The sequence below is a fragment of the Pinus tabuliformis genome, chromosome 2_2, assembly GCF_031772625.1.
Source record: "Pinus tabuliformis cultivar Carrire ecotype Pingquan chromosome 2_2, CPIR1, whole genome shotgun sequence".
Taxonomy (NCBI): domain Eukaryota; kingdom Viridiplantae; phylum Streptophyta; class Pinopsida; order Pinales; family Pinaceae; genus Pinus; species Pinus tabuliformis.
Window position 1 is genome coordinate 1,288,714,587 of NC_142300.1, and position 72,089 is coordinate 1,288,786,675.

The 72,089-nt window shown below is 36.9% G+C and overlaps 2 pseudogenes; both read left to right on the forward strand.

Annotated features, from left to right (window-relative positions):
* The first annotated feature begins 37,511 nt into the window (after positions 1-37,511).
* Positions 37,512-38,781, forward strand: LOC149198182 (uncharacterized protein At2g39910 pseudogene; annotated as a pseudogene).
* A 32,427-nt stretch (positions 38,782-71,208) lies between these two features.
* LOC149198183 (pentatricopeptide repeat-containing protein At3g24000, mitochondrial pseudogene) overlaps positions 71,209-72,089 on the forward strand; it is a 1,458-nt pseudogene continuing 577 nt past the window's right edge.

Here is a 72,089-nt window from a genome sequence, read left to right on the forward strand (position 1 = left end):
TTTGACACTAAATGGAAATACTAAATGCATCAAGAGTAACATTTATTTGATTTATGCATTAAAGATAAACGATTGATTTTGAACATTCAATTGTACAAAGGATAAAGTTTTAAAACTCTTTCAAAATCAATTGTGAAAATTGTTAAAAAAAATTGACCTACCTGAAATGTGAATAAGGAGGTTAAATGAGTCAAGTCATTGTCATCACAACTTGGAGTGCTTTCTTAGTAGTACCCGTCGCCCTATTGAGACATAAAATTAGGAAAACATGATATAAAATAAACAAGTATAAGTAAGTGTGACAAGTGAAAAATAAAAAATGGGTAAACCAAGGTAGCATTTATAACATATCTCATAGGAAATCAAGGAATTTCAAGAATACAACCATGAAGTGTGTGGTCAAACTATTATGGAAGATAAATTGATGGATGAACTGGAGTGGATATATATATATATATATAGAGAGAGAGAGAGAGAGAGAGAGAGAGAGAGAGAGAGAGAGAGAGAGATGATAGCATGGTTGATGCAAGACATTCAAAAAATGATCTAATCCAAACAGTTGATGGAAGTTGTGAGACAAAAGGTCTAATGAAAAACATTGATGCAATATGTAATACAAATGAGCTCATACAAATGGTTGATGTGACTTGTGATGAAAATGAGATCTTGGGGTAAGCCAAAATCCCTTTTCATGTGTAAATCTCGATCCTGGGACTATGGGTTATGGGCCCACTAAGCCTAATCAGAAGCGTTTTTAGGCATGAAGCCTTTAAATCGGGGCTTACACAAGCATTGGAGCCACATCATACCTGCGGTGTTACCATGCCGCGACAATACTTTGATGCCGATAAACCCTTTAATTTATAACCGTGGATATTTATTACAATCGGGCATCCCTTTATCGAAGTCTAAATCACTAACCAAGCATGCAATATAAGCATCAAACCCTGCTGCCACAAGTAATGCATTTACGCGGAAAACATATGAATTCTGCTCCAGCTCCACGTATATGGACTTCAAAACATATATACCCGCTTCTATAGACATCACCATCCAACGCCGACGCAATGGAAGTCTCTGCTGCTCCGATCCAATATAATCGGCAATCACACATCGCGATGAATTGAATGCCAAACTGTCAACTGCTCCACAGCGCCGATCCAATTAGTCAAAATCGGAAATCCTTCGATCTGTTCTAGTTGCGACACCACTTGTCATTTCAAGCTGATTCACCATCAAACAAGTTTCGAATCACTTCGCATCCGGTCCCTTTTTCCGTGTAGAGCGTTGTGTGAACACTTCTCCAGTTGCGACACATTTGTCAATGGCCATTCAGTAACGAATTTGCCATCGATCATTTCTTTACTTCACAGTATGCAGATTTAATTTAACTCTGTGCTTTTGAAACCAGTTGACATCGAATTATGCAATTCAATATCCATTTCACACATGATTTCACAATCATACGATACTCATATTCCACCATTTGTCATTCGATGCGCACAAACCATAATTGCATTCAAAGAACAATAACAGTTAAACAATGCACAGATCGCCAACGATCCTGAAGTGATCGATGTCGATTGAAAAATTCATGACACAAAACTAAATCAATTATAAAACACACATAAACATATGCACTAAACCCAGATTTCATATATTACACAAAACAGTTACATACTAAGGCGTTTTAGCCTTAGAAACAAGCTCAAATTCGATTACATCTTGCTCTATCACTCTGGCTCCCTCTTCTTGAACACGCAGGTTCGTTTTATAAAAGAAACCTATATGGATGATTGGATCGGATCACAAAAAGTATCCGATCATATCCTCTAACAAAAGCCCCCCATAATGCATGCATAGCAGATAACAATAGTAAGTCTTCCCGAGGTATATCCGCGTTAAAGCCACTTTAAATTTGTTTTAAAACAGATTTCCCTTATTTTTTCCTTCGACTCAGCTTTGCTGTCCACATCCTCCTCGCTCCGCTTCGGATTCCTCTTTGATTAAGGAGGGGGTTAGATGCTTCTGCATCAGACTCCCGAGGCACAAAAATTTATGACCTCCTAGTCATATGCTTCCGCTTGTCGTTAGCAATTTTACCCACTGCATATCTTCAGTGGAACTGCTTTTATGATCTTTTTGAGCTGCAACCAACCTCTGCAGTAACAGTCTCCTTCTGTTACACGATACCTCACCAAGCCCTCCGCACTCGGTCTTTTGGAATCCTTCTGGTTCTCTTCTCTGGAACCAATTGAGCACACCTTACTCTAGGTTGCTACAAATCTTCTCACCTTCCACTGCCGCCATCTGCACGACGGTAAGATCATAAACGCTCCAGCTTTAGCACAATTGTACCTCTTTCCCCTTCTGCTTGCATTCTTCTTCCTTCTCTCTGGAATCCTTCTCCTCGCAGGAAACTTTCCCTGCTCTGATACCACTTGATGAAAATGAGATCTTGGGGTAAGCCAAAATCCCTTTTCATATGTAAATCTCGATCCTGGGCCTGTGGGTTATGAGCCCACTAAGCCTAATCGGAAGCGTTTTTAGGCATGAAGCCTTTAAATCGGGGCTTACACAAGCATTGGAGCCACATCATACCTGCGGTGTTACCACGTCGCGGCAATACTTTGATGCCGATAAACCCTTTAATTTATAACCGTGGATCTTCATTACAATCGAGCATCCCTTTATCGAAGTCTAAATTACTAACCAAGCATGCAATATAAGCATCAAACCCCGCTGCCACAAGTAATGCATTTACACGGAAAACATATGAATTCTGCTCCAATCCACGTATATGGACTTCAAAACATATATACCCGCTTTTGTAGACATCACCATCCAACTTCGACGCAATGGAAGTCTCTGCTGCTCCGATCCAATACAATCGGCAATCACACATCGCGATGAATTGAATGCCAAACTGTCAACTGCTCCATAGCTCCGATCCAATTAGTCAGAATCGGAAATCCTCCGATCTATTCCAGTTGTGGCACCACTTGTCAATTCAAGCCGATTCACCATCAAACAAGTTTCGAATCACTTCGCATCCGGTTCCTTTTTCCGTGTACAGCATTGTGTGAACGCTTCTCCAGTTGCGACACATTTGTCAATGGCCATTCAACAACGAATTTGCCATCGATCATTTCTTTACTTCGCAGTATGCAGATTTAATTTATCTCTGCGCTTTTGACACCAGTTGACGTCGAATTATGCAATTCAATATCCATTTCACACATGATTTCACAATCATATGATACCCATACTCCACCATTTGCCATTCGATGCACACAAACCATAATTGCATTCGAAGAACAATAACAGTTAAACAATACACAGATCGCCATCGATCTTGAAGTGATCGATGTTGATTGACAAATTCACGACATGAAACTAAATCAATTATAAAACACACATAAACGTATGCACTAAACCCAGGTTTCATATATTACACAAAACAGTTACATACTAAGGTGTTTCAGCCTTAGAAACAAGCTCAAATTCGATTACATCTTGCTCTATCACTCTGGCTCCCTCTTCTTGAACGCGCAGGTTCGTTTTATAAAAGAAACCTATATGGATGATTGGATCGGATCACAAAAGGTATCTGATCATATCCTCTAACAAAAGCCCCCCATAATGCATGCGTAGCAGATAACAATAGTAAGTCTTCCCGAGGTATATCCACTTTAAAGCCACTTTAAATTTGTTTTAAAATAGATTTCCCTTATTTTCTCCTTCGACTCAGCTTTGTTGTCCACATCCTCCTCGCTCCGCTTCGGATTCCTCTTTGATTAAGGAGAGGGTTAGATGCTCCTGCATCAACTTGTGACACACAAGATATAATTAAGATGGTTGATGTTAATAACTACAAAATTACCTTTACAAGATGATTGCCACACCTTAGGAAGAATTATCATTCAAGAAATAATGATATGGATTCAGATATGGAAAATGCAATAGCTTTCATATCCCTAATACTCCATTCTATTTCAATTTGTGAGGGTAGGATTTCTTGAAAAAGTTAATAATCTTGGTTCTAAGTGCCAACATTGTCAAAAAATTGGACATATGAAGACATAATGTTTTGATCTCCATCCTTGTCTTCATAGTGGGAAGACAAATCACCTCTTTGAAAGGTTTTGAAAGAAGAAGAAAAATAAGTTTAAAAAAATCATTTAGATGGACCAATTCTTAGAGATGGAATCAACATGAAAAGAAGTTTCATAATTCTTACATTCTAGTCAAAATAAAGGTAAAGACACAAAGAAAGGGAGAAATGACCAAAGTAATGAGCTTTCAAAGAATTATTCTACATGATTTTGGGCATGAATTGGATCCAATTTTATATGCTCTATGAAATTAAAACATGATTAAAACAAAATACTTTTCACACTCCAAGGTGGGGAGAAAATTGATGAAAACATTCTATCTTATACCTTCAAGGAGGGGAGTACAATGAAAAAACTCTCACACAACTTAAGAGAAGGAGAGGAGGTAATTATTGGCAAACCAAAATCACCACATTGTTCAAGTGAAAATGGTTAGTGGTAAACCAAAAACGACCAATATCAATGGAAGATAGTTAGTTTTCAACCAACAACCACCAAATCAAGTGAAGATCATTAGTGGTCAACCAAAAAAACCACCACTTAAAGAATCCAAAGCTTAAGCTTGGATCCCTTCAACTATGAACTATTGAATAACAGAAAAATTCAAAGCTCAAGTTTGGATCCATTCAACAAACTTCTCACCTTGCACTTGATAGGGGAAAATATTGGATATCAATTATGATAGTTAAGATTTAAGATTCAAAGTATTATTAGTTAGAAAAATCAATTATATTTTAGGAACTCGAACATAACAAATGGTCTCCTCAAATCAATCAAATCAATTATTAGGATGCTAATTAGAAGAATAGGAGTGTTCAAACATGGAAACTATTCACTTCCAAATGAATTATTCAACTTCTAAATATTGGCAGTTTTTCAAACGTATCTTCGTTGAAATTCAACTCAAAAGTTTCAGATTGAAGATGATACCAATTCATGTTGTCTTAGTAGTATAATTATTTAGACTTGTGATTGAAGGGAGTGAATTGTAGAATGTGAGTCCCTAGGCAATCACAAAGTTTGATACCATCTACTTATGAGTTTTTATCCTTATCTATTAATGAGATGTTGTCATGATCCACCAATTACTTGTCAATGAGAAGTAGAAATTTATAAGTGGTCAAGTTCAGGTATTATAAATTCATATCAAAAGATCAATACAATATATTAAATATGGCTTAAATCATTTTCAACCAAAGTATTTTATTGTTTTTTTCTTATGCTGTAATTATTAACATATAACTCATTGATGGTCATAATTATGCATTCATTGATGTGATTAGGATGTTGTGCAAGATCTCATACACTTCATTTTCATTAAGCAAAGTGTATACTCAATTTTTTAGTGCCGAATGATGATAAGGTCCACTTTGACCTACTAGTCATTTAGTTTAGAGCATAAAATATTAACATTAACTATGGGAAGGATGATAAAGTTGATTTTAATCAGACTTCTCTTGTGTTGGGTTGTGTTATATTCTTTCCACGACTAGCCCACATAGTTAACCGGAGGGTTAGAGGGGGCGCGGATCCCCCCTTCGTTGCGCCGATTGTGTAGCGGGGGGGTCACAGGGGGTTTGAGGTGTACCCGTAACCCCACTTTATGGGGTCCGGGGCAGCACCCCAGAAAATTTTGGTTTTGGACCCTATGTTAGGTTGGGCAGACCCATCTATGGTTTTGTGCATGATTTTCACACATGTTTTTTGGACACGATGGTTTTCGGTCCATGGTATTGGACACAATGGTTTTTCGGTCCATAGTATTGGATGTTTCAACATGTATAGACATGTACTATAACATTGAAGAAACATGATGAAAAATCAAGCTGGTAGTCCCGGTTTTGGGATCTAGGGGAAAATCTCTCAGTATATGTGTTTTATGTATTATGCTATCACATTGTTTATTTTCTGTGTTTTAGAATTCATATGCAGGTAATTTCTATACAGGGTTAAAACCTACATTTGGTATCAGAGCTATTTCGGCTTCAAGGGGACGCCTTTATTGCTGAGGGGTTTCGCTCGGGCCTATGGTAGACCCTGTTCAGTGGGAGATCTGCGAGATCAATTCCGGTGGTGAAAGAAGATGGCGAGCAGTGGAAAGATAGAGATCGAGAAATTTAATGGTCAAAGTCTTGAGTTGTGGAAACTCAAGATGGAGGATCTGTTGGTGGATAAATATCAGTGGATCGCGGTAGATCCGGGTACTAAACCAACGGAGTATCCGATGAAGAATGGAAGAAGTTGGATCAGAAGGCAAAGACCATGATATGATTCTGTGTCTCAAATTCAATATTTCTAAATGTATCAGGGGAAGCTACGACGAAGGCTTTGTGGGACAAGTTAGGGACTTTGTACCAATCTAAGTCTCTGGTGAATAAACTGTTCCTGCAGAAAAATTTGTATAACCTGAGGATGGAAGATGGAGACTTGATGACAAAGCATCTGAATGGATTTAATACTATGGTAAGTCAGTTAGCATTTGTTGATATTAAAATTTTAGATGAAGATAAGTGCATCAGTTTGTTGTGTTCTCTACCAGATTCATGGGATAGTCTAGTTATTGCAATAGGTAGCAATGCAACTACCTTGTAGTTTGATGAAATAGTGTTAGCCTTGTTGACGAAGGAGATGAAACGGAAAAATATGGAGATCCATAATGGTGATGCCTTGTTTGTACAAGGAAGGTCCCAAAACAGAAACAAAAATAAGTCATCGAGTGGGAGATCTAAATCTAGAGGGAGATCTAAACCTCTAGGAAAACCTGTAAAGGTGGTGTGCTGGAAATGTGGAAAGGAAGGCCACTTCAAAAGGGACTGTAAATCTAAAGCTCCTGACAAAGGGAAGGGATCTGATGATGCTCCTTCTGCAGAGGTGAAGACAACCTCAGATGAAGGTGGGGATGTGTACTTGGCTTCTTCAAGTACACATGTAGATCATGAGGCATGGTTGATTGACTTAGGTGCATCCTTTCACTTCACTCCCCATAGAGAGTGGTTCATCATGTATGAGAAATATGATGGTGGTGATGTCTTCTTAGGGGATGATAGGAAGGCTAGAATCATTGATCGCCAAAAAGTAAAGTTGAAGTTGCAAGGTGGAAGGGTTAGAACACTTCTGGGTGTTCTACATATTCCTGCATTAGCCAGAAATCTGATTTCTGTAAGCAAGATGGATGATGCAGGTGTAAAAACAGTGTTCAAGAAGGATACGTACAAAATTTTTTCGGGGAGCACTGGTATTGATGTGGGAAGTTCGGATTGGAACTCTGTACAAGCTGCAAGGTAGCACTGTTATTGATGGGTGCAATAGTTATGTGGTTCCTGAAAGTGGAGCAGAAAATCTAGTGGTTTCTGGGAGAATACCATGTTGTGGCATCAAAGGCATGGACATACTGGAGAGAAGGGCCTTCGAATACTTCATGGTAAAGGTATGATAGAAGGTATGAGTAATAGCTCTCTGGATTTTTATTTCTATGAAAATTGTCTATATGGGAAGCAGAATCGGGTGAGTTTCCCCTCTGGTGGTAAGAAGGCAAAACAAATATTAGAGCTTGTGCGTAATGATGTGTTTGGACCTGTGAAGGTTCCATCACTGGGTAAGTCTTTGTACTATGTATCCTTTATAGATGACTTCTCAAGGAATACACGGATATATTTCCTTAAGAAGAAACCTGAAGTCTTTGAAAAGTTTAAAGAATTTAAGGTTCTCATGTAAAATCAAACAAAGAAGAAGATAAAGATGCTGAGAAAAGATAATGGTGGAGAGTTTTGCAGCAAGGAATTTGAAGAATTCTGCAAGAAGTGTGGTATAGCACAACAGAAGACTACTCCATATACACCTCAACAAAATGGAGTTACAGAAAGAATGAACAAGACGTTGATGGAAAGGGCAAGAAGCATGCTCAGTGGTGCCATGTTAGGACAGGAATTCTGGGCAAAGGCGGTGGATACTGCATGTTACCTGGTCAACAGATCACCTTCATTAGCGTTGGAGGATAAGACTCCACAAGAGGTATGGACTGTAAGAAAACCTCTCTTTCACATCTAAGGTTATTTGGATGTGATGCATATGTACATGTTCCAAAGGAGAAAATAACCAAGTTGAAAAGTAAATCTGAAAAGTGCATCTTTATTGGGCATAAGGATGGTTTAAAGGGTTATAAGCTTTGGAACCCAATAAAAGGAAGGTTGTGTATAGCTGAGATGTGGTGTTCAGAGAGGTGAAAGATGTTATTAAACATGAAGTCCAACCAAAAGAACCTGAGAAGATAGAGTTTGAGCTAAAGGAGGAAGAATCAGAATCTACAACAGAGGAGGAATCAGAAGATGAAGAGCCACAAACTCCGGCTGTGAGAAGATCAGTTCAAGAAATAAGGCAGCCTGAAAGGTATAGTCCATCTGCTTTCTGTTCAAATTTTGTTTTGTCTGTTATTGATGATGATCCCAGAACTATGAAGGAAGCAGTGGATTCAGAGGATGGAAAACTCTGGAAAGAGGCCATGGTTGATGAAATGCCATCTTTGCACAAAAATGAGGCTTGGGATCTGGTGGAGTTGCCGGCTGGAAGGAAACCCATTGGCAGCAGATGGGTGTTCAAAAAGAAAACAAATGTAGAAGGAAAAGTGGAGAAATACAAAGCTTGGTTGGTAGCAAAAGGTTATTCCCAGGTGTCGGGAATTAATTTTGGCGATATTTTTTCTACTATTGCCAAGGTAACTTCTATTTGATTACTTTTATCTGTTGCTACTTCTTTTGATTTTGAGGTAGAACAGATGGATGTGAAGACAACATTTCTTCATGGGGATCTAGAAGAGGAAATATACATGAAGCAACCTGAAGGCTTTGCAGTGAAGGGTAAGAAAGAACCGGTATGCAAGTTAAAGAAGTCTCTGTATGGGTTAAAACAGTCACCAAGGATGTGGTATCAGAAATTTGATACATTTATAAATGGACTTGGCTTCACCAGAAGCAAAGCATATCACTGTGTGTATTTTAAATTAATTGGTGATCGTGTTATTTATCTGGTCTTGTATGTGGATGATATGTTGCTAGTTGGAAATGACAAAGAAATTATACAGGATTTGAAGACCCAATTGTCCTCCAAATTCGACATGAAAGATCTTGGTGCTACAAACTATATTTTTGGCATGGAAATTAAAAGATATTAGGCAAAAAGGAAGCTCTGGTTAAACCAGAGGAAGTATGACGAGACAATACTACAGAGGTTTAATATGCAGGATAGTAAACCGGTGAAGGTTCCTATTCCTGTAGGTGTGAGGTTATCTGCTGAACAATGTCCCAAGACACAAGAAGAGGAAGAGGACATGTCCCATGTTCCATATGCAAGTGCAGTCAGTAACCTGATGTATGCAATGGTCTGTACTAGACTAGACATTGCACATGCAGTGGGAATATTGAGCAGATTTATGTCAAAACCAGGGAAGGAGCACTTGACAGCAGTGAAGTGGGTTTTCAAGTATTTGCGTGGCACTAGTGATTATGGTTTGTGCTACCAAGGAAGATCAAGATTGGACAAAGTGTTGGATATTCATGGCTTTGTTGATGCATACTAGGCTGGAGATCTGGATTAGAAAAGATCTACAAGTGGGTATGTGTTTAACCTATTTGAAGGTGCAGTCAGTTGGATGAGTAAGAAACAATCTATAGTAGCACTATCAACTACAGAGGTAGAGTACATGCAGCCACTCATGCAAACAAGGAAGCAATTTGGTTGCAGAGATTGTGTTCAAGTATGGGGTTAGTACAGGGAGCTATAAGGATAGACTGTGACAACCAAAGTGCAATTTTCTTGGCAAAGAACCCTGCATATCATTCAAAGACAAAGCACATTGATGTTCAGTATCATTTTCTGAGGGATATGATAGAAGACAAAAAGCTCTTGCTGGTAAAGGTGGACACTTTGAAGAATACTACAGATGCATTGACAAAATTTGTGAGCTCCAAGAAGTTATCTTGCTATAGAGAGAAAATGGGCATTTTAGGGCTAGAAAAATGACTAAGCTCTCTTGTGGCCCCCTGTGGAAAGAAAAAAACAAGTGGAAGAATGTTGGGTTGTGTTATATTCTTTCCACGACTAGCCCACGTAGTTAACCGGGGGGTTAGAGGTGGCGCAGATCCCCCCTTCGTTTCGCTGATTGTGCATTAGGGGGGGTCACAGGGGGTTTGAGGTGTACCTGTAACCCCACTTTATGGGTCTGGAGCAGCGTCCCGGAAAATTTTGGTTTTGGACCCTATGTTAGGTTGGGCGGACCCACCTATGGTTTTGTGCATGATTTTCACACATGTTTTTTGGACGCGATGGTTTTCGGTCCATGGTATTGGATGCGATGGTTTTTCGGTCCATGGTATTGGACGCGATGGTTTTTCGGTCCATGGTATTGGATGCTTCGACATGTATAAATATGTATTATAACATTGAAGGAACATAATGAAAAATCAAGCTGGTAGTCCCGGTTTTGGGATCCAAGGGAAAATATTTGTGTATATGTGTTTTATGTGTTATGCTCTCACATTGTTTATTTTCTGTGTTTTAGAATTTGTATGCAGGTAATTTTTGTACAAGGTTAAAACCTACATCTTGTTGCAATAAACATTTAGCACAAAAGAAGTTTTTACCAAAAATATATTGAGTGTGTCTTGTTAAATATATATCAAACACTTCTTGATGTTGATCCACATAAAAACGTTGCTATTAGTTTAATGTGTTATGGTACCAGCTCACAAAAAGATAGAAAAGATAGATCAACGCCTTAGAATGCAGTCTCTTCGAGGGGGAAACCTCCTTTACATTACACAAATGAACAAATATTGGATGATACAAATGACAAGACCTCCTTTCTATATATAGGAGTCTAAGGGGTCATAATATAATCAGAGCTGGCTTAACAATAATAATGTAAGGGCACAATAATAACAATAGTGGGCTTCTATGGGGCACAATAATAACAATATGGGGACTACATGGGCACAAAAATATAATAAGGGGGTTGTACTAATAACAATAAGGGGTTACACTAGTCGTATAGGGACCTAACATGCCCCTCTCCTTCAAAAAGTGTTGTCCTCAACGCTTGAGTAGTTTTTCATGCTTCTGTATAAAATTCTTTTCCTCCCATGTGGAATCTTTAGCAGGTAAGTTCTTCCACTTTATGAGATACTCTGAAATTGATCGATTTCGTAGCTGTCAGGTTCTTGTTTTTGTGAAGGATCCAGGTTCCAATATGATTTTTTCCTTCCTCATCAAGTTCTGGCAATATTGTTTGAACACAAATGTTCTGCAACTTTTGAATGAATGGCCACACTTCTTCGTCCGTCTTCCATTCATCCCTTACTTCGTTTATCTAACTTGGTTGGATAATAGAAAAAGCACAAAACAATGCTTCCACATCCTCATCCCTTCTTGAGAGTGCATCTGCAACAACATTTTGCTTCCTTTTTTTGTAGCTAATTTCAAATTCATAACCAAACATCTTTGTGACCCATTTTTTCTGTTCTTCTAAAGATAATCTTTGTTCTAAAAAGTATTTAAGACTATCATGATCCATTTTTACCTCGAAGTGTCTTCCCATTAGGTAAGGTCACCATTTCTTAAGTGCATGTAGTATTGCCAACATTTCCTTCTCATAAATAGTTTTCTTGAGATGTAGCCGTAAAAATACCCAAAACTTCTTTCACTGCGATGTTGATCGTTGTTTCGTTCGATTCTGCACCAAAGTGGCGTTATCCTTTAAAAGTTGGAGAACTTGTTCTTGATAATCGATGTGATATTTCAGTGCTTGAATCTTTTTCTTCTTGATATGTCATTCTATCTTGAGAGTTTGAGGAGTGGTAATGTCTTCCAATGCATTACAAGATATGGTCGGATTCATTTCTTGATGCTCGATGTGATCTTTTACTTCTTGAACATTTTTATTCTTGATATATCCTTCTATCTTGATAGTTTGAGGAGTGGTAATTCTGGCCAATGCATTACAAGATATGGTTAGATTCATTTCTTCTTTCTCGATGTGATCTTTCACTTCTTAAACCTTTTTCTTCTTGATATGTCCTTCTATCTTGAGAGTTTGAGGAGTGGTAATTCTTACCAATTCTTTACAAGATATGGTCGGATTCATTTCTTCTTTCTCTGGGGTTGGTTCCTGGTGTATATCCTCTTCTTTTGATGTTTCTTGATCGTTTCTTCCTCCTTTTCATAATCTATGTAAAATAATTTCTTCTCAGCACACTTATGACTTTTAGTACATTTGTTATCACAATTGTAACAAAGCCCTTTTTCTCTTTTTTCTTCCAATTGTTGTGGTGTAAACCTTGTTGGTTGTGGAAGGCTAGGAGAAATTTTTTTTCCATAATTATAGTCATGAGTGGTGGGATTCCTTGTTTCCATAAATTCGCTTTCAATTTTTCTTGCCCACCTAAATGCCTTCTGCAATGATCAGGTTCCCAAAGACAAACCTCATGTTGAATGTTATCCTTTAAAGTACCTATGAAGACATCAATCCTTTGCTTCTCTAGAATATCATTAACCCTTATATTCAATTTTTGAAAGTCCTCAATGTGCTCTTCCATTGAACACTTTTGTTTGATATTTATCAATTGGCGAAAGAAGGTGTCTCTCTTTGTATCCTCATAATGTGCTATCATTTCCTCCGTGAAAATTGACTATGTAACAAGTGGTTTACGAGAACAAAGCCCTTTATACCATAAAAATTGATCCAGTTCTAAATATGAAGATGCAATACGTACCTTTTGTAATAGTGGTACACCATGTAGATCAAAATATTTCTCCATCTGTAGTATCCAATTTACCGGATCCTTGCCATCAAACTTCCTCATCTCGCTTTTTCTTGATTTTAAGAGCTCGATCTTGAAACAACTATATCTCTGTAATTTTGGATCTTTAAGTTCTGAAATTTCAGCCTGTAATAGCCCTCTAAGTCCTCTTTCTAACTTTGCAATTCTAATCACAGTTGGATTCCCGAAGTAAGATTTATTCCCAATCTCCCACGATGACGTAATTATAGACTAGTTCAGTAGAGTGAAATTCTACGACATGCCACGTGTCACTGTTTCAACCATAGGTTCTAAAACTTATACCCAAACAGAATATAGCCTGTCTTATTTCTGTAACTTCTTACGAAATTTCAATCTAATGCTCAAAGAGAAATTTATGACGACTTTCCCAAGGTCACCTGTTTAGGATGTAATTTGGGAGTCTACACAAACCCTAACTTCCTCAGATCACACGTCAAAAAATATAGCGATCCAAGATCTGAAATTCGGACCCAAGGTTCAGAGCAATTTGTTCTCAAATGGGTTTTTTTTTTAGATTCTGAAACTTCGTAGAGAAAACTTTATAGGGAAACTTTCGCGATGACCTATTTTAGATGAAATTCTGGACCTTGCAAAAACCCTAACTACCTCGGATCATAGCTCCGAAATATAGCGATACAAGCTCTGAAATTACGAACTGAGGTTTAGCGCGATTTCTTCTCAAATGGGTTTTGTTTTTAGCTTCAAAAACTTTCGTAGTGAAAAAGTTTTAGTGAAAATTCCATGATGACCTGTTTTAGATGAAATTCTGAAGCTTGCAAAAACCATAACTTTTGTAGATCATATATCCAAAAATATAGTGAGACCAAATCTGAAATTTGGATACAAGATTCAGTTCAATTTCTTCTCAAATGGGTTTTTTTTGTAGATATTGAAACATCACAAAAAAGAAGTTATAGCGAAAATTCCACGATGTCCTATTTTGGAGCAGCAAAACCCTAGAATCCAAAGCTCTGATACCAAATGTTATGGTCCCAACTCACAAAAAGATAGAAAAGATAGATCAATGCCTTATAATTCAGCCTCTTCGAGGGGGAAAACTTCTTTACATTACACAAATGAACAATTATTGGATGATACAAATGAAAAGACCTACTTTCTATATATAGGAGTCTAAGGGGTCATAATATAATCAAAGCCGACCTAACAATAATAATGTAAGGGCACAATAATAACAATAATAGGCTTTTGTGGGGCACAATAATAACAATATGGGGACTACATGGGCACAACAATATAATAAGGGGTTACACTAGTAGTATAAGAACCTAACATAATGTATGACAATAAAGATATATCAAAAACACCTATATGTAATACCCTAAGGGAACAAAACACAAATCTTGCAATAAAAATGAAATGATAATTCCTTAAAAACCTTGAAGCTTCAAAACAATATTTTCAACATGATGGTTGTTAGCTTTTCATATCCAACATCATAAAATAAAGAGAAAAGAAAAAAATATAATTGGCTAGTCATAGATAACCATAATAAAATCACAAAAATGTGTACCAATCAATATATAGAAGCTTGAAAAGCTAAGAAGGAACTCTAAGTGAGAGGGTCAAGGTCAAACTTTAAGTTGATAAAAATGGACCATTGTATCTCTTAGATCATGGTGTTCACAACTATGTGGAAAATTGTATAATATGCACACATTTTTTGTTACACTGGAACACAACAAATTATGTGGCCCATTGAATGTCATGGTCAAACATGGATCATATGAGTCTACTTTCTTCACCCAATGGAGAGTGCATAACCATCCATGGCCAAAATGCAAAGTCATAAGCTAAGATTTGACATAGAGCTTCATTTCTCTCTATTTCCTCCTTTAGAAAACTATATAAACTAGATCTTCCATGATTTTTCAAAAAACAATTTATGCAATGTTATATCATTAGTTGTTACGAAGTTTTAAAATCCACTTCATGCAAGCTTATCCCAAATTTCCTCTCTATGTTGTTAGATAAAAAGTAATATTACTTAAGCCATTCTAAGTTTAAGAGAGTTTCAAAGAGAATATCATGATCCCAGAGAGCTTTGGAAAGCCATATCTATTACTATATCAATATAGTATCCCCATTTCTATTATTATTCTAAGTTTAAGAGAGTTTCGAAAAAGATATCATGATCCCAAAAAGAGCTTTGGAAGGCCATCTCTATTACTATGTCAATATGGTATCCCCATTTCTATGATTGTTCTTGAATTAATATAAAGAACATATTTTCTTTCCCTATCCAACTTGTGCTATTAACACATGTTTTTATAGATTTATTATAACTTTTTTATTAATAATTTTATTAAAAATAATAATAAAATTGCATCGTTTGAGATCCGTTTCTTTCTCATAACAGTAGGACAATCTTGTAAGGGATAATCTTAACAAAAAATAATAAAATTATATTGTTGAACCTCCATTTCTTTCTCCAATACAATAACAATCATGCAAAGGGTTCTTTCGAATCTAATTTTTTCATTAGTCTTCATCGTTTTGTACATCTCCATGCTTGAGTTAAATTAGACTCTATTAGCTCATTTACAAGTTTGTCATTAACTCTTTAAGTGTATTTAATCACTTCATATATCATATTACACGTAATAAAATTTTCGTTTATTTCTATAATTAAAATAAAATCAATTTCAATTTAAATATTATAAATTTAAATTGTTCGTAGAAAAATGGTTTGTGGAAATGACGTCACAAAAAGGAAGAACGGGCACCATCCGATAATTGGGAAAATGATGTGACGTGGAAGAGGAGGTGGCACTATCCCATATGTGGGAAGATCTTTGGTAGGAAATGATGTAACCAAGAGGACGCGTTGACAATATCCAAAATGTGTGGGAAGGGGAAGCAGCGGTGGCGCCTCCACACCATGAAGAAGATTCTAGAGTCCCTGTCATCTCGTGATCGGGAATCATTTTCAAGGTTAACGGGTTACAAGGCGAGTTCATGGGGCGGGGGTGCAATTTTATAAATGACGTAGTCGGATCCAGCTAATACACGCAATTGCTGGATCAGTCTTTGTTGGAAAAATGTATTTGAGAATTTTTTTTTTAAGATATATTTCTTTTAATATTATTTTAAATCGATTAAAGCATTATTTTTTTTTAATTAGTTAAAGTATTATTTTTTTCCAAGGTGGAAAACTTATCATAATTTAGTTGTGAAACCACTAGTGAGGATAGCCATCTTTAGCTGTTATCAGCCAATGCAAGTTGACTCATCACCTTTATTCAAGGAAAATCACGCCACCTAGAATAACAGTTGGTGGTTTGTATGGGGTAGGTTTTCACCCCTTCCAGATGCCTTTGGGTCTTGGGCGGTTACCATGTTTCCTTACCTTAAGTACCTGGTGGTGGTCTGTATGGGGTAGGGTTTCACTTGTGCCAGATGCCTTTGGGTAAGGGGCAAGTTTTCACTCGTGCCAGATGCCTCTGGATATGGGGCAGGTGTTCACTCATGCCAGATGCTTCTGGGTCTTGGGCTGTTAGCCTATTTCCTTACCTTAAGTCCGAGAAAAGCAAGCTCTTAGCCAAATAAAAACAGTCTTAGAGCATACTCCAAGCTCAATCTATTAAAATATTATTGCAAAACATAATTTTAATTTTTGTTTTTTTCTTTAATATATTTTTTAATATATTATTTAAAAACAAATGGATTAAAAATATGGAAAATTTTAAAAATTAGTTTAAAAATATAAGAATGATAACTTTCCCTATTAAATTTATATAAGTGAAATGTTATTGGATTTGTTTTTAATTCATTGATATATTTAAAAAAGTTAAAAGAAAAAAATATTAAAAAAATATTATTAAATTTTAACTAGAAAAAACAAAAACATACCACCATTATATTTAGCCTAAAGTAATAACCCAAAATCAACAAAGTTGATTTGCCACCATCTTTCTCCGTAATAATGGTTCCCCTAAATATTTCACAATAATTCAGCGTTCTCTACAAAGCATATTTTCAGGGTTCTCTATACAGCTCGGGCATGATCCCAATCTGTTGATTTACATTAGTAAATGATTGATGGACATAACTATTGATAAGGCTGTAGGTTGAGAAATAATTGTGTTTTGTTAAAATGATGTACCAAATTTTTTAAATGGCCGATTTTTGTATTGTCTATCCATTAGTTTGAAATACTTTCACAATTTGGATGATCATTGTACATGGGAACCTTTATGGTTATAGTTTATATTTATTTAAACTTTTATTAATATGATGTAAACAATTTTTTATTCAATAGAAAATGTGTTTGTTTTTTTTCCTGAAAAGGGAAAAAATAAATCAAAATAAACAACATTAATAGTTAATGTTATTTATATTATCTTTTTGAAAAAAAAATAGCAACATGTATTTTTTCATAAACTTCTTTGTATACATTTTGCAAATTAAATATTAAAACTCCAAAAATACAACCTTAAAATATGGTACATATGCTTTTTGATGTTAAAATTTTAAATATGGTTCTTCATCTTTAAACTTCCTAGAACCAATTCTTTATTGTTGCTTAGATACCTTTCAAAATAAGGTTCATCTATTATCCATTTTTTCTGAATATAAATTCTCTCAAAAAGTGAAGGTTTCTCTCTTATCCATTTTGTAGCAATGTTAAATCTTAAAATTATTTTGTCTTAATTTAGAAATTTAAGTTTTTTTTTTTTTTTGTTGTAAATATGTTTGAACATTTTTATTGATATCTGAAAGTACTACATAAGATAATACAGTGGAGGTTTTTCAAAACTTCAACAAACTTGAAATGAAGTGATTTCTTCACACTAAGTCCATAGCATAGAAAGTAGTGGACAATTTTTAACCAAAAAGACCAAAAATGACTCAACCATGTCAGTTGCTTGAGATATGACACTTGACTAACTTATACAAAATTGACCATGAAGCTAGCACATGGAAAATACTACTTTTATAGAGGGAACAACTATAAACTGAACGTACTCGAGTATGAAACGAAATTGTGAACATGTAGAAGACTATATAATATAGTAAACGAAGTAAAAGTTGAAGCATGTAGTTGCCTTCCTCCTTAAGGACTGAGATGGATTTCTAAAGAGAACTAGTCAATGATAACGACTGGCGAGCACGGCGAATCATTTGCTTGTGAATTGTTTAAAGGCATAGCAGGATTTGGATTAATAGTGTTAATAGCCATTGCATTGATGATTTTTGCTTCTTCTCGATTATCATCTGAATCAAACACTATGGAACATTCCACCAAACTCAACCTCACCACCATATCATCAATATTATATCTAATATCCCATAGTATGTGTTTTATCTCCTCTTTTCCAACAAAGAGTTTGTATTTTTTGACTTGCTTATCATGAATAACCATGTTAAGCTATGTCTCCATTTGGCGATGGTGAGTCATGGAGTGAAGAAAATGGATTCTTTTTTTTTCAAAACTTGCTTGGATGTGGTACCCATTTAACATTGCTTCCACTTATCTCTGGATCGGAGAAATATTTACGATCTCCAAATTCCTTAGCTTCCAGTGTTAGGATTTCCTTTATGACCTCCAAAGAAGTAGCGTCAAAGAAATTCACAACTAACTCCCACTCAAAGAGACACATGTGCCTTGAGGAAGACGCTCCCAAAGCACCACCTCGTCGTATAGGTAATCATTGGCGAGGAGCCATGTAATGCTTGCAAACAAAACACTTTCCTACGAGCACCAAAAGACAACCAACAACACTAAAATTTATGATGACAAGAGTGTAGACTCTCCCGAACACAAAAACGTATTGGAATTATAGGGCAGGAGGAAACCACAACCCTAATATGTGACAATAGTATTGAATCACCCGAACACAAAGAAGTAGTTGAATTACTGGGCAAAATGGTAGTGCGGAGAATCACAGGGAGAGTAAGTGATATCCTTCATAATCCCACTGTGGTAATTGGACTAGAAATGTCACAATATTCAAAAGCCACGGTTAGAGAAGTGTAAACCTAATTTCAAAACCAAATGAAGAATGAGTCGGAATACGAAACCCCACAAACAAGCACTAAATAATTGAATGAAACTATGGTTGGATCAGAGGCTTGTAAAGATGTCGACGATAAAATAGCCACAAGTTCAAAGGACGAAGCGGTCCCCGTATTATGAAAAACAAAACAAAGAACATTGAGCTAAAACTTGACCCTTAGTCATGAGGAAATCAACAATAAGAACAAGGAAGACAAAGACGCATAAGAATAGGAGTGTAAATAAATATACATTGACCTTCAGACCCTGTAATTACCATATGCTTTAGCCTCCCTCTAAACATATTCAAGGAATCCTGGATAGAAAGAGCTACCACATCTTTAACAACCAAGTGACCATAATCCCACCACCTTGCAAGCCATGGAAGGTTTATATAATGAACTACAGACATGAGAATTCTAGTACAAAGAGAGAATTTAAACCCATAAGACCTGCACAACCTAGTCCAAGGGTCTTGATTGAACCTGTGCCTCACCATCCCAAGGCACTATGGCATGATGAGCTCATTAATGAGTATAATTCATATGTCAAGTTGTTTATACTATAACCAATCCCAAAGTGCATGAGATCATTGAGCCTTGTTTGAAAACATTTAAGTTGGGAGGGCCTATACAGGTGAGCCCATGTACCTAAAGCGTGGAGGTGCCACACACAAGCCATATGTGACAAAATTTAGGGCCAGGTTCTTGCCTCGAGGGTCGCCAAACCTCTGTCCATATGATGAATACATATGTAGTGAGATGACCTGTTCGAGTAGTTGCCATGTTGTAAAAACACATGTCAGGATCAAATTAACTCTATAACCGGAAATCGACTATCATAAAAACACCCCCATTGGGAAGGTAGGCCTTGGCAACTGATTTTTTCTGTTCTATCATCTACTTCACCGCTTGAAATTCATCCCTTCATGTCATCTCCATCCATGATTCATCAATGGATGCAGAGTTCTATAGACTACCCCAATTTTCCAAGTGATTTGCCACCTTGTTCGATTCCTGCCTCGTGTGGATGGGTATTATATAGTCAAATTTTGATAAGAGGTCACTTATATTATTGGTCATCACCTTCAAATTCCAACTGTTTATAATTCTATCCGTTGAGTTGCCAATTAACATTTTTATAATGCAGGATATTGCTAGTTGAGGATCGCCATGGACCTGAAGAAATATGTAGCCCTTTTGAATGGAAATTTGCAGTCCTCTTTCAAGAGCCATAAATTTTGCCATGTTATTTGTGTCCATGCCATCGGGATAAGCAAAAATGTGTAGTCAATTCGAGTTAACATCCCTAAATATTCCTCCATAACTTGCTTTACCTGGATTTCCTTTAGAGGCACCATCAAAACTTAGGTCTATGAAATCTTGTGGGGGTGGGATGAAAGAGGCCAGTCTAGATAAACTGCTTCTTGCAACCTTAGGGATATCAGTGACTCCCCAATTATTTGGGATGTCCAAATATTTTAAAATATGTGTTTTGGTCTCATTAGGAGCATAATCCTCTACAATCAGTGAAGATACCATAATCATTTCTCTGATGTTCATGAGGATAATATCTCGAAGGACCTGTAAAGGCCTCTATCTACGTTCAAAGATTCTAAGGTTCCTCTCTTTCCAAAGATTCCATACTGAGAAACCGATAGCTAGGCTCCATGCTTTTGATATCATGGGATTCTTACTCTTACGCTCAAACCAATCTTCTAGCCATATTTTAATTGTAGAAGTATTCAGGGTAGAGCATCAGAATACTTGTTGAATGAAATCCCATAAGTTGCGGGAAAAGGGACATAGGAGTAATAGGTGTTGCATTGTCTCCTCTTCCTGGTAACAAAGTGAATAGATTGACAGGCCTTCAAACCCCTTTGTTTGGAATCTCTCCCTTGTTAGCAGCCACCCCTAAGCGATGAGTCATAAGAAGGTCATTATTTTTGGCTAGCCACAATCCTTCCATATGTAGTTCCATAATTTACTCTGCTCTCGAAACTGGTGCTCTGATAACATAGAGTAGGCTTCCTTTAATGTGAATGTGCCCGACGATTGTTTGCCCCATATTAATATATATTTCTTATCTAAAATGTAGATTAATATGTTTTGTAACGCCAGATGGAATTTGTTCCACTTGTGTCTATCCTTAAATTGATTACCTGATAGTTCACAATCACCTTATGTTTTCCACTGACGCTAGAATTGATCAATCCCTATTTCCTTCTAGAATTCTGCTACATTATAGGTTCCTTGGGCTTGTGAGAGGTTATTGATTGATTGGAATTTCTCATTTCTTTGCATTATGGGATATTTTTTCCAAGATTCCCCCCAAAAATCAGTCGTCAACCCTTTTCTGATCTCCCAAAATGCACACCATTTAACCAGTTCCTTTGTCTAAAATGCCCAGTTCCATATCCCTGAACCTTTGATGTCTCCATGAAAATGCAATCGTTTAGCCTGAGTACATAAATTTAGATATTTGCATGACCATATTTGTTTCAAAATTTTAGGACCACCTTGGACATAGAGCCACCACAACTTCACTACATAAGCTTTACTAATTAAAATGGGATCTCACAGAGCTAATCCTCCCTACTGCTTTGGGTAAGACAACTTTTTCCAACCAACGAGAGCCCACTTACGCTTGTTAACTATTCCTTTCCATAGGAAGTTTGTCCAAATTGATTTCAATTGATTTGATACCGTAACTGGAATTGGCATTACCGAAAGCTGATAATTATATCAAGCTTGTAATACTACTTTTGTTAAAACTAAACGACTTGGGAAATTGAGCATCCTAAAAGCCTAGTTGTTTACTTTGTGACGATTTCTTTCCAAAATTTCTTTTCTTTCCAAAATTTCTTCCCATGTGGAAAGCCTATTGTAATATAATACAAATGGAACTCCCAAATGTTTGGAGGGTAGTTGGCCTCTGCTAAAGCCTGCCATTCTACTTAGTCTTGGTTGAACCATCTCTAAACAGTTAAAGAAGAAAATATGTGTTTTATTCATGTTCACTTCCATCCCTGATGCTTCCATAAATATTTTCAAAATTCAACATATTCTTTTCAACTCTTTAGAGGTAGGGATGAAAATAACATTGTGTCATCAACAATTTGTTGATGTGAAATTGGGAGATCCTTACCATACAAACAATGTGCATAAATGAATCTTGATTCGCTAGCTTTTTGAAACATCTAACCAAGACCTTCCATTGTCAAAATGAATAAGAATGGTGACAAGGGAACCCCTTGTTGAATGAAATGTTTGCAAGGGGGATCCATTAATCAATATGGAAGAGGAGACTGATGATACAAGAGAAAAGACCCAGGTTATCCATTGTTGATAAAACTCGAAAGGCCTTAAAATTTGTATTAAATATGTCCAACTTAATCGATCATAAGCTTTGGATAAATCCAATTTCATGAACATACCTAGTCGTTTGGATGATCAAAAAGAGTTTATACAAAATTTACCGCGAAGCTAGCACATGGAAAATAGTATTTTTATAGAGGGAACAACTATAAAATGAACTAACTACCCAAGTATGAAACCAAATTGTGAATATGCAGAAGACTATATAATATAGTAAAACTAAGTAAAAATTGAAGCATGTAGTTGCCTTCCTCCTTGAGGATTGAGATAGATTTCTGAAGAGAACTAGTCAATGATAATGACTAGCGAACACAACGAACCATTTGATTGTGAATTGTGACAACCAAAGTGAAATTTCCTTGGCAAAGAACTCTACTTATCATTCAGAGACAAAGAACATTAATGTTCAGTATCACTTTGTGAGGGATATGGTTGAGGAGAAAAAAGTGTTGCTAGTAAAGGTGGACACTTTGAAGAATATTGCAGATGCATTCACAAAGTTTGTGAGCACTGAGAAGTTCTCTTGGTGTAGAGAAACAATGGGAATTTCAAGGCTATATCAATGACTAAGCTCTCCTATGGCCCCCTATGGAAAGAAAACAACAAGTGGGAGAATGTTGGGTTGTGTTATATTCTTTCCACGACTACCCCACGCGTAGGGGGGGTCATAAGGGGAGTGACAACCCCCCCCCCCCCCCCCCCTATATATTGTGCAGGGTGTTGCTAGGGGCTCACAGGGGGGGTGGCTTCCCCCTTGCCTAAGGTCCGGGGCAGTGCCCCGGGAAATTTTTTTTGGACCCTATATTAGGTAGGCGGACCTACCTATGTTTTTGTGCATGGATTTCACACATGGTTTTGGGCATGATGGTTTTTTGTCCATGGTATTTTGTAGATCCGTCAAGGGAACTACGATTATGTTCTAATTCACGGTTAATGAATTGGGTTTTATGGATGCTTCGGCATGTATATATATATATATATATAGATATAGATATATATATTGTAACATTGAAAGGAACATAATGAAAAATCAATCTAGTAGTCCCGGTTTTGGGATCAAGGGGAGAATCTCTGTGTATTTCTATTTTATGTTTTATTCTCTTGCCATTGTTTATTTTTTGTTTTTAGAATTCGTATGCAGGTAATTTATGTAATGCTCTCACTCTCTATATTTCTAAATGCAATATGTTAGTTTCTAGATGCAATTTATTTTATGTCACTTAAATTTTTCTCTAGTAGAAGCATCCAAGATATATTCTTTATGTATATTTGTATTTTAAGGGAAATTTGCATCATAATGGGAATGGATATGTCCAACAATCAACTCAAGGGAGTGATTCTAAAGGAAATGACCCATTAAAAGAATTTGGGACTATTAAATTTGATATACTTTTGGAAAACAACCATTTGATTCACACCTTTCTTTGAGATTCATTTACAATTATTTTCTCTATGCATTTCCACATCCTTCTACCTATTAGTTTGAAGGGAAGCAAGAAACTAAAAAATTTATTGATCCATTGATGCTTATAATTGACTGTAAATTTTTTCAATTAAAAATGTTGTCGATCCATTGAAGCTTACAATGTACAATAAAATTTATCAATTGCACTAACTTTTAGGCTCTAGACTCTTCAATAGGTTCTAGATTTTTCAATAGCATCAATACATTTAATCTACCACAATTGTTGCATCCTCAAGCTCACAATGTACATATGAGTTCTAATGACAATATGTGAAAGTGTTTAGTGCCACAATATCCAACCACTTCTGCCCCAACAATAATACTCTCATGCACACTCAACACCACAAAAACAACTAGAAAGCAAAATGGAGGAATTACTTCTTATTTCTAATCATGTAAGGGTTTGCAGTGGAGAATTCTAGTTTGAAATGTATCACAAGTTTAAATTTGGTGGATTGCTAGCTTTAGTGGGTGCTATTCTTGTGAAGACAAACATTTTTATAAAATTATTTGGATTCCCCTTATATTTAAGCTAGCTAGTTCAAGGTTTCCTTTGCCTTTACTCAGGTGGCATTATTTAGAAACAAACGCATACATTTATTTGAAACAAAAGGAATATGTAATAAAAGTTGATGAATGTTCTTCTCTTGAAAAGATGATTACTTGATTGTTATTCAGTGCCAAAGAGTAGTGGGGCAATGATTGCTTGAATGTTCTTGAGTGCCAAAGGATAGTTGGGCACACCATTTTGGTTGTAGAAAGGATTTCATAATAAAATCATATTTTTATTTGCCTTATATGTCCTAGAGAACCCTAAAATGAAATAAGGAGGTATACGAACATTTGTACATGTGTGATATTGTGTATGATTTCTTGAATGTTGTGTTTAGCTTTCTAATACTCTACTTTACTTCGAGATACCGAAAAAGTACACAAATGTAGATTTGAGTGGTTAATTAAAAAAGAAAGAAATGAAACTGAATGCAAACAAACACAATATTTTACGTTGCAAAACCTTGACAGTGTGTCAAGGAAACATCCACGGGGCAAGGGATTCGATTCTTTATTTGATCAAGAATGATTCTCCATAATTACAATAGTTCGAGCATTCATCATTTTTATAAGAGCCTTCTTCGTTACATAACTGTTGTTTCGGCATAAAACTAACTTGGCAATAATTAATACAATTTTTGCACATATTTACATAATTAGCTGTCAAATTCCAACAAACTCCACCTTGACAACAATTTTCCTAATCCCTTTCCCATGCCCATTCATTATCTCTTCTGCAAGCCAAGAGAAGCTAAACACCATCATAGCTTCTCTACTGTAACTGGCTTCGTAAATATGTTTGCGCAATTTTCCCATGTATGGACCTTCTTGAGAGCTACTTTTCCGCCATCGATCACATGTCTCAGAAAATGATACCTTACATCAATGTGCTTGGTCTTGTTGTTGTAAGCTAGATTTGTAGCTAAGTGAATAGCACTTTAACTGTCACAGAGTACATTCACTCTCTCCTGCGTCCTTCCAATCTCATCAAGTAGACCCTTTAACCAGATTGCTTCTTTATTGGCATCTAAAGAAGCTATATATTCTACTTCGGTAGTGGACAATGCAACAGTTTCTTGAAGCTTTGACATCCAAATAATTGTTCCACCTGCAAGAGTAAAGACATAACCCGTAGTAGTTCTCCTTTTGTCCAAATCACCTGCATAATCAACATCTACATATCTCTAGACTGATCCTTCATTACCATTAAAGATGATGCAATGGTAACGTGTGCCTCTTAGACACTGATGCACCCATTTCATTGCTCGCCAATGTTCTTCACCTGGATTTTCCATGAACCTATTGACAACTCCAATTGCATGTGAAATGTTAGGTCTTGTAGATACCATCACATACATTAAGTTGCCTACAACATTTGCATATGGTACATGAGACATATACTTCTCTTCTTCATCATTTCTAGGAATCAAAACCGAAGAAAGCTTAAAATGGGAAGCTAATGGAACATTAATAGGTTTCACATTGTTCATACCGAACTTTTCAAGTACTCTTTCCACATACTTCTGCTGTGATAACCAAAGCTTACCATTTTTCCTATCTCTGTGTATCTCCATGCCCAAGATATGTTTTGCTTCTCCAAGATCCTTCATATCAAACGTCTTAGAGAGCTGAGCCTTTAACATGTTGATCTCTTCCATGCTTTTGCTTGCAATAAGCATATCGTCAACATACAAAACTAAGATAATGAATATGCCACTGAAACTCTTGAAGTATACACAATGATCATACTCACTTCTAATAAAGTTTTGGCTCACCATGAAGGAGTCAAACTTCTTGTACCATTGCTTGGGAGACTGCCTCAGGCCATACAATGATTTCCTGAGCTTGCAAACTAATCTTCTACTGCAACCTTGTACAAAACCTTCTGGTTGTTCCATATATATCTCTTCATCCAAATCACCATGTAGAAAAGTTGTTTTAACATCTAACTGTTCTAACTCAAGGTTAAGTAATGCAGTTAGTGCCAACATAATACGAATAGAAACAAGTTTTACAACTGGTGAAAAAATCTCATGAAAGTCAATACCTTCAACCTGAGAATACCCTTTTGCTACCAGTCTCGCCTTATACCTTTCGATACTTCCATAAAATTTCCATTTCAATTTGAAGACCCATTTTCATCCAACAACACTTCTCCCTTCAGGAAGTTCTACAAGATCCATTTTTCACTATCTATATCATCTACTGCTTCCTGATAACAAGAAGGTTCCCCATATTCAGTAATCAAAGAAAAACATGAAGCAAAATCTTCATACATTTTGGGAGTTTTTCTTTCCCTTGTAGACCTTCTTAGAGTGACTGGTTGTTGAACTAGTTCAGAAACTTCAACAACTTCCTTTGTATCTTCATCATCTTTTCCTCCAAAAGTCTCTCCTTTCTTCGACTTTCAAAAAAGGTCTAGCCTCCAACTGAATTTGTTGATTTGGTGATGTTAGGATTCCAAGAAACTCTCCTAGATTGTAGCTCGGAGATGCCTGGTAACATATAAATTAAACTATTGTTGCAAAGTCTAATGGAAGGAATGATGGTTTGTTTCAAGCCAAGATAACCACTTCTACTCTGTTTCACTCCAGACATGCATGAACACCCTCAGACTACAAGGCTTTAGACCACCAATGCTCATAGTTTAGATATTAGGTGAATATGGAGAATACTAACCACACCAGCAGATACACAAGACCATGTGATGGCCGGCTGCAACTAGTACAGAAACCTGCAAATCTAATCTATTAATGCAAAGACAGGATGACAGCTCTCCTACATTAGATAGAAAGAAACCTGAGCAACCTATTCAGTGATGCATTCAAGATTCTAACACAGAGATAAGATGACAGTTATCTAGTGCTAAACATCAAGAGATCAAGAACACAGCATATCAGGTACAAGCTTAGAACAGAGGAAAATGGACAGTGAGCAGTTAACAACAAAAGAAGCTTGTATTTGCTGAAAATGAAGATGAGACGCTGCAAGTGACAAAATGTCTACAGTCTCCAGAAGTTGAACCTTACATCAAATGCCAACCTTGATTACATCTTTCTTCTGGATATTTATAAGTTTACATTACTATGGCACCTGGCCGTTTAGGTATGGAGGGGTCTTAATTGACCACCAACTGCATTTAATTGCCTGATGGAGTCTCTGAACGAGGTTGCTTGTTTCAGTGGGTGAATTTGATCTGTTCAAGTGCTGTGCTGTCCTTTAGGCAGTTGGAGTGCTCGTACCAGTGGATTCCATGACTGATAAATTCAGTTACAGAGTCGTGCTATGTCCTTTTCTCCTTTGGCCATGATTTACATTAAATATGGTTGTTGGGGGTCCGACTGTTGTCAGTCAAGCAGAACGAGTTATCTCCTTCCTTGATCAACAGAATGGACGTGGGACGTAGAGTGCATGGGTAGGTGGATAATTTGGGTGAGTGAGAAGAATGACCGTCAGATCGGGAAAATGAATGGCGGAGATGGCTTGGCTGAGGCTATCGGCCGAGATGGGAATGGGGTGTGTTAGGGCCGTTGGATATTCGGCGAACAGATCGGATGGTCATCTAGCGACGGAGTTGCACGGGCATTTAACGAGCGAGGGTGGTTTGGTCGGGCGGTAACTGTTTTCATCGCATCGCTTTCGAGCGCTAAGTGGTAAATGCTCGGGGCTGAGCGATTCCACTCAATGATCGAAACATAGTAGTGGATGAGAGAGAAAAACCGCTCTCATCGCGTGCTATCGCTCGATCAAGTTGCCTGTGCAATGTATGTGAAGACCATTAGATCTGGCAGAGATGATCAAATGGTGGAAAATGGTCGAGCAGGTCACCTTTATCGGGTGAGATGTGGGCCATTAGATTGTCGGGGAATGATCAATGGCGGGAAAGTGATGAGGGGCTTATGAGCGCGTGAGGGCATATGGGTAAGGTTTTATAGTTGGTCTGGCTTTGCGCTTAGAGCTGGGGCCGAAAGGGACTTTGTTGGATTTTAGAAGGTTTATTTAGGGAATGGGAAAGGTTTAGAGGTGAGTGGGGTGAAGGAAGAAAGGGAAAAGTGACCAATGCGAGCCCCCTTTGGACACAACCAAACAAACCATGCTTCTTTCTAACCTTATAAAGTCAGCACTACATAGCAGAGCTAACAGGCGATACCTGTTCCTGTTCAATTCTTTCAGCATTTGATTTTAAAAGAGAAGATTCATCGAATGTTACATCTCTACTAATGGCTATCTTTCGCAAAGTAGGATCCCACAATTTGTATCCTTTCACCGCATAGTCATACCCAACAAAGACATAAAATTTCGATTTTGGATCTAATTTTGAACATTAATTTTTAGGAATAAGAGCATAGACATCACAACCAAATATCCTTAAATGTGAATAATCAGAAGACTGACCTGACCAAACTTCTTCAAGAATTTTACAATTAATTGCTATTAAAGGTGATCTATTAACTAAATAACAAGTAGTGGATACTTTTTCTGCCCACAACTCCTTTTGCAGGTTAGCATTGTTGATCATGCTTCTAGCTCTTTCCATAAGAGTCTGATTCATACGTTCAACAACACCATTTTGCTAAGAAGTATAAACAACAGTTTTGTGTCTAACAATTCCTTCATCCTTACAGTACTATTCAAATTCTAGAGAAGTAAATTCACCACCATTGTCAGTTCTTAAACATTTAATTTATTTGCCTATTCTTTTTTCTACCATTGCTTTAAATTGTTTAAAGACATTGAATACATCAACTTTCTTTTTCAACATAAAGACCCAAACTTTATGGGAGAAATCATCAATAAATGTTAAAAAATATAAAGCACCTCCATATGATACAACAGGAGATGGTCCCCACAGATCAGAATGAATATAGTCCAAAATTTCTTTACTATTATGACTTCCAGTTTTAAACCTCTCTTTACACTGTTTTCCATACACAATGTTTACAGAAATACAACTTCAAGGATTTCACATCAGGAAGTAATTTATATTTCATCAGTACCTGAAGACCTTTCTCGCCCATGTGACCCAATCGCTTATGCCATAGGTGAGTACCTTCTTCTTCTTTCTCTGACACAATTGCTACTTCACTGACCTGAGTAATTCCTTTGAGTCTGTAAATATTTCCGACCTTTTCTGCTTTCATAACAACTAGGGTGCCTTTTGAGACTTCCATCACTCCATTCTGACATGTAAACTTATAACCATCCGAGTCCAAAACTCCCAAAGAAATTAATTTTTTCTTTAATTCAGGTACATGTCTAACACTAGTTAATGTTCTAACTGTGTTATCATACATTCTAATCCTGATATTTCCCATCCCAACAGTCTGACATGATACATTATTACCCATAAACACAGAACTAATATTTACAGCTTCATATGAAGTAAACCAATTTCTGTGTGGACACATGTGATGAGAAGCACTAGAGTCTAATAGCCAACTTTCAAAATCTTGAGAGACCTTACATACAGGTAAATTTTTATCTATCGTACATAATTCTTCAGCAGATAAAACTTCATCTATCATACTTGAATCAACTTGATTTTCTTCCTTCTTTGATTTATCACACTCTTCTCGTTTCCAACAGTCTTTCTTGAGGTGTCCAATTTTATTGCAGTACCAACATTTCGCCTTACACTTCTTTCCCTTTGATTTTGATCTAGAAGATCCCCTTGTTTTTTCTCCTCTTTCCTTTGACCGTCCTTTGGCTATCATGGCTTCTGGTGCAGCTGTTTCAGTACTGGATTTCCTCTGTACTTCTTCAGATAAGAGAGCTCCCACAACTGATTCAAATTTCAAAGAATCAGCAGTGCTCAAATTGATTGAAGTTACGAAGTGGTCCCACGACTCGGGCAGAGAACACAACAAGGTTATAGCTTTGTCTTCTTCCTGAATTTTAACTTCCATATCTGATAATTGGCATATAAGTGTATTAAAAACATTTAAATGTTCTGCAACTTTTGTACCCTCCTTCATCTGTAGACTGTACAATTGTCTTTTCAAATAAATTCTATTGGTTAACGATTTTTTCATATATAGTTTTTCCAGTTTTTCCCATAAACCTGCAGTTGTACTCTCTTCAACAATGTTGAAGAGAACTTCATCTGCCAGGCATAACCTGATGGTACTGAGAGCTCGGGTATCCAAGTCCTCCCAGTTCGAATCTGTCATGCTAGCAGGTTTCTTATTTGCCCCGTCCAAAGTGTTGTGCAACCCTTATTGCACAAGCAAATCCCTAACTTTCAGTTTCCATAGAGCAAAGTTATTATTGTCGGTGAATTTCTCCACCTCGATCTTGGCATTTGTCATCTTGGCCATTTTCTAGATTTTCTTCCTAGGGTTCTTCCAATGAAGGGTTCACTTTTACTTTCAATTTATGTTTCTTAATGATCAAAACAAATATTGATTCTCTTCCTTCTTCTTGATTCAATTTTTAAAAAAAAAACATTTCTGAAATTGACCCAAAAAATTTTCCAGAATTTTCACAAAAAAAATTTAAACCCACTTCAAACCATATTCCAATTTTTTTTCAGTTACTTGAGAAAAAAAAAATCCTTCCTTTTTTTTTCCAACCAAAGAAACCCAAAAAAAAAAATTATGCATTCAACAATTTTTTTCTTTCTGTTTTCTTGTCAAAATTAAAAAAAATACCTAATATGTACCACAGTGGCTCTGTTTTCACCAAACCCACAGACAACAGGTTGTTCCTCTAGCAAACTTTAGCAGAGTCAGGCAGGCAAACAGTAGAAAAAATATGCTCTACGGGTCTGTCTCTGGCATTGACAGATTTCTTTGAAAAATGGGCGGCAACCTTCTTCCTCAATGGCAACAGTGATCAACAGTCCTCTTCCTCCTCTTCCTCCTCTCCGTGTGACCGATATATATATATATATATATATATATATATATATATATATATATATATATATATATAATGGTGGCTTTTCATTCAAATCACTACTGAGTTGGCGGCTTTCATCAAATAACTGTTACGTGCTCTTATAACTTTGACTGCGGCAGGTTTTTATTTTTAATGGCGGCTTCGTCTCTTGGACTGCGGTTATGTTCAAGAAATAGGACTTCAAGAAATCGGGCAACTTCCTCTTAAAAAAAAACTCAGCTCAGTAGCTCCTCTCTCTTGGCGGCAGTTACTCCTCTTAAAAAACTCAGCGGCTCTTCTTTAAAAACTCAACGGGCTCATCTTTAAAATCTCAGCGACTCCTCTTAAAAAAATAAAAAAATCAGTGGGCTCTTCTAAAAAGAACTGTCTCCTCAACCTCTTGACGACAATATGCTACTCTTCGACGGATGACTTTATTTCTTGGCGTTGCCTTAGTCCTGCGCACCCACCTCTGATACCACTTGTAGGTTTTAGTGGTTAATTAAACAAGAAAGAAAAGAAACTGAATGGAAATTGAATGCAAACAAACACAAGATTTTACGTGGTAAAACCTTGACAATGTGTCAAGGAAACATCCACGGGGCAAGGGATTGGATTATTTATTTGATCAAGAATGATTCTCCATAATTACAATAGTTTGAACATTCATCAGTTTTATAAGAGCCTCCTCTGTTACATAACTGTTGTTTCGGTATAAAACTAACTTGGTAGTAATTAATACAATTTTTACACATATTTACATAATTAGTTGTCAAATTCCAACAACAAACTCAAGTTCTCTTGAAGTGAAATGGTGATTGCGACAATTAAGTGTATTATAGTCTTTTCAAACTTACCATATTTGTAAATTAGCAAAAAATTATGTGTCCTTTCAAATATTTGACACTAAATGGAAAATACTAAATGCATCAAGAATAACATTTCTTTGATTTATGCATGAAAGATAAACCATTGATTTTAAGCCTTGAATTGTACAGAGGATAAAGTTGCAAAACTCTTTCAAAATCAATTGTGAAAATTGTTAAAAAAATTGACCTACCTGAACAATGACAAAAATGTCATTGTCATTGTATTATGCAAGACATTCAAAAAATGTGTACCAATTAATATATAGAAGCTTGAAAAGCTAAGAAGGAACTCTAAGTGAAAGGGTCAAGGTCAAACTTTAAGTTGATAAAAATGAAGCAGTGTATAATCTCTTAGATCATGGTTTTCACAACTATGTGGAAAATTATATAATATGCACACATTTTTGTTACACTAAATCACAAAAAATTATATGGCCCATTGAATGCCGTGGTCTAACATGGATCATATGAGTTGACTTTCTTCACCAAATGGAAAGTGCATAATCATCCTTTCTTCACCAAATGGAAAGTGCATAATCATCCTTGGCCAAAATGCAAAGTCATTAGCTAAGATTTGACATAAAGCTCCATTTCTCTTTATTTCCTCTTTCAGAAAAACTATATAAACTCGATCTCCATCCTTGATTTTTCAAAAAAACAATTTATGCAATGCTATGTCATTAGTTGTTATGAAGGTTTAAAATCCACTTCATGAAAGCTTATCCCAGAGTTCCTCTCTATATTTGTTACATAAAGAGTAATGTTACTTAAGCCATTCTAAGTTTATTTGTTACATAAAGAGTAATGTTGCTTAAGCCATTCTAAGTTTAAGAGAGTCCCAAAAGAAGATATCATGATCCCAATTTGTTACATAAAGAGTAATGTTACTTAAGCCATTCTAAATTTATTAGTTACATAAAAAGTAATGTTGCTTAAGCCATTCTAAGTTTAGGAGAGTTTCAAAGAAGATATCACGATCCCAATGAGAGCTTGGAAGGGCATCTCTATTACTATGTCAATTTGGTATCCCCATTTCTATTTTTGCTCCATTGAATAAATATAAAAAAAAAATATTTTCTACCCCTAAAACTCGTGCCATTAACTCGTGTTTTTATTAGTTTTATTTTAACTTTTTTTATTATTAATTTTATATAATAATATTGTATCGTTTGAAATCTGTTTCTTTCTCATAACACTATGATATGACAATCCTATAAGGGCTAATTTTATTAAAAAAAAAAAATTATATTGTTTAACCTCCATTTCTTTCCCCAATACAATAACAATCTTGCAAAGGGTTCTTTGGAATCTCATTTTTTCATTAGTATCTTGCAAAGGGTTCTTTGGAATCTCATTTTTTCATTAGTTTTTATCGTTTTGAACATCTCCATTCTTGAGCTAAATTAGACTCTATTAGCTTATTTACAAGTTTGTCATTAACTCTTTAACATGTTGAGTGCATTTAATCATTTTATATATCATATTACACACAATAAAATTGCGTTTATTTTTATAATTAAATAAACAATAAATTTGTTTTATTAAATATAATACTCTTCCATATAAAACTTTTTTTCTATTTTTTTTCCGTGAAGTTGAAAAAAAAATCAATATTAAAAAAAAAATGATTGATTAAGAATGGTATAACTAACCGAGAGAGAAAGCTGAGACTCTTCACTATGTGGTAAAATAGTTTGTAAAAATGATATGATAAAACTTTCAACGTTGGGGGAAATGGTTGGTAGAAAATTTGTGACCAAGAGGAAGCGCTGGCAGCATCCAACATGTTGGAAAATGATGTGACTGAGAGAAAGCGCTGGCAGTATCCAATATGCAGGAAAATGGTTTGCTGAGATGACGTGACAAAGAGAAGAACGGGCCCTATCCGATATGTGGGAAAATGATGTGACGTGGAGGAGGAGGTGGCACTATCCCATATGTGCGGGAAAATCTTTGGTAGGAAATGATGTAACCAAGAGGAAGAGTTGGCAATATCCAGAATGTGTGGGAAGGGGAAGCAGCGGTCGCACCTCCACGCCATGAAGAAGATTCTAGAGTCCCTGTCATCTCGTGATTGGGAAGCATTCGCAAGGTTAACGGACTACCAGGCGAGGTCATGGGGCGAGGGTGCAATTTTATAAATGACGTAGTCGGATCCAGCTAATACACGCAATTGTCGGATCAGTCTGTGTTGGACAAGTGTGTGAATTTGTTTTTAAAAATATAATTTTTTTTAAGTGAAAGTATGGTTTGTTTCAAGGTGGAAAATTTATCATAATTCAGTTGTCAAACTAGTAGTGAGGATAGCTATTTCTAGTTGTTATTCGCAAATGCATGCTAGCTCATCACCTTTATTCAAGGAAAATCATGCTACCTAGAATAACCGGCTGGTGGCCTGTATGGGGCAGGTTTCACTCCTGCCAGATTCCTCTGGGTCTCTGTATGGGGCAGGTTTTCACTCCTGCCAGATCCCTTTGGGTCTTGGGCTGTTACCCTGTTTCCTCTAGGTCTTAGGTCGTTATTCTGTTTCTTTACCTTGAGTCCAAAGAAAACGAGCTCTTAACCAAATAAAATTAGTTTTAGGGCATATTCCAGGTTTAATTTATTGAAATATTGTTACCAAACATGATTTTTAGTTTTTGTTTTTTTCCTAATATTTTATTTTTAATATATTATTAAAAAAAATATGGAAAATTTAAAAGTATAGAAATGATAAATTTCAGTTATTAAATTTATATAAATGAAATGTTATTAGATTTGTTTTTAATTCATTGATATATTTAAGAATGTTAAATTTCAATATGAAAATTGTAATTAATACAATTTTTACACATATTTACATAATTAGTTGTCAAATTCCAACAAACTCCACCTTGACAACAATTTTCCTAATCCTTTTCCCATGCCCATTCACCATCTCTTCTACAAGCTAAGAGAATCTAAACACCATCACAACTTCTCTACTATAACTGGATTCATAAATATGTCTGCACGATTTTCCCATGTATGGACCTTCTTGAGAGCTACTTTTCCGCTATCGATCACATGTCTCAGAAAATGATACCTTACATCAATGTTCTTGGTCTTGCTGTGGTAAGCTAGATTTGAAGCCAAGTGAATAACACTTTGATAGTCACAGAGTACATTCACTCTCTCCTGTGTCCTTCCAATCTCATCAAGTAGACCCTTTAACCAGATTGATTCTTTACTAGGATCTGAAGCAGCTATATATTCTGCTTCGGTAGTGGACAACGCAACTGTTTCTTGAAGCTTTGACATCCAACTAATTGTTCCACCCGCAAGAGTAAAGACATAACCTGTAGTAGATCTCCTTTTTTCCAAATCACCTGCATTATCAACATCTACATATTTGCAGACTAATCCTTCACTACCATTAAAGATGATGCAATGGTAACTTGTGCCTCTTAGATACCGATGCACCCATTTCACTGCTCGCCAATGTTCTTCACCTGGATTTGCCATGAACTTGTTGACAACTCCAACTGCATGTGAAATGTCAAGTCTTGTATATACCATCACATACATTAAGTTGCTTAAAACATTTTCATATGGTACATGATACATATACTTCTTTTCTTCATCAGTTCTAGGACTCAAAACCGAAGAAAGCTTAAAATGGGAAGTTAATGGAACATTAACATGTTTCACATTGTTCATACCGAACTTTTCAAGTACTCTTTCCACATACTTCTGCTGTGATAACCAAAGCTTGCCATTTTTCCTGTCTCTGTATATCTCCATGCCCAAGATATGTTTTGCTACTCCAAGATCTTTCATATCAAATGTCCTAGAGAGTTGAGCCTTTAACCTGTTGATCTCTTCCATGCTTTTGCTTGCAATAAGAATATCGTCAACATACAAAACTAAGATAATGAATATGCCACTGAAACTCTTGAAGTATACACAATGATCATACTCACTTCTAATAAAATTCTAGTTCACCATGAAGGAGTCAAACTTCTTGTACCATTGCCTGGGAGACTACCTCAGGCCATACAATGATTTCCTGAGCTTGCAAACTCGTCTTCTGTTGCGACCTTGTACAAAACATTCTGGTTGTTCCATAAATATCTCTTCATCCAAATCACCATGTAGAAAAGTTGTTTTAACATCTAACTGTTCTAACTCAAGGTTAAGTAATGCAGTTAGTGCCAACACAATACAAATAGAAACAAGTTTTACAATTGGTGAAAAAATCTCATGAAAGTCAATACCTTCAACCTGAGAATAACCTTTTGCTACCAGTCTCACCTTTTACCTTTCGATACGTCCATCAACTTTCCATTTCAATTTGAAGACCCATGTGCATCCTGTTAGACTCTGTCTTATATCAGAGATTGATTCTTCTTCAAAACAGGGTTTTGAAGAAGAAATCATTAATATGTTGTTTAAATTTGTGTAATTTATTTTCTAGCTCTTCAAAAGGCAGCAGCAAACTTCAAATTCCTATCTCTGCAAACGCACAAACACAGTTCAAAGCATCATCAGCAAATCAAAGTCTGGCAATAAAAAAAAATCAAATCAAAAATTCCGCTCCTTCATCCATTATTTGTGGTTCTTGCTCGCATCACTTTGATTTTAACACTTGCATATATGAAGGAATATCATATTTATCAAAACAGCAAGAAGCTAAAAGAGGATGAAGATTAAATTTGGTCAATGGCGAAATAATATCTTAAGGTACCAGAAACAGGGGGAAACAGAGTGCAGTTGATGGTAGTGGTGATTGTAACATCCAAATAAGTGAATCTGAGATTCCTGTGATCTTCAATATTTCAAGAGGACTTTAAAATCATATGCGAGAGTCCTTCTCCTCAACTTTCTATAACTGTCAGGCCTTATTCGATGGACAGTGGACTAAACAATTCGAATATATCTGTAGAGTTATTAGTGAGATGCTTGCCTGGGTATCTATACAAGGCTTCAAAACTACATATTCGACCAGATGGGGGGGTTGTCAGAAGAGGATCTCCACCCGTTGCAATCAATGTTTTCAGATCAAACAAACTCCAAGGCTCGAAAGGGGCGTGTAATGGTGTACAATCTTGTTGAAGCGACTCATGAATTTCTCTCTGAGATTATTCCCAACGATCAAGCTCATCATCAGAGTTCAAAGGCTTCATGTTCTGTTGTACAGCAAACGATGGATGGATGTCTGAATCTGCAAAGATTTCCGGGGACGATTTATTTTTCACCGGAGGACCTGAAGTGTAGAGGTAACAACGAATCTTGACTACGCTGCCAAAGGAAGATGTGCTTGAAGCTGCATCTCTTCGCTCATTCTGAGGATCAATAGGTGCTACTTTGTGAGGGAACGTATGCTTTACTTGGAGCTGCGTCTTTTTTTGGAGGATCCATGAGAATGACCGTGTCTTTTTGTGTCATTATGGTCGAAATCACAAACAATCTGCAGCTTTTGCCCCTGATTATGCTAGTTCTTCTCATATCTAAGGCTGTTGGTGATGTTTTTAATGGAGGATTTTATGAAGAGCAAGCTCGGCTGAGAGGCATCCCATTGCTCGAATCGAGGCCAAAACAGTACATGCGCAATATGATTGCCAAAGAAGCTTGTGTAAATCAAAAGGTTCCATATTTTCCACGTGTCGTTAAGGTTGGAGATGTAGTTGCAATGCTACAGAGCAATAGTCATAATGGTTTCCCTGTAATTGATCATCTACAAAATGGAGAAACAGTTGTCATTGGATTTATTCTACAGAGTTACTTGTAGGTGGTTTTGCAACTGAAGGCAGATTTCCAGCATATTCCAGTGCCCGGTGATACAAGGGGATCTCTCTCAACCAGATTCAACATCCATATATAGGACCATTATGTACATTGGTTATCCCTTGTGCATTGACAGCCTTAGATCATTGGTCTCCTGAAGTGAAGGGTCAAGGTATGATAGCTCTTGTCCATTTAGCAAAGAATCTGAATTCTGCTGAGCTCTTTTGGTACAAGGATGTGATTCTTGATGCAACTTGTCGGAATATATCTGGTAGTGAACAGCTTTGGCAATCCGTAGTTGAAATGTCTGTGACACTTGTCACTTGTATTGAGGGGAGGAACCCTCGTGGACATTGGTATGGAGAAATATTCAATGAAATGCTCAGAGAGATGGAGAGGCATACTGGAGATAAGGAACGCCGCACTGTATGGCTCCAGCATATTGAGCCACTGATTGAGGGAATGGGATTGGTTATCCTAGCTTATTTCAGGCGTTTATTTCCCCTTTTGTTTCATTGGTTGCATGCAAAGGATGATGCCACAGTGATACTGGTTATTCAAAGGATTCTCACCATCACTAAGCTGACGTGGATGCGTAATACCCCATATGTGGAAAGGTTGGTGGAAGAACTAGTGCTTGCATACAAGGGATCATCGGCACGGAAATACGGTTCTGATATTCGTACTTCTGTTGTTCAAGTTTTGAGAGTTCTTCAGTTATGCAAAGGGCTGCAATTTGAAAAAGCTTGGAGGAAGTATAAGGATGATTCTATAACATTGCCTAGTTCAGATAGAGTATGCTCTGCAGTAGAAATGGAAGCCTAACTATTCTAAGGTGGTGACATTCTTACCCGTTGTTCTAAACTTTCTGGAGAAACAAAGGACTGCAGGTTACGGCAGTGGCAAGAAAAATGTGCAAGGAGGATTTGATCATGAACTTGCGATAAAGCTCTGCTATATTGGGTCTCTTCATAGCGGCACATTAGGAAAAGAGATTCATATAAAATGATGTGGTCAATGTATTTATTGTCTTTTCAAACATTTCTGGGCGAAATCCAAATTTTGAAACAGGAGCATTCCATGTTAGGGGTTGTAATTGGAAGAAAAAACCAATATACATTTAAAAATATTGCCATTAGATGGTATGCCTGCAACAGATGAAGTAGCGCCCCTCCTCTGCACAGAAAGTCACTTTCAAATGTAAACAGATGATGAGTTCCAGATCATGGGGAACCTGCGGCAGACAGGAATTTGTTCCGTGATTTTCGCCAAAGATTGTTGGGATTCTTTGGAGATTTTTGTGGGATCGAGGGCGATGTGGCGCTTGGAAGGTGGAGCTATTGAATGCAGCCATGTAAACTGCTCTCGGTTTAGTTGTCACTATAAGCCGAATCGGTGGAATATTAGTTTGAAATCCGTTGTATTGGCAAATGTGACTTGGCAAACCGAACTTAAATCGGGGCTATCTATCACATCCAAAAATTGCGATTTGGTTTAAGATTTCTAATCCTGGTTCTATGGAGATCTGCGCTCCAGATGTATCGCTTAAATGGCCAATTATCAAAAGATGTAGAGGAATGTTGTTCCATGTTTAGAATAGATGAACGCCCCTTTCCTACTTTTTGTAATGACAGTTAAAACAGCGCCCTGATTGTGGGGTCGAGCTGTTGCTTTTTGGTTTTTTTTTTTTAGTTTAGTTTTATGTAATGTAAAAAACATATATATATATAATTTTTAGAAAAAGAGGAGGGAGAGTTTTTTCTGAGCGCTGGGAGCTGCTGGAGAAGCAGAGAGCTTTGTATTGTACAGTTTTCTGCAGAGAATTTAATGGAATTTCAAAGCTCTGTTTGCTGAGATTCATGTGGTATGTTGATTTAGCATAAGTTTTTCCCTTTGTCTCATATGTAATCAGTTATGTTCCATTTCATTTCATGACCCTTTCAAGCTGAACAAATGAAGTGATTAGGTAGGAATTCATAGTATTATATGCTCCTCCTATAAGTTTGTTCGCATTCGATGTTTTCTACTGTTTAAGGAGGATTCAGAGTTATTGTCTGCCCTCCTTAGCTCCTCACCAGTCTTTCCATCCCATTTGAAACCAGATTTGGTGTTAAATTGCATGCCTACCTTGCCTCGGTTGAATAACCTGTGTAGTCATTATATTTCTCTGTTTCAAGCTGTGATTTTGCCCATGCAGCCCAGAAAAGCCCCGTCATTCCATTAAAAAACCCCAAAAATCATTAAATCCAAACCCCCTATCAATTTACTAGCCTAAAATCTTTATTTCTATTTGGTCAGCCTAATTATATTGAAAGATCTATCGAATCTGACCCGAGAGAGCCTTCTCATACCTCGTAGGGCTAGCTACGAGGTGAAATGGTTTGATGTAGCCTTGAAGATTTACCTTCCTCAGCCTGAGGTGAAATCACAAGCGCTAACACATCCAACAACACTTCTCCCTTCAGGAAGTTCTACAAGATCCCAGGTATTGTTCTTGGCTAAGGAATCCTTTTCTTCTTCCATAGCCATTTTCCATTTTTCACTATCTGTATCATCTACTGCTTCCTAATAACAAGAAAGTTCCCCATCTTCAGTAATCAAAGAAAATGATGAAGCAGAATCTTCATACATTTTGGGAGTTTTTCTTTCCCTTGTAGACCTTCTTAGAGTGACTGGTTGCTGAACTGGTTCAGAAACTTCAATAGCTTCCTTTGTATCTTCATCGCCTTTTTCTCCAGGAGTCTCTCCTTCCTTTCGACTTTCGAAAAAAGGTCTAGCCTCCAACTGAATTTGTTGATTTGGCGATACTTGTTCCTGTTCAATTTTTTCGACATTTGATTTTAAAAGAGGAGATTCATCAAATGTTACATCTCTACTAATGACTATCTTCCGCAAAGTAGGATCCCACAACCTATATCCTTTCACCACATAGTCATACCCAACAAAGACATAAAATTTCGATTTTGGATATAATTTTGAACACTAATTTTTAAGAATAAGAGCATAGACATCACAACCAAATATCCTTAAATGTGAATAATCACAACGCTAACCTGAACAAACTTCTTAAGGAATTTTACAATGAATTTCTATTGAAGGTGATCTATTAACTAAATAACAAGCAGTGGATATTACTTCTACCCACAACTCCTTTTGTAGGTTAGCATTGTTGATCATGCTTCTAGTTCTTTCCATAAGAGTTTGATTCATACGTTCAACAACACCATTTTGTTGAGAAGTATAAACAACAATTTTGTGTCTAACAATTCCTTCATCCTTACAATACTGTTCAAATTCTAGAGAAGTAAATTCACCACCATCGTCAGTTCTTAAACATTTAATTGATTTGCCTATTCTTTTTTCTACCATTGCTTTAAATTATTTAAAGACATTGAATCCATTAGCTTTCTTTCTCAACATAAAGACCCAAACTTTACAGGAGAAATCATCAATGAATGTTAAAAAATATAAAGCACCTCCATATGATAGAATAGGAGATGGTCCCTACACATCAGAATGAATATAGTCCAAAATTTCTTTACTATTATGACTTCCAGTTTTAAACCTCTCTTTACACTATTTTCCATACACACAATGTTTATAAAAATCCAACTTCAAGGATTTCACATCAGGAAGTAATTTACGGTTCATCAGTACCTGAAGACCTTTCTCGCTCATGTGACCCAATCGCTTATGCCATAGGGGAGTACCTTCTTCTTCTTTCTCTGAAACAATTCTTGCTTCACTGACCTGAGTACTTCCTTTGAGTCTATAAAGGTTTCCGACCTTTTCCGCTTTCATAACAACTAGGGCGCCTTTTGAGACTTCCAACACTCCATTCTGACATGTAAACTTATAACCATCTGAGTCCAAAACTCCCAAAGAAATCAAATTTTTCTTCAATTCAGGTACATGTCTAACACTAGTTAATGTTCTAATTGTGTTATCATACATTCTAATCCTGATATTTCCCATCCCAGTAGTCTGACATGATACATTATTACCCATAAAAACAGAACTAGCATTTACAACTTCATATGAAGTAAACCAATTTCTGTGCGGACACATGTGATGAGAAGCACCAGAGTCTAATAGCCAACTTTCAAAATCCTGAGAGACATTATATACAGGTAAATTTTTATCTATCATACGTAATTCTTCAGCAGATAAAACTTCATCTATCATACCTGAATCAACTTGATTTGCTTCCTTCTTTGGGTTATCACACTATTGCCGTTTCCAACAGTGTTTCTTGGGGTGTCCAATTTTGTTGCAGTACCAACATTTCTCCTTACACCTCTTTCCCTTTGATTTTGATCTGGAATATCCCCTTGTTTTTTCTCCTCTTTCTTTTGACCGTCCTTTGGCTATCATGGTTTCTGGTGCAGCTGTTTCAGTACTGGATTTCCTCTGTACTTCTTCAGATAAGAGAGCTCCCACAACTGATTCAAATTTCAAAGAATCAACAATTCTCAAATTGATTGAAGTTACGAAGTGGCCCCACAACTCGGGCATAGAACACAACAAGGTTATAGCTTTGTCTTCTTCTTGATTTTTAACTTCCATATCTGATAATTGGCATATAAGTGTATTAAAACCATTTAAATGTTCTGTGAATTTTGTACCCTCCTTCATCCGTAAACTATACAATTGTCTTTTCAATAAATTCTATTGGTTAACGATTTTTTCATATATAGTTTTTCCCATAAACATGCAGTTGTACTCTCTTCAACAATGTTGAAGAGAATTTCATCCGCCAGGCATAACCTGATGGTACTTAGAGCTCGGACATCCAAGTCCTCTCAGTCTAAATATGTCATGCTAGGAGGTTTCTTATTTGCCCCGTCCAAAGCGTTGTGCAACCCTTGTTGCACAAGAAAATCCCTAACTTTCAATTTCCATAGAGAAAAGTTATTATTGCCGGTGAATTTCTTCACCTCGAACTTTGCATTTGTCATCTTGGCCATTTTCAAGATTTTCTTCCTATGGTTTCTCCAACGAAGGATTCACTTTTACTTTCAATTTATGTTTCTTAATGATCAAAACAAACACTGATTCTCTTCCTTCTTCTTGATTCAATTATTTAAAAAAAAAAATCTGAAATTGATCCAAAAAAATTTCCAGAATTTTCACAAAAAAAATTCAAACCCACTTCTAACCATATTCCAATTTTTTTCAGTTACTTGAGAAAAAAAAATTTCAATTTCACTGTTCCTTATTAAAAAAAAAAAAAACCTTCCTTTCTTTTTTCCCAACCAAAAAAAACCCAAAAAAAAGATTCTGCATTCAACAATTTTTTTCTTTCTATTTTGCTGTCAAAATTTAAAAATAAAAATAAAAAATTACCCAGTTTGTACAAACAATGGCTCTATTTTCACCAAACCTGTAGACAACAGGTTGTTCCTCTAGCGAACTTCAGCGGACTAGGGCAGGTAAACAACAGAAAAAATATGCTCTACGGGTCTGTCTCTGGCACTGACAGTTTTCTTTGAAAAATGGGTAGCAGCCTTCTTCCTCAATGGCAACAATGATTGTTGTAGCTCTGATACCAATTGTTGTAGATCTAATCCAAAAATATATGAGAATAGAACATAACCCAAGAAATAACAAGATAGAAATAGATAGAAATGATTCTTTATTATCAAACCCTTAAGGTAGGGCAACACCATACATTCACTCCTTAAGGAAGGAGAACACTCCACAAGCCATATGCCTGTTCATACAAGAATATTTCTCTTCATCTTCATATCTCTCCATGTGGAGTCTCTAGCCTCTATATAGGCCTCATACATACAATACCATGCATCATTACCATGGTTTCCTCATACCATCAACTAATACCATGGGCCCATTACATTATTATTAACTACTTGTGGTCCCTTACATGACATGGGTTAACCACCTTATTTATTACTATGGCCCATCCCATTATTACATTATTACCTTGGGTACCTCCCTTGGTACCCCATATTATCCCCCCTAGGTATATAACATTCCACCCCCCTAAGCATGTTTCGTCTCCAAAACATGGGAAGAACACAAATAATAAGATCTACTCAAAAGAGTAGCCCACTGGTACCATGCACGTGCCTCTAGCCATCCAAGGGAAAGGTGAACCCTCGATCTCGCTGGTGCCTCGCTCGCTTGAGATGGAAGTTGACTGCGGTAGCTCTTCTGTGTGGATGTGTAGTAGGTGGATCTTTGTTCCTCTCGATCTGTCCTGCGGGGTTTGTTGTCCATGTGGCTAATTGGTTGCCATCTTGATTGTTGTCTTGCTGGGTGATGTGGGTGATGATATGTTGAAGTTTTAACCCACGATGGCTTTTTCTTTACTTCACCTTGCTGTGGTGCCTGTTGTGGTGTCTTCTTTTTCAATATGACTTCAACCACTGAACCGTCCTCAGATGTATCAGCACCTGTAACCTTTTCTGCTTCAGCCTCTGTTTGTGTTTGATTGTCGACCATCAACTGCTCATCATCTGATATGTCAGTCCCTGTAACATCTTGTGCGTCAACCTCCGTGGACTCTACCTGTTTATGGATGGAAATATCCTGTAATGTAATTTTCTTCTTTTTATACCATAGCTTCAGGAATTTCTTCTGCACATTAATATTGATAGTACCCACAGATTCCATCCAAGGATATCCCAAAACAACATCGATATTATCCATCTCTGAAGCATAAAAATCACCATGAAACACATACTTATCCATAGAAAGCTTCAAATCCTTATAGATTTGAACATCCTTATCATCAACCTGTGTATTTTCAATTTGTTTTGCTGGGACTTGCAATTTCTTTGTCAAGTTGATATTTATGAGATTTTTCTTGCAACTCGGATTTATATACACAATGATTTTCTCCTTCTGAATCAATCCATGAACCTGCAATAAGGAGACACCCGTAGCAATTAAACCCTTATGTGTCTCATTCTCCTTTTTTCTAGCCCGAGACCATTTGTCTAAAAGGACTTTTTCAAATTCTGCATCTGAGAGTTTGGTCAACTGTTTGATATCAAGTGAGAAATACCATTTGTAAGCCTCATCTTTGAAACCATACCACACTGAATCCCTCCAATATTTTGCCATTGCTGACTTTTTTCGTTTTATGTATTCTTCAATAGTAAGACCATTATCTTTCCCTGTAAAATAATAATTCTCCATGAGATAAATTCACTCACTTGGCGAAAATTTGTAATTGTCACAGTTTCGTCAATATTGCTCAGAATCTCTATTATAACCTGTTTTTGGAAATGGAACAACCATTCTGCATCTGCCCATGTGATAGGAATCCTGATTCAGACACTGGAATTTCAGATCCGCGCTGCTACTCTCCCGCCGTCACCCAAAATTTCTGAAAAAAGAGCTGATTTTAAATCAGCGATATCTCCCTCATCCGGACTCCGATTCGACTGATTTTTTTTTTGAAATCAGGTGTTTTCTCTCAAAGATTCCAGATCTACAATTAGATTTTGCAGATCTGGTGCCAAGAGGTCTAGATCTGCGCCGCAAATTCGCTGCCCCGAAAAATTGTCTGCAACCCTACTGATTTTTAAATCAGCGATATCTTCTTCATCCGGACTCCGATTCAACTGATTTTTTTTTTGAAATTGGGTATTTTTTCCCAAAAAATTTCAGATCTGCAATTAGATTTTGCAGATCTTGTACCAGGACATCTAGATCTGCGCCGCAAAATCGCTGCCCTGAAAATTGTCTGCAATCCCACTGATTTTTAGATCAGTGATATCTCCTTCATCCGGACTTCGATTCAACCGATTTTTTTTTTGAAATCGGCTATTTTTGCACAAGGAATACAGATCTGCAATTAGATTCTGCAGATCTTGCCCCAAAACGTACAGATCTGATCTGCAATTTCGCCACCAAAAATCCCTGCAAAAATAAAAAAAATTCTCCACGGTTTGTCCAAGAAAGTGCTCTGATACCACTTGTTGTAACTCTGATACCAATTGTTGTAGATCTAATCCAAAAATATATGAGAATAGAACATAACCCAAGAAATAACAAGATAGAAATAGATAGAAATGATTCTTTATTATCAAACCCTTAAGGTAGGGCAACACCATACATTCACTCCTTAAGGAAGGGAACACTCCACAAGCCATATGCCTGTTCATACAAGAATACTTCTCTTCATCTTCATATCTCTCCATGTGGAGTCTCTAGCCTCTATATAGGCCTCATACATACAATACCATGTATCATTACCATGGTTACCTCATACCATCAACTAATACCATGGGCCCATTACATTATTATTAACTACTTGTGGTCCCTTACATGACATGGGTTAACCACCTTATTTATTACTATGGCCCATCCCATTATTACATTATTACCTTGGGTACCTCCCTTGGTACCCCATATTATCCCCCCTAGGTATATAACAACGATCAACCGTCCTCTTCCTCCTCTTCGTGTGACTATATATATATATATATATGTGGTGGATTTTCATTCAAATCACTGTTGAGTTGGTGGCTTTCATCAAATAACTTTTGCGTGCTCTTATAACTTTGACTGCAGCAGGTTTTTTTTTTAAATGGCGGCTTCGTCTCTTGGATTGCGGCTATCTTCAAGAAATAGGACTTCAAGAAATCAGGCAGCTTCCTCTTAGAAAAAAACTCAGCTTAGCGGCTCCTCTCTCTCGGCGGCAGTGACTCCTCTTTAAAAACTCAGTGAGCTCCTCTTTAAAAACTCAGCTACTCCTCTTAAAAAAAAAAAAAAAATTCAGCAGGCTCCTCTGAAAAAAATTCTCTCCTCAACCTCTCGACGACAATATGCTACTCTTCGATAGAAGACTTTATTTCTTGGGGCTGGCTTAGTACTGCTCACCCATTAGATTCCTCTGATACCACTTGTAGGTTTGAGTGGTTAATTAAACAAGAAATAAATGAAACTGAATGCAAATTGAATGTAAACAAACACAAAATTTTACATGGTAAAACTTTGATAGTGTGTCAAGGAAACATCCACGGGGCAAGGGATTGGATTATTTATTTGATCAAGAATGATTCTCCATAATTACAATAGTTCGAGCATTCATTAGTTTTATAAGAGCCTCCTCTGTTACATAACTTTTGTTTTGGTATAAAACTAACTTCATAGTAATTAATACAATTTTTACACATATTTACATAATTAGTTGTCAAATTCCAACAACAAACTCAAGTTCTCTTGAAGTGAAATGGTGATTGCGACAATTAAGTGTATTATAGTCTTTTCAAACTTACCATATTTGTAAATTGGCAAAAATTATGTGGTGTATTATAGTCTTTTCAAACTTACCATATTTGTAAATTGGCAAAAATTATGTGTCCTTTCAAATATTTGACGCTAAATGGAAAATACTAAATGCATCAAGAGTAACATTTCTTTGATTTATGCATGAAAGATAAACCATTGATTTTGAACCTTGAATTGTACAAAGGATAAGGTTGCAAAACTCTTTCAAAGTCAATTGTGAAAATTGTTAAAAATATTGACCTACCTAAACAATGCCAAAAATGTCATTGTCATTGTATTATGCAAGTCATTCAAAAAATGTGTACCAATCAATATATAGAAGCTTGAAAAGCTAAGAAGGAACTCTAAGTGAGAGGGTCAAGGTCAAACTTTAAGTTGATAAAAATGAAGCATTGTATAATCTCTTAGATCATGGTGTTCACAACTATGTGGAAAATTATATAATATGCACACATTTTTTTTGTTACACTAAAACACAACAAATTATGTGGCCCATTGAATGCCATGGTCTAACATGGATCATATGAGTTGACTTTCTTCACCAAATGGAAAGTGCATAATCATCCTTGGCCAAAATGCAAAGTCATTAGCTAGGATTTGACATAGAGCTCCATTTCTCTTTATTTCCTCCTTCAAAAAAACTATATAAAATCGATCTCCATTCTTGATTTAAAAAAAAAAAATAAAAAAAATTATGCAATACTATGTCATTAGTTGTTATGGAGGTTTAAAATCCACTTCATGAAAGCTTATCCCAAAGTTCCTCTCTATATTTGTTATGTTGCTTAAGCCATTCTAAGTTTATTGGTTACATAAAGAGTAATATTGCTTAAGCCATTCTAAGTGTCATTAGTTGTTACGGAGGTTTAAAATCCACTTCATGAAAGCTTATCCCAAAGTTCCTCTCTATATTTGTTATGTTGCTTAAGCCATTCTAAGTTTATTGGTTACATAAAGAGTAATATTGCTTAAGCCATTCTAAGTTTAAGAGAGTTTCAAAGAGGATATCATGATCCTAATGAGAGCTTGGAAGGGCATCTCTATTACTATGTCAATTTGGTATCCCCATTTCTATTTTTGTTCCATTGAATTAAATATAAAAAACATATTTTCTACCCCTAATACTTGTGCCATTAACTCGTGTTTTTATTAGTTTTATTTTAACTTTTTTATTATTAATTTTATATAATAAGATTGTATCGTTTGAGATCCGTTTCTTTCTCATAGCACTATGATATGACAATCCTATAAGGGTTAATTTTATAAAATATAAAAAATAAAAAATTATATTGTTTAGATATAAAAAAATAAAAAATAAAAAATTATATTGTTTAAAATTATATTGGTTGGAAAATGCTGTGACTAAGAGAAAGCATTGGCACTATCCAATACGCAGGAAAATGGTTTGCTAAGATGACGTGACAAAGAGAAGAACGGGCACTATCCGATATGTGGGAAAATGATGTGACGTGGAGGGGGAGGTGGCACTATACAAAATGTGTGAGAAGGGAAAGCAGCGGTCGCACCTCCACAGCATGAAGAAGATTCTAGAGTCCCTGTCATCTCGTGATCCAGAATCATTCTCAAGGTTAACGGATTACAAGGCGAGTTCATGGGGGCGAGGGTGCAATTTTATAAATGACATAGTCGGATCCAACTAATACACGCAATTGCCGGATCAGTGTGTTGTGGAAAAGTGTATGAATTTTTTTTAAAGATATATTTCCTTTCTTATTATTTTAAATTATTGTTTTTTTAAGTTAGTTAAAGTATGGTTTGTTTTAAAGTGGAAAATTTATCATAATTCAGTTGTCAAATTAGTAGTGAGGATAGTTATTTCTAGTTGTTATCTGCCAATGCATGCTAATTCATCATCTTTATTCAAGGAAAATCATGCTACCTAGAATAACCAGCTGGTTGGGCAGGTTTTCACTCATGCCAGATTCCTCTGGGTCTTGGGTTGTTACCTTGTTTCGTTACCTTAAGTCCCCGGTTTTCACTCGTGCCAGATGTCTCTGGATATGGAGGTTTTCACAAGTGCCAGATGCCTTTGGGTATGGGGCATATTTTCACTCGTGTCAGATGCCTCTAGTTCTTAGGTCATTACTCTGTTTCTTTACCTTGAGTCCAAAGAAAACGAGCTCTTAACCAAATAAAATTAGTTTTAAGGCATATTCCAGGTTTAATTTATTAAAATATTGTTACCAAACATGATTTTAGTTTTTGTATTTTTCCCTAATATTTTATTTTTAATATATTATTAAAAAAATATGAAAATTTTAAAAGTATAGAAATGATAAATTTCAGTTATTAAATTTATATAAATGAAATGTTATTGGATTTGTTTTTAATTTATTGATATATTTAAGAATGTTAAAGGAAAATTATTTTTTTATTAAAAATTATATCATTCAGTTTTTAATTAGAAAAACAAAAACATACCACTATTAAATTTAGCTTAAAGTAATAATCCAAAATCAACAAAGTTGATTTGCCACAATCTTTCCCCGTAATAATGGTTCCCCTAAATATTTCACAATAATTTAGCGTTCTCTACAAAGCATATTTTTAGGGTTCTCTATACAGCTCAGGCATGATCCCAATCTGTTGATTTACATTAGTAAATGATTGGTGGACATAACTAGTGATAAGGCTGTAGCTTGAGACATAATTGTGTTTTGTTAAAATGATGTGACAAATTTTTTAAAGGGCCAATTTTTGTGTTGTGTCTTTCAATTAGTTTGAAATACCTTCACGTACATGGGAACCTTTATGGTTATAGTCTATATTTATTTAAACCTCTATTAATATGATGTAAACAATTTTTATTCGATGGCAAATTTGTTTTTTTTCCTGAAAAGGAAAAAAATATATCAAAATAAACAACATTAATAGTTAATGTTATTTTTGTATAGTTAAAAAAAATTAGCAACATGTATTTTTTCATAAACTTCTTTTTGTATACAACTTGCAAATTAAATATTAAAAACTCGAAAAATACAACCTTAAAATATGGTACATATGTCTTTTGATGTCAAAATTTTAAATATGGTTCTTCATCTTTAAACTTCCCAGAACCAATTCTTTATTGCTATTAAGAGCTTAGATACCTTTCAAAATAAGGTTCATATATTATCCATTTTGTTTGAATGTAAATTCTCTCAAAAAGTGAAGGTTCCTCTATTATCTATTTTGTCACATGTTAAACCTTAAATCTATTTTGTTGTTACCTGCCAATGCAGGCTAACTCATCACCTTTATTCAAGGAAAATCATGCTACCTAGAATAACCCGCTGGTGGTCTGTATGGGGCAGGTTTTCACTCCTCCCAGATGCCTCTGGGTTTTGCGCTGTTACCCTGTTTCGTTACCTTAAGTCCTCGGTTTTCACTCGTGCCAGATGTCTCTGGGTATGGGGCAGGTTTTCACACGTGCTAGATGCCTTTGGCTATTGATCTGATAATCACCCTATGGGTCACCTCAGTTAAAGATTTATTGAATAAAGGTATTACAGATTCGTGTGCTGGTGTGTGTGTCTATGTTATTTAGGCAACAAATTGATCAGATTGCAAATACATAGACACTTGAACTAGAAAGGTAGCAGAGAAATACAGTAAGCAAATACAAGAACACAAGAAATTAAAAAGGAGTTCACCCTATCCTCCAGGGCTACATCTCCGGTCCAGCTCTCAGTGGTGGCCTTATTTTATTGTGTCTTAAGCAGAGAATTACAATGCAGGAGCTCAATGTGAGTTTCCTGAAACATATTTGCTTGTTAGGGTGGTTCTTGGATTCCCCAAGCCACTCGAGTGCACAGACTCTTTTCCTACTAGCGTTTTGACCTCTCTGGTCTGACAGATCCTCTTAGGGATGGCTTGAATCTCTCAATCTTTCTCGTGCTCGACACTGCCTTTGGTCAGCACGACCCTATGTCTGCTTTCTGCTTTTTCTTACTTCACTGTCTTCTTTGCTTCTCTATCTTCTGTCTTCGGTTCTTCCTCTTCGTGTGTCCTCTGTTCTCTGTTCATGGCTTTAAGGCCATTCGAGCTCATGGCTGTTCAGTTCCTCTTCCACTTCTGTCGAGTCGCTTGCTGCAGCTGCGCTTGGAGTTCCTTGTTTGGCATCATCATCAGGCTCACTGTGAGTGGCCACATGTCGTCCTGTAAACTGCGCCAGCCTGCTTCGTCGGTTCACTTCTTCGGTTACATCGTGGAATGAGTCTTCTGTCACTGTGGCGGTCAAAGCAGACCTCAAATTCTTCTAGATCGCAGCTTATTCCCTTGTTAAATCTGGTCTTGCTGTCTAACGCAATGTCAACTGTCAGATCTGGACCCCTCCAGATCCAACGCCATTCGCTCATTTCGCGTGGTTGACTTGCTTGACCGTTAGCACGCGATCAGCGACAGTTTTCTCTCTCCTCCGCTTGTCACACGTCGTCCGCTGAGTGGAATCGCTCTGTTTTCGCCAATTCCGCTTACCGCTTGAGGGTGCCCCTGATCAATACCGCTAGTTTCAGAGTGGGTCCCACCTTTTAGCTTTTAGCCTTTTGCCCATGGTTCTCCCGACTCTCCATGCGACCTAGCGCTCGGAGCTTCTCCATTTCGAGGGTTTTCGCCCATCGCGCATCAAAAACTCCCCCCGTTTCCCAATCTGGGCCTCCCAGGGGCTAATTTCGCCTCCCACGTAGTCTCCATGGGCCTCGATCAGTGCGCTTTGATAGAGGTCCTCGTTGTTCCATGCTGGCTGCCAACTGCCACTGTTTTAAAGGTGTTTTTGATCGCTATTTTGAATTATTTGATGTCTGTCCCGACCTGATACAGCCATGGTTCTTTTGATTATTCTTCATGGATCCAATTCAGATCATGGCCTTCCCACTGACAAGCTTTTGGACCACCAAAAGTTGGTTTTCAAGCATCAACTAAGTGAGGGTATTGCTTTCTCACTTGCCCAATCTCAATCCACTTTGCACTGCTTGGCTTCGAACTTTTGAGCTCAATCCTAAGGTACTCCACATCTCCCCTGCACGTCGTCCTCACCTTCCTGTCTAGCATTGTGTCTTCCTGCAATTCATTAAGATATTCAGGTAGTAGGTCTTCAATAGAAGGCAATTGACTTTGCTCTTCAGAATCCCCAATAATTGAAGGTTCAAACAATCTCAAACAATTTGCATTTACGACTGAGTAGATGTGCATGTACGCTGGTAGATCAAGGCGAAAAGCATTTTCACTAATCTTCTCAAGTATCTTGAAGGGTCCATACCTGATAGGCTTTAGCTTTTTACCTTCACCTTGCATCCTGTCCTTGTTGATATACAGCGAGACTTGGTCACCAACTTGAAAACTATGCTCCATCCGATGCTTGTCATGCCTAGCCTTGTATTTGGCTTGGCTCTTTTCCAGCTGTTCCTGTCCTGCCTGGTGGATCTCCTGGATCTGTTCAATGAACCTAGTTGCCCTGTCCACATCACTGTGTCCATCAACCATGGTATCTTTACCAAAGACAAAATCCAAAGGAGACCTTGGTTTGAAACCAAAACAGGTCTCAAAAGGAGATCTCTGTGTAGAAGAATGTTTTGCTATGTTGTAAGCATGCTGTACATAACACAAATGTTCATCCCAAAGCTTAGGATGTTTGCTGCAATATCCTCTCAGTAACTGGATCATTGTCCTGTTAACTATTTCTGTCTTGCCATCGGTTTGTGGATGAAAAGATGTGCTTTTCTTTAGGTTTGTGTCCATTAGTTCCCATAGACTTGACCAAAACCTCCCCACAAATCGAGTGTCTCGATCAGATACAATAGAAGTGGGTAATCCAAAATGAACCCATACATGTTCAAAGAATAATTTTGCAGTCTGTTCAGCTGTAATCTATTTATTACAAGGTATCAAAATACACATTTTGTTGAACCTATCCACAACAACATATAGATAATCATGCCCTTTCCTATATTTAGGCAGTCCCCAAACAAAATCCATGGAAACACTTTCCCAAGGGTGAGAAGGAACTAGAAATGGAGTGTACAAGCCTAGTTTTCTATTACTGGGCTTGCTTTTAGCACACATAGCACACCCTCTTACATATCTAGAAACTGTCTCATTCATTTTCAGCCAATAACAAAACCTTTGCAGCTGTGAAACTGTTTTACTTACCCCAAAGTGACCTGATATTAGAAAAGTGTGTGCTTCCCTAATTATGTTTATTCTCTCAGTTTGTGGAATGCAGAGTTTCCCACAATGATATAAGAGTCGGTCCTTCACATGATAATCCAATTCTTCTACTCTTTTTCCTTGACTCAAAGTTGCATATACATATTTAAAGTCCATATCCTGAGCATATTGTTCAATGTAGCTTTCATGTAGCACAAAATTATGCTTAAGTATGGTAGATGCATTTATAATGGGTCTAGATAACATGTCTGCAACTTTGTTACGTATTCCCTTTTTATATCTGATGACTAAATGAAATTGTTGTAGAAAACCCATCCATCTATAATGTCTTGATTGCTGCAACTTAGTTTGGGAGTGCAGATATTTAAGTGGTTGATGATCAATATGTATTATTGTCTCTTTGCCCATTAAGTAATGTTTCCACTTTTTCACACTCTGAACTAATGCATACAATTCTTTATCATATGTAGGATAGTTAACTACTGCAGGATTAAAAGTCTCAGAATGATAACATATGGGTTTACCGTGTTGTGTCAACATTGCTCCCATGGCATAGTCATTGGCATTTGTTTGGATCTCAAATGGTCTTTGTAGATCAGACAGTGCTAGTACAGGTGCTGTACTAATCTTTTCTTTCAAGGTGTCAAAGGCTTTCTAATGCTTGCCTCCCCACTAAAACACCTTGTTCAATCCTGTTAAAGCATGTAAGGGAGCTGCAATTGAGGAAAAGTTAGAAATGAACTTCCTCCAATATTGTGCTGCTCCTAAGAAGCTTCTCACTTCTGTAGCAGACTTGGGTTTAGGCCAGTTTACAATGACTGCCACTTTAGAGGGATCTATTTTCAATTCACCACCCCCTACTATATGTCCCAAGTAGTTTAGAGATGTCTTAACAAATTCACATTTTGAGAGTTTAACATAAATTTTTTCTCTTTTCAAAACATCTAATGTCTGCTTAACATGCTTTAAATGTTCTTTCAGCGTTTTACTAAAAATCAGAATGTCATCCAAATACACAATAACAAAATCATCAAGAAAAGGTTTGAGTACATTATTCATTAATCTCATGAAAGTAGAAAGCAATCTTCCATGCATCTTGTTCTGAAACTCTGACCTGATAGTACCCACTGTGCAAGTCTAGCTTGGTGAAATAAACAGCTTCTTTTAATTGATCTAAAAGATCATCTATGCGAGGAAGGGGATAACGATTTTTTATTGTTATCTTATTCAATGTTCGGTAGTCAATGCACATTCTCCACGAGCCATCTTTCTTTTTCACCAAAACGATTGGTGACCCACATGGTGATGTGCTAGGCCTGATGAACCCTTTCTCGAGCAACTCCTGCACCTGCTTCTTGATTTCATCATTCTCTAAAGCAGACAACCTGTACATTCCAATGTTAGGCAATGGAACATCTTGCTACAAAATAATATCATGTACTATTTCCTTTTTGGGTGGTAGACCTTTAGGTTCTTGAAATAAGACATCATACTCTGAAACAACCTTTTCTATATCAGCTTGCTGCTTAGCATTACAACCCCCAAATATATTGGTTTTATCAGGTTCCTTTTCCTTTACAACCATCTATAAGAATTGTTTGCATGAATTTATCATTCTTTTCATTTGCGTTGAGTTTATGAGAGTATAATTATTCTTGAGCTTATGAGCTCTTACAAAGTATTCGATTCCATCTTTAACAAGAAGATACTTGTTCTCGGCTCTATAGAAAATAGCCTTTCTATCATACAAGTAAGGACTTCCTAAAACAATTCCACATATATCCAAAGGAATTATGTCTAACTCAACCTCATCTACAAATGCTGACCCAAAAGAAAACTTGAGTTTGCAATGTCTACTCACTTGTAGTTGTGCTTTATCATTCAACCATCCTAATGGGTATGGTTTCTTATGAGGTGTAGTTGCTAATCCCAATTTCTTTACAATTGCTTCAGAAATTAAATTTACTTGTGAGCCACTATCAAACAGAGTATCAACCTTTTGATGTTTGGAAATAACTCGAATATAGAAAAGCTCATGTATTTTTCTCTCATTTTCTTCATCAATAATAGATTGAGCAGAATTACTGGTAGATGCTTCAGAATTCTTACCTTTTATACCTGTGGCTGCAATAGTTGTTTCATCTCCCAAGTCTGACCCCAAATCTTTCTGGATAGCTGCAACAGTCTTCTTCTTCTTGCCCTCAGACTTCTTAGGTCTCAGCTCTGAATGCAGAATCCAACAATGCTCATCATCATGCCCATCCTTTTTACAGTGAGTGCATGAAGCTTTGCTTTTCTGTGCAGTTTTAGCCTTCCTTGATTTCCACTTCTGCTTTCTTTTCTCCTTGCTCTTGCTTGCAGTGGGTTGGGATGGTCCCCCAACTTCTGGATTTCCATTCTTTCCTCTAGCTTCTAGATGAGTAGCTTGTACAGATACCTCATCTATACTAGTGGGATTAAACATGAGGATGGTATGCCTCATGTAGCTGTGTAGACCACCAATGTACTTCAAAAGAGTCTCTGGTGAGTCTAATGAGATCCCTAGAATCAATGCTCTCTTTCTAAATTCCTGAGTATACCCTTGCACACTTTGCCCCTTCAACTGCCGAAGAGTTTGCCAACTCATCATGGCTTGTTGCATGTAGGCCAATGGATAGAACTACTTTTTGATTGTAGAAACAAATTCATTCCAGACAGAGATAATCTTACCATGTCTTTTCATATCAGCTCGGGTTCTTCCTTCCCACCAAACCAGGGCAGTGCCTCCTAGGCATAGGCTTGTCAGCGGAAACTTGCTCTTGTTTGAGTGTATGTTCTGTACCCTGCAATACACATCAATTTGTCTAATCCAATTGTCCAACTTTTCAGCATTTAGCTCTCCATCATATATAGGCAAGTCAAATTTAACATCTAGATTGATCAAGGATGCCTTCTTGTTGTGCACAGGGCTATTAGGAGGTGTCAGAAAGCTTTCCTCTTTCCCTTTTCCTTTGGAGTGGTCATGGAAGTGAGACTCATCTTCTTCTTTATCTTGTTTAGGACCTGAGGAATCTTCATCCTTATGCTTTCTAAAGTCCTTATACATTTCTTCTACTATAGACTTTATAGCTAGGAAACTTTCTATGAATTGAGGGTCTGGCCCCACAGAACCTTCCTCTAACATTGTCTTCTAAGGATAGACTCTCCCAATTTCAGGATTAGTTTCAACCAACTTTCCTTCTCCTAATTTGAGCTTTGATCTAGTGAGCATTCAATAGCTAAACCAACACAAGCTTGTCTAACCCTACAACCCTAAGCTCTGATACCTTTTGATCTAATAATCACCCTATGAGTGACCTCAGTTAAAGATTTATTGAATAAAGGTATTACAGACTCATGTGTTGGTGTGTGTGTCTATGTTATTTAGGCAACAGATCGATCAGATTGCAAATACACAGACACTTGAAATGGAAAGACAACAGAGAAATACAGTAAGCAAATACAAGAACACAAGAAATTAATAAGGAGTTCACCCTATCCTCCAGGGCTACATCTCTGGTCCAGCTCTTAGTGGTGGCCTTATTTTATTGTGCCTTAAGCATAGAATTACAATGCAGGAGCTCAATGTGAGTTTCCTGAAACAGATTTGCTTGGTAGGGTGGCTCTTGGATTCCCCAAGCCACTGGAGTGCATATAATCTTTTCCTACCGGCGTTTGGACCTCTCTGGTCTGACAGATCCTCTCGGGGATGGCTTGAATCTCTCAAGCTCTTTGGTGCTCAACACTGCCTTTGGTCATCTCGGCCCTCTGTCTTCTTTCTGCTTTTTCTTGCTTCACTGTCTTCTGTCTTCGGTTCTTCCTCTTCGTGTGTCCTCTGTTCTCTGTTCATGGCTTTAAGGCCATTCGAGCTCATGGCTTTTCGGTTCCTCTTCGACCTCCATCAAGTCACCTGCTACAGCTGCGCTTGGAGTTCCCTGTTCAGCATCATCATTAGGCTCACAGGTAGTGGCCACATGTCCTCTTGTAAACTGCGCCAGCCTGCTTCGTCAGTTCACTTCTTCGATTACGTCATGGAATGAGTCTTCTGCCACCGTGGCCGTCAAAGCGGACCTCAAATTCTTCTAGATCGTGGCTTATTCCCTTGTTAAATCCGGTCTTACCGTCGGACACAATGTCAATCGTTAGATTTGGACCCCCCCAGATCCAATGTCATCCGCTCATTTCGCGCAGTTGACTTGCTTGACCATTAGCACGCGATCAACGACGGTTTTCTCTCTCCTCTGCTTACCACGTGTCGTCCGCTGAGTGGGATCGCTCTGTTTTCACTAATTCCGCTTACCGCTTGAGGGTGCCCCCAATCAATACCGCTGGTTTTGGGGCAAGTCCTGCCTTTTAGCTTTTAGACTTTTTCCCACGGTTCTCTCAGCTCTCCATGCGACCTAGCGCTCAAGGCTTCTCCATTTCGAGGGTTTTCGCCTAAGCGCTAATCGTGCATCAAAAACTCCCTCCGTTCCCGATCTGGGCCTCCTAGGGGCTAACTTCGCCTCCCATGCAGTCTCCATGGGCCTCGGTCAGCGCACTTTGACCAAGGTCCTCATCGTTCCACGCTGGCTGCCAATTGCCACCGTTTTAGAGGTGTTTTTGATCACTATTTTGAATTCTTTGATGTCTGTCCCGACCTGATACAACCATGGTTCTTTTGATTATTCTTCATGGATCTAATTTGGATCAGGTATGGAGTATATTTTCACTCATGTCAGATGCCTTTGAGTATGGGGTATATTTTCACTCGTGTCATATGCTCTAGGTCTTAGGTCGTTACTCTGTTTCTTTACCTTGAGTCTAAAGAAAACGAACTCTTAACCAAATAAAATTAGTTTTAGGGCATACTCCAGGTTTAATTTATTAAAATATTGTTGCAAAACATGATTTTAGGTTTTATTTTTTCCCTAATATTTTATTTTTAATATATTATTAAAAAAAATGAAAAATTTAAAAATATAGAAATGATAAATTTTAGTTATTAAATTTATATAAATGAAATGTTATTAGATTTGTTTTTAATTGATTGATATATTTAAAAATGTTCAAGAGAAATAAATTTTTTATTAAAAATTATATCATTAATTTTTAATTAGAAAAACAAAAACATACCACTATTAAATTTAGCCCAAAGTAATAACCCAAAATCAACAAAGTTGATTTGCCACAATCTTTCCCTCTAATAATGGTTCCCCTAAATATGTCACAATAATTTAGCGTTCTCTACAAAGCATATTTTCAAGGTTCTCTATAAAGCTCGGGCAGGATCCCAATGTTGATTTACATTAGTAAATGATTGATGGACATAACTATTGATAAGGCTGTAGCTTGAGACATAATTGTGTTTTGTTAAAATGTTGTGACAACATTTTTAAAGGGCCAATTTGTGTGTTGTGTCGGTCAATTAGCTTGAAATACTTTCACAATTTGGATGATCATGATGATCATTGTACATGCGAACCTTTATGGTTATAGTCTACATTTATTTAAACTTCTATTAATATGATGTAAACAATTTTTTATTCGATAGAAAATTTGTTTATTTTTTTTCTTGAAAAGGAAAAAGTTATATCGAAATAAACAACATTAATAGTTAATGTTATTTATTGTATAGTTTAAAAAAATTAGCAACATGTATTTCTTCATAAATTTCTTTTTTATACATCTTGCAAATTTAATATTAAAAATTTAAAAAATACAAGCTTAAAATATGGTACATATGCTTTTTGATGTTAAAATTTTAAATATGGTTTTTATTTTTAAACTTCCCAGAACTAATTCTTTATTGCTATTAAGAGCTTAGATACCTTTCAAAATAAGGTTTATCTATTATCCATTTTGTCAGAATGTAAATTCTCTCAAAAAGTGAAGGTTCCTCTATTATCTATTTTGTCGCATGCCAAACCTTAAATCTACTTTGTTGTTTTAATTAAGAAATTTAAGGATTTATTTTTTTTGTAAATATGTCTGAATATTTTTATTGATATCTGAAAGTACTATATAAGCTAATACAGTGGAGGTTTTTCAAAACTTCAACAAAATTGAAATGAAGTGATTTCTTCATTCGAAGTCCATAGCAAAGAAATTAGTGGACAAAATTTTTAACCAAAAAGACCAAAAATGACTCAACCATGTCAGTGGCTTGAGATAGGACACTTGACTAACTTATACAAAATTGATGGTGAAGCTAGCACATGGAAAATACTACTTTTATAGAGGGAACAACTATAAACTAAACCAACTGCCCGAGTATGAAACGAAATTGTGAACATGCAGAAGATAATATAGTAAAACCAAGTAAAAACTGAAGCATGTAGTTGCCTTCTTCCTTGAGGATTGAGATGGATTTTGGAAGATAACTTGTCAATGATAATGACTGGCGAGAATAGTGAGTCATTTGCTTGTGAATTGTTTAGAGGCATAACAGGATTTGGATTAATAGTGTTAATAGCCATTGCATTGATGATTTTTGCTTCTTCCCGGTTATCATCTGAATCAGACACTATGGAACATTCCAACTGACTCAGCCTCACCACTATATCATCAAGATTATATCTAATATCCCATAGTATGTGTTTTATCTCCTCTTTTCCAACAAAGACTTTGTATTTTTGACTTGCTTATCATGAATGACCATGTTAAGCAATGTCTCCATTTGGCAATGGTCAGTAATGGAGTGAAGAAAATGAATTCTTCGTTTTTTAAAACTTGCTTGGATGTGGTACCCATTTAACATTGCTTCCACTTATCTCTGAATCAGAGAAATATTTACGATCTCCAAATTCTTTAGCTTCCAGTGTTAGAATTTCCTTTATGACCTCCAAAGAAGAAGCGTCAAATAAATTCAAAAATAACTCCCACTCAAAGAGACGCATGTGCCTTGAGGAAGACGCTCCCAAAGCACCACCTTGTTGGATAGGTAATCATTGGCATGGAGCCATGTAATGCTTGCAAACAAAACACTTTCCTACAAGCACCGAAAAACAACCAACAACCCTAAGATTTATGACGACAAGAGCGTAGACTCTCTCGAACACAGAAAGGTATTGGAATTATAAGGCAGGAGGAAACCACAACCCTAATATGTAACAATATTATCGAATCACTCGAACACAGAGAAGTAGTTGAATTACTGGGCAAAATGATAGTGTGGATAAGCACAAGGAGAGTAAGTGATATCCTTCATAATCCCACTATGGTAATTGGACTAGAAATGTGACAATATTCAAAAGCCATGGTTAGAGAAGTGTAAACCTAATTTCAAAACCAAACGAAGAATGAGTCTATTATAAAACGAGCTCACAAAAAGATAGAAAAGATAGATAAATGCCTTAGAAATAAGTCTCTTCGATGGGGCAACCTCCTTTACATTACACAAATGAACAATTCTTGGATGATACAAATGACAAGACCTCCTTTCTATATACAAGAGTCTGAGGGGTCATAATATAATCAGAGCCGACATAACAATAATAATGGTAGGGCACAATAATAACAATAATGGGCTTCTATGGGGCACAATAATAACAATATGGGGACTACATGGGCACAACAGTATAATAAGGGGTTACACTAGTAATATAGGGACCTAACATGCCCCTCTCCTTCAAAAAGTGTTGTCCTCAATGCTTGAGTAGTTCTTGATGCTTCTATATAAAGTTCTTGTCCTCCCATGTGGAATCTTTAGCGGGTAAGTTCTTCCACTTGATGAGATACTCTGAAATTGATCGATTTTGTAGCTGGCGGGTTCTTGTTTATGTGACTGCTCCTGACTGCAATATGATTTTTCCTTCCACGTCAAGTTCTTCCAATATTGTTTGAACTGGGATCTTCTGCAACTTTTGATTGAGTGGCCACACTTCTTCGTCCTTCTTCCATTCATCCCTTGCTTCATTTATCCAATCTGTTTGGATAAAAGAAATAGCACAAAACAATGCTTCCACATCCTCATCCTTTCTTGAGAGTGCATCTGCCACAACTTTTTGCTTCCCTTTTTTGTAGATGATTTCGAAGTCATAGCCCAACATCTATGTGACCCATTTTTGTTGCTCTTCAGAGGATAATATTTGTTCTAAAAAGTATTTAAGATTATCATGGTCCATTTTTACCTTGAAGTGTCTTCCCATTAGGTAGGGTTGCCATTTCTTAAGTGCATGTAGTATTGCCAACATTTCCTTCTCATAAATAACTTTGTGTAAATACTTTCCTTTGATTGGACGACTTTCGAAAGCAATGGGTCTTTCATCTTGCATTAAAACAACACCAATTCCATTTCCTGAAGCATCACATTTCACAATAAAGGTTTTTGTGAAGTCTGGGGTATCTAAGACCGGTGCTTGGCACATTGCCTCTTTAAGATGTTCAAAGGCATTTGTTGCTTCTGGAGTCCATGAAAATGCATATTTCTTCAATAATGTTGTTAGAGGTGCTGCTATTCTCCCATAATTCGTAACAAACTTGCGATATTACCCTATCAACCTGAGGAATCCTTGTAGATGCTTTATGGATGTGGGGATTTTCCATTCCTTAATGGCTTTAATTTTGCTAGGGTCTACATTAACACCTTCATGAGATACAATATGACCAAGATATTCCACCTCTTGTACTCCAAAGAAGCATTTGGATATTTTTTCATATAATTGTTTCTCCTCCAATAGTTTGAACACCCTGTCAACATGTTGAACATGATCCTTCCAAGCCTTGTTGTAGATTAGTATATCATCAAAAAATACTAACACAAATTTTCTAAGGAAGGGTTTGAAAATGGAATTCATCAAACCTTGAAATGTAGAAGGTGCATTGGTAAGGCCAAAAGGCATGACCAAAAATTCATAATGACCCTCATGATTTCTAAATGTTGTTTCAGAATGTCTTCAGTCTTCATTCTGATTTGATGGTATCCTGAACGAAGATCCAACTTGGTGAAGTAAATTGATCCATGCAATTCATCCAATAATTCATCAATGATAGGAAAGGGAAATTTATCTTTAATAGTCAGCTTGTTGAGCTCCCTATAATACGGACACATGCACCATGATCCATCCTTCTTGTGCACAAATAATACTGGAGCAGAGAAAGAACTTTGACTAGGTTGAATTATACCAGCCTCTAGCATTTCTGCAACCATACGTTCAATTTCACTCTTTCGGGCATAGGGATATCTGTACGGCCTAATGTTTGGAGGAACACTTCCTGGAATAAAATGAATAGTAGGATCATGATCACGAATAGGTGGGAGGCCTTTGGGAGTCTCAAATACCTTGGAATGATTGTCCATTTTTTGAGATCTGGAGAAATATATGATTTCAATGTGAGAACCTCTAGCGAACTTAATTGTGTAATTACGCCTCATTTTTCCTCCTTTAGAAGCTTTGCCATATCGTTAGAGCTAATTATCTTTCCTGGTTTCCCTGCAATACCCCTTAATTCAACTTCCTTTCCTTCCGCACAAAATTTCATGAAAAGCTCTTGAAAATTAAAAGCTATTGTATCCAAGGATTGTAGCCATGGACTCCTAGTACAACATCAGCACCACCCATTGGAATGGAAAGCATTGGGTTATTCAATACATATTCTCCCATGGATAGCTTGATATTATGGCACTTTCCAGAGAAATTTATGGTTCCTCCACTTGCAACCATCACTTCACACTCTGGTGCTGGATATAGGAAGCAATTCAATTCCTTGGCTATCTTACAATGAATACAATTATGGGTACTTCCCGAATCAATCAACACTATTACCTTTTTCTTCTTGATATGTCCTTCTATCTTGATAGTTTGAGGAGTGGTAATTCCATCCAATGCATTACAAGATATGGGCGGATTCATTTCTTCTTTATCTAGGGTTTTTTTCTGGAGTATATCCTCTTCTTTTGACATTTCTTGTTCCTTTTCTTCCTCCTCTTCACAATCTATGTAGAATAATTTCTTCTGAGCACACTTATGACCTTTAGTGTATTTGTTATCACAACTATAACAAAGCCCTTTTGCTCTTTTTTCTTCCAATTGTTGTGGTATCAACCTTGTAGGTTGTGGAAGGCTAGGGGCAAAAACACTTCCATCTTTATAGTTGTGAGTGGTAGGCTTCCTGGTTGCCATAATTTTTCTTTCCATTTTTCTTGCTAACTTGAATGCCTTGTCCAATGAATCAGGTTCCTAAAGGTGAACCTCATGTTGGATATTATCCTTTAATGTCCCTATGAACACATCAATACTATGCTCCTCTAGAATATCTTTTACCCTTATGTTCAATTTTTGGAAGTCCTCAATATGCTCCATCATTGCACCCTTTTGTTTGAGATTTATCAATTGGCTAAAAAAGGTGTTGCTTTTTGTATCCTCATAATGTGCTATCATTTCTTTCATAAAAATTACCCAAGTGACAATTTGTTTATGAGAGAAAAGCTATCGATACCATACAAACTAATTTGGTTCCAAATATAAAGTTGCAATATGTACCTTTTGTGTGTTTTGCACATTATGGAGATCGAAAAATTGCTCCATCTGTAGTATCCATGTTCTGGTATCCTCACCATAAAACTTCCTCATATCTATTTTTGGAACATGGTGGGTCTTCAATCCAACATTAGAGTCTATGAAATCATGATTAACATTTCTTTTGTTCTCATCATGAATTTCCTTTACTACCCTTTCACCATTAGTAACCATTTCTTGTAGCAACTTATTCAAATTTATCTTCAATTCATCCATCTTAGCGTCCATGCCATTCATCTTAGCTTTCATGACATCCATCTTAGCTTCCATGCCATCCATATTAACTTTCATGCCATTCATATTAGCTTCCATGCCATTCATCTTGGCTTTAGTTACCTTTTGTGAGAGTGAAATTTGGTGTACTTGGTCTTGTAATTTTGATATATCATGTTGCATTTCTTCCTCTTCTTCACGAGTCATACTAGAGCTTCCAAGTTTCTTACTAGGTGTTTCCATTTTATTTCTTCAGGGAATCAATTAATGCTAATAATTGTTCACTATTCCCTTTGAATTCCTTCAAACTAATTTTTCAAACCAATCTTATGCAAAATTTATTTTTATTTTTATCTTTTTCACTTTATAAGAGCTCGATATTGAATCTATTGTATCCCTGTAACTATGGATCTTGAATATCTGAAATCGCGTCATCCAGTAGCCCTTTGAGTTAACCCTGCAAGTATGATCAAGATTGGATTCTCCAAGGAAGAGTTATGCCAAATCTCCCACGATGACCTGATTATAGACTAGTTCAGTAGATCGAACTTGTACGAAGTGCCATGTGTCATTCTTTCAGCCTTAGTACTTGAAACTGATATACAGAAAACTATAGGCTATCCTATTTCTGAAACCTCTTACGAAATTTCAATCTTATGCTTAGAAAAAAAGTTATGATGATTTCCCTAGGTCAGCTGTTTGGAATGTAATTTAGGAGTGCAAAAAACCTAACTTCCTCAGATCATATCTCTGAAAATGTAGCGAGACAAGCTCTAAAATTTGGACCCGAAGTTTAGAACGATTTCGGTTCAAATGGGATTTTTTTTAGCTTCTGAAACTTCACAGAAACAAAGTTATAGTGAAAATTCCACAATGACCTGTTTGGAGCAGCGAAAACCTAGAATCCAAAGCTCTAATACCACGAGACCTCCTTTCTATATATAGGAGTTTAAGGGGTCATAATATAATTAGAGCCAACATAACAATAATAATGTAAGGGTATAATAATAACAATAATTGGCTTCTATGGGGCACAATAATAACAATACGGGGACTACATGGGCACAACAATATAATAAGGGGGTTGTACTAATAACAATAAGGGGTTACACTAGTAGTATATGGACCTAACAGAGTTAGAATACCAAACCCCACAAACAAGCACTAAATAATTGATTGGAACTATGGTTGGATCAGAGGCTTGTAAAGGTGTCGAGGATAAAACGGCCACATGTTCAAAGGACGGACCGGTCCCCATATTATGAAAAAAAAAAAAAACAAAGAACATTGAGCTAAGACTTGACCCTTGGCAACTAAATCATGAGGAAATTGACAATAAGAACAATGAAGACAAAGACAAAGCGTAAGAATAGGAGTGTAAATACATATACATTGACCTTCAGACCCTGTAACTACCATATGCTTTAGCCTCCCTCTAAACAGATTCAAGGAAGCCTAGATAGAAAGAGCTACCACATATTTAACAACCAAGTGACCATAGTCCCACCACCTTATGAGCCATGGAAGGTTTATATGAAGAACTACAGACATGAGAATTCTAGTACGAAGAGAGTATTTAAACCCATAAGGCCTGCACGACCTAGTCCAAAGATCCCGATTGAACCTATGCCTCACCATCCCAAGGCACTATGGCATGATGAGCTAATTAATGAGTATAATTCATCTGTCAAGTTGTTCGTATCCTATAGCCAATCCGAAAGTGCATGAGATCCTTGAGCCTTGTTTGCAAACATTTAAGTTGGGGGGGCTATACAGGTGAGCCCATGTGCCTAAAGCGTGGAGGTGCCACACACAAGCCATGCGTGGTAGAATGTAGGGCCAGGTTCATGCCTCGAGGGTCACCAAACCTCTGCCCATATGATGAATACATGTGTAGTGAGATGACATGTTCAAGTAGTCAATATGTTGTAAAAACGCATGTCAGGATCAGGTTAACTCGATAACCAAAAATTGATTGCTAGAAAAACACCCCCATTGGGGAGGTAGGCCTTGGAAACTTATTTACCCTGTTCTATCATTTACTTTACCACTTGAAATTCATCCCTTGATGTCATCTCCATCCATGATTATTCAGTCACAGGGGCTCCACTGGGGGAGCAATACCATACCACATGGGTTCATATTGGGGGATATATATTGAGGAAAAAATGATATAATATATTGGGGGATATATAGGGGGTAAAGGGATTTTATATTGCAAGGTATAAAAATTGGAGTTCAAAGTTAATGAAAAAATATAAAGGGGTATAAAAAATGTTAATGAAAATATGGATACCTACAATATCTAATGGAAGTAGGGGTTTTTTAAATTGGGAAGGTGTATTGGGTTCGTATTGGTGGGGGGTTAAATAATGTGAATTTTAGGGGTATTTACCAATATGTAGTCAAATCAAGGGTATTGTTTAATATGCCGCGAATGCACGTGATAGGACAAAGGTTCATTAAGTGAAGCCCCTGTGCTTGTAGTTTGCCCCGATTTTCCAAGTGATTTTCCACCTTGTTCAATTCCCGCCTTGTGTGGATTGGTGTTAAATAGTCAAAGTTTGATTAGAGGTCACTTATATTATTGGTCATCACCTTCAAATTCCAACTATTTATAATTCTATCCGCTGAGTTTCCAATTAACATTTTTATAATGCACGATATTACTAGTTGAAGATCGCCATGGGCGTAAAGCAATATGTAGCCCTTTTGAATGGAAATTTACAATCCTCTTTCAAGAGCCATAAATTTTGCCATATTTTTTGTGTCCATGCCATGGGGATAAGCAAAAAATGTGTAGTCAATTCGAGTTAGCGTCCCTAAATATTCCTCCATAACTTGCTTTACCTAGATTTCCTTTAGAGGCACCATTAAAACTTAGGTCTATGAAATCTTGTGGGGGTCGAATAAAAGAGGTTTGTCTAGATAAACTGCTTCTTGCAACCTTAGGGATATTAGTGTTGGAAATAATACTGAGAGGGGGGTGAATCAGTATTATCAGATCTTTACTTTTATTTCCCAAACAAAGTTATATACGCTACTTCAGTGAAGTGAACTAGAATGTACACGCGATAATACTTAAAGCAACCAATGTATATGAAGAGAACTTTTGATTTAGGCAATTTATCATGTATTTAGCTTAAACTAGTATATCAAAGATTTATTAGACAGTGCAGTAAAAGCAGAATAAAGCATCACACATAAGCAACACACATGAACACCAAGATATAAGGTGGAAACCCAATGTGGGTAAAAACCACCTGCTGCTGTCGTCTCTATCTTCTTTTTAATAATAAGAAAATATGTTTACAATCTTGTATTGGTGCAGACTCATACCAGTACGCAGGCACCCACCTACAGAAGGCTACAACCTTCTCTCATTCTCTAGCTACTACTATAAGGGAGCTACAACCCCCTAGCTCTTGTACTAGCCAATATGTTTACTAGTACGTAGGTGCCAACGTATGGAAAACTCCACTCTTCCACCAGGGACCACGTTTCATGAATTTTCAGACTGGATACTCCTAGAATACAACACCATAATCTAAAGGCCGTGTTTCATCAAATTTTCATATTGGACCCATTAACAACATTGAAACCCAGAAAATCATAACTGCAATACTACCATCAAATACATCTACATCAACCAATCACTGAAACCCAATCATCACTTTCTGAATCAACCACAACTAAATCAATCAATCACTTGATCACCCATCATCACTAAATCACAATCAATCTGATCATTCAGAACACTGTCATTAGAATGCAGTCACCAGAACATAAGCAGAACCTAGAACTCTGCAACAACGAACAGAAACAACTGAAACTTTAAACATTAGACTTCATAAGGTATACGTTACTTCCATGTGTCAAACCAGCGTGTATAAGCACTTTTACCAAAGGGAACCAACGTACAGATCTACAAATTTAAATTTATGATGTATACACTACTTTGATATGTCGAACCAGTGTGTATACTCTCTTTTACTAAGGAAAACCTGCGTACAGATCTGTAAATGATAACTTAAACATTACAACTATTCCAGACTTCAGTATTACCTAAATCATCACATTTACATAATAAAGCATGTGTCAGTATTCAGATCTAGACTGTTCAAGATCAAACACATAATGATAATACCCTTAAGCCTTAATGATCTCGGTTGATCAGCGTTATAAGTGCATCCTTAGATCAGATCAAGAAAACCATCAGAAGCTCATTAACCTGCATATATGATTCAACAATTCATAAGATATACAGATACTTGCACACTTGGCCTAATGAGCTTCTCCTCTTTATATAGTTTTAGGCCTTTCTCAATACCATGGACCAAAACTACTTAGGACCAATACCTTGGACCAAATACCTTGGACCAATTACCTTGGGTCAAATACCTTGGACCAAGAAATACCTTGGAACAAAAACTTTGTTTTCCTAAGATATACGCGATTTTCCTTCTGTGAAAGTGCGTGTGTACGTATATGCTCCTTTTTTTCAGTAAATATGCATGTACACGTAGCTTGGTCAAGGTGAACCTGCGTATACCTTTCTTTCTTCATTCTCTGTAGTCTGAACTGTAATTCTTTGCTTTTGACATGCTGCACTATGATCTTTCATCTGAGTGAGTTTCCATCAAGGATAACACCTGTATCATAATGCTAACAATCTCCTCCTTTGGACTTGATGGCAACAACAACACTAAGTCACTCTCCCCCTTTGACATCAAGGGTAAAGGGTGGACCAAGATATTTTTTCCCTTTGACAAACATTATGTTGTTCATGCTCCCCCTGAGTACATGCTGAATTCTCTAATTGAACTCCCATTTTGTACATGCTGAGATGCACTGAAACCATCCATGCTCCCCCTGAGAACAAGCAAAGTCTACAAAAATATTTTCTAAAAGAATAACATGACTCTATAATTCAACTGTGTGAGGATGAACTTCCTATCACCAATGAATCATACATCCATCTCCCAACCAAGTGGGGATATACCAAATTTGACTCATCCACCCAACCAAGTGGGGGATATACCAATTGTTTATAAATGACAAAAACAAGAAATATTACATCATCCATCCCATGTAAAGTGGGAATACAAATTACATCATTTGTCCAAGAGGACTCATTCAAATGTATGAGAAGACATATGACACCCTAGACTTTTACATGAATTGAGCAACAAATGGTATAAATATCTAAAGCCATGGCTAGACTCAACAACCATAATGCCAACAATGCTGAATGTACGTGAAGGCTAATGCTCCCCTGAACTTGTGCTACCTGCCCCACTGTTTTTCTTGTGTGAAAAACATATATGCTCCTTTACCCACATAAACCCGCATGTGCACGTGACTATACTTCATGAAATACACGTATAATAACCCTTCTATGAAGAATTGGATTTAACAGCAGGATGATCCAGCAACTACTCCCAGATTTTTTCTGAGATATTCAAATGTCTCTTTGGGCAGTGGTTTAGCGAATATATCAGCAACCTATTCTTTGGAGGGAACATACTCCAATTTGACCTTTTGTTTAAGCACTTGTTCATGTAGAAAATGGTATTTGATGGGTATGTGCTTGGTCTTGGAGTGCATGACTAGATTCTCTGAAATACTGATGGCACTTGTATTATCACATAGAATGGAGATGGGTGGAGTACATGTGATCTGAATGTCTTGCAAGGTTTGCATCATCCAAAGTAGTTGTGTGCTACAAGATGCAACAGCCAAATATGCTGCTTCAGCTGTAGATAACGCAGTTGAACTTTGTTTCTTGTTGAACCAAGACACTAACCTGGAACCCATATAGAATGCATCACCACTAATGCTTTTTTTGTCATCAACACTTCCTGCTCAATCTGCATCTGTATATGCATGAAGAGTAAGATCTGTATCTCTAGGATACCATAAACCAAAGTTCTGTGTTCCTTGAAGATATTTGAAAATTCTTTTGACTTCCTGAAGGTGTGATTCCTTTTGATTTTCTTGGAATCTTCCAACTATTCCTACTGCATGCATGATGTCAGGTCGGGTACCTGTTAGATAAGCAGACTGCCAATCATGGATCTGTAAGTGGGTTGATGTACTATTGCTGATTCATCATTTGAGCTGAGACTGCATCATGTTACCATTGGGGTACATACGGGTTTAGAATCTTCCATGCCGTACCTTTTCAAGATCTATTTGAGATATTTGGTTTGTGAAAGAAAAATACCATCTTTATTTTGCTGAACTTGTAGCCAAGAAAATAGGTAAGTTCACCAAGCAAGGATATTTCAAATTCTTGCTGCATTATTGAAGCAAAATTCTAACTCATGGATTCTTCATTACTACCAAAGATGACATCATCAACATAAACAACAATAATTAGCAATTTATTAGTGTCAATCTTTGTATATAGATTGCTATCTGCTAACCCTTTTGAGAAACACTGTTGATGTAGATATTTGTCAAGGTGGTGAGGATAGTTTTAGATAGAGGAGGAATAACCTGTTATAGAGTTTTATGAACCCAATGTTTCAGACTACCAAGTGAGTCCATCATCAAGGGATGCATCAATAAATATTCTAAAAATAATAATGATGTATCCAAGAGCTAAATTATTGGGTATATATATATATATATATATATATATATATATATATATATATATATATATATATATGTTATGAAAGAATTAATCTAAGAAATTAGGTCGGCTATTATCCAATTAGTTTGTGAATATTCAGATTTTTATTTTATTTTATTTATTTATTATGCCGTAAGGCGTTTCCCTTTGAAATGAATTACCCCAGCCGATGCCGTGTCCTATTGTTGACCGTAGATTTGTGGTGTTAGACGATTGAATGATGTTGGATCGTTGATCCTCACACTGTCCTTTTGTCTCCCAACCCAATGGATAACATATTGTATGCCTTCGGCAGAGCAAAATCAGGATGCGGCCACCGTGCGTTTCAAATCTACTGTCAATCCAGCACGCCCTATCTCACAATCAACAACGTGAGCTACAGGGTTTTGGGCTACAATCAAAACAATATGAAAATCGCCAGTGGCACAGTTTTTACAGACTGTGGCATTCCTCAAGCTCCTGTTAATCTCACTGCCTCTCTGTTTAAACTTGCTGGTTCGTCCTACCAAAGTATAACCCTGGGAATAGGATGCCGGCAATAGGAAATTTGCCTGTGCTCAATGTCCCAACAGGGGCGTTTGAAAGAAGCGCTCCATCCTCTACCTCCCATGGATACCCGAAAATTTCAGCCAGACTCCCATACTTATGCTTCCCTCTTGCAGGTCTGTCGCAGTACGAATTTCTTACCCCAAGCCAAACTCGTCCATGCCCACATCATATTAACTGGATTTAAGCTCAATAAATTCTTGGACACCAAAATTCTGATTGCGTATGCCAAGTGCGGGAGTCTGGTGCATGCGCGCCGAGTTCTAGAAGAGTTACCGCAACCAAATGTGGTCTCGTGGACAACAATGATCGCAGCTTACTCCAAATACGAGCATGATGACGAGGCTCTGGGATTGTTTTATCGAATGCAGCGATCCGGTATCAGACCAGATGAGTTCACGGTCGCCAGTGTTCTTCCGGCATGTGCTAGCATGGCAGTTCTGGAACACGGTACGCAGATCCAAACCAATATCATTAGAAGTGGGTTTCTGTTTGATGTCTTTGTGGGCACTGCTCTGATAGATATGTATATTAAATGTGGGTGTTTGCGGGATGCACGCAAAGTGTTTGGCGAAATGCCTGCACGAAATGTTGTTTCATGGAATACTATGATCACAGGGTATGCAGAGAATGGAAATCATGAAGAGGCATTGAGTCTATTTTGTGAGATGCAATAGGTTGGCGTTGGACCAGATGAATTCACCTTTGCCAGCATCCTCCCTTCGTGTACCAATCTTGTGGCTTTGGAGCATGGCAGACAGGTTCATGAAGACATTATTAGGAAAGGGCTCCAGTCTGATGTCTATGTGAGAAGTGCCCTGGTAGACATGTATGCTAAATCTGGTAGCATAGAGGACGCTCGCAAATTCTTTGACAAATTTCATTTACAAGATGT